The sequence below is a fragment of the Balaenoptera physalus genome (assembly GCF_965194825.1).
Source record: "Balaenoptera physalus genome assembly, chromosome: 4".
NCBI lineage: Eukaryota > Metazoa > Chordata > Mammalia > Artiodactyla > Balaenopteridae > Balaenoptera > Balaenoptera physalus.
Window position 1 is genome coordinate 69,445,253 of NC_138891.1, and position 72,089 is coordinate 69,517,341.

At 34.8% G+C, this 72,089-nt stretch overlaps 2 protein-coding genes across 3 annotated transcripts in view; one reads left to right on the forward strand and one right to left on the reverse strand.

Moving 5' to 3' along the window:
• The first annotated feature begins 13,930 nt into the window (after window positions 1-13,930).
• OSTN (osteocrin) lies at window positions 13,931-60,581 on the forward strand. Of its 2 annotated transcripts, none has more exons than XM_082461598.1 (5): window positions 13,931-23,603; window positions 34,603-34,701; window positions 37,108-37,322; window positions 56,563-56,659; window positions 60,403-60,581. In XM_082461598.1, the coding sequence occupies exons 2-4, from the start codon at window positions 34,603-34,605 to the stop codon at window positions 56,645-56,647; spliced, it is 399 nt and encodes a 132-aa protein (XP_082317724.1). In that variant the 5' UTR covers window positions 13,931-23,603; the 3' UTR covers window positions 56,648-56,659; window positions 60,403-60,581. The 2 variants fall into 2 exon arrangements, with proteins under 2 accessions (XP_082317724.1, XP_082317725.1); XM_082461599.1 differs by lacking the exon at window positions 13,931-23,603 and adding an exon at window positions 24,903-30,462.
• A 2,666-nt stretch (window positions 60,582-63,247) lies between these two features.
• Window positions 63,248-72,089, reverse strand: part of UTS2B (urotensin 2B) — a 17,262-nt gene continuing 8,420 nt past the window's right edge. The window contains exons 2-4 of the mRNA XM_082461608.1: window positions 71,312-71,410; window positions 70,081-70,118; window positions 63,248-68,820 (exon numbers count right to left, since the gene is read on the reverse strand). Of these exons, the coding sequence (XP_082317734.1) occupies window positions 68,695-68,820; window positions 70,081-70,118; window positions 71,312-71,410 (263 nt within the window). The 3' untranslated portion in view covers window positions 63,248-68,694. The remainder of the gene's footprint in view (window positions 68,821-70,080; window positions 70,119-71,311; window positions 71,411-72,089) is intronic.

A 72,089-nucleotide genomic window follows, 5' to 3' on the forward strand; every position in this document is an offset into this window, starting at 1 on the left:
ATGAAGAAAGTAGAAATCATGAACTCATTTAGAGGCGGTATTAGTTTTTATGGCTGGCATAACAAATTACCACAGACTTAGTGACTTAAAACAACACAAATTTATCATCTTTCACTACTGTGGGTCAGAAGTCAGACACAGGTCACGCTGGGCTAAAATCAAGGTGTTTGGCAGGGGTGCATTCCTTTCTAGAGGGTCTAGGGGAAAATCCATTTCCTTGCCTTTTCCAGTCTCTAGAGGCCACCTGCATTCCTTGACTCATGGCCTCCTTCAAAGACAACAATAGCAAGTTGATACATCTAACATTACATCTCTCTTACTAACTACAGCTGGGAAAAACTCTTCACTTTTAAGAACTCATATAATTAATGTACACCCTTTCAGATAATCCAGATTAATTTCTTCTCTAGGTTTGTACACTTAATTATAGTTTCAATTCCCTTTTGTCATGTAAGCTAACATATTTACAGGTTTTCAGCATCTTTAAGATTAGAAAATGGGCGTCTTTGAGTGGTCATTATTCTGCCTAACATTGCTTAACACTGGTGGTTTTTAGGAAAACATCTTAGTAATATTTAATTTAGTAATATTTTAGTAATTTTGTAATATGTAGTAATTTAGTAACTTTAAATTTAAACAGATATTTAAAGTAATATTTAAACAAGTCTTTTGCAAATTTTATGTCTAAAAAGATACTGTGGGCTTCAAATTGTAGAAAGTCCTCATTATCCAAAGACACTTAAAATAAATCTTCTTAAAAGGTGAAACATATCCTAATAAATAAAAATAAATCAATTTTAACTAAAATTAATTTGAATTTATTTCATTTCAAACTTAACAATTTAAGCTATAATACATGGTAATTCTTAGAATAAAACACTGAAACAAGAATGAGTCTTTTTAAAAGTAACTTTTCAGCAAAACAGTATGATAGCACAGAACACTATTTATATTGATCATTTAAAGCAAAACAATAAATAAAGGCCTTTTGGCAATTAGGAGCCCATTTTTGATTAAGGAAACTTAGTTAATTTAGACCAACCCTTCTACTAAGGATAACTAAAGAAACTGGGATAGATGATAGATAAACAGAGACAGATAGATAAATGGATAGAAAAAAAGACAGACAGACAGATGATATATAAAGAGACAGATAGATAGATGAATAACCCATTAGAGTGTCCTTGCAGAGCTACTAAGACAGTGAAGAATTGCCCATTCAGTGTAACTATGTAACTAGAAGGAAGGAAATGAGGCTCTGGAAAAATGAGTCTAGCATTTTAGACACTTTGCCCCTGGAAATATCTATTGATTCTTTTAAAGACTACTAAGAAGAAAACAATCTGAGTCATATTTTGACAACCTTACAGGGCTGGGTGGATAAAAATTGGAGTTGAGGACCTGCTAAGGTGGCAGGTCTCTGTTAAACTTCTGCATATTTTTGGTTGAAATTTGAAAGAACTATATCCTGGAAGAGAATGTGCACTCAACATAAACTGGCACTTTCAGAGACTATAGTCCGACTTCAAATCAACTCAAAAATTTTCAAATATACTTGGTCAAAAATAATCAGGAACACATGGCCACAGAATGCATGAATTGCATCCAGCATAAACAAAATGTAATAGAAGCCTATTCAATGGAGCTCCAGATATTGGAGTTGCTAGACCATTTTAAAGTAATTATTCTTAATATATTCAAATAAATAAAAGACGAAAATCTATAGAGCAGAAATTCTGCAATTAAAAGATTTTAAAGCAAAATTAATAATTTAACAATAGAACTTAATAATTTAGACAGTTAATAATAGAATTTAATAATTTAGACATAGCAGCAGCCATATGTGAAGAGATAATAGGTGAGAATTATCTGGTGATAAAATTTAAGAAGGTATGTATGATCCAAGCAATTCTGACCTAACTATATTTTACTGATATTCCTGAAAACTGGAAACAATAACAGTGTGTAAAAGAAGCTAAAAGCACAAACACAAAAATTTTCAAAGGAGCAACAATTGGAATGAGCTGAATCCTCAACAAAAGTAATAAAAAAAAAAAAATGAAATAAAAAACAGTGAAGTATACTTTTACAGTACTAAAATAAATAAAAATCTAGATTGCTATACCCAGAAAAACAAAATAAAACAAACATTTTCAAAAATTAATGTGAAATAAAATTACCTTCATATAAATAAAAATTATGAGAATTTTTCTCAACAGACAAAATGAATTACAAGGAGTATTTTTCAAGCAGAAGGAAAATAATTTCAGATGGAAGATCAGAGATACAGGAAGGAATGAAGAGCAATAAAAGTGGTCAATATCAGGCTGAATCTAAATAAACATTGACTATATCAAATAATAATAATGTCTTAGGATACATAGAGAGAGAGAGAGAATTAAAATATGTAACAATTGCACTGAGATGAAATGTAGTGGTAAAAGGCATTAAAGTGTTTTAAGTCCCTTGGATTTTTTTTTAAGGTAAAAGTGACAATTAATTTAGACTAAGTCAAGGACATTGTATTCCTAAAGTAGTCACAAAAAGAATAACAACAAATAATTTTCACCTAACAGAGAAAAAAAATAGAACCAGATAAATATGTAATCTACCCAAAAGAAGTAGAAGGTGAAAACAGGAAAAGAGAGAGGAGAAATAAATAGAAAGCAAATAGGAAGCTGACAGATTTTAATGCAACTATATCAATAGTTATATTACTTATAAGTGGATAAGTGCTCTAATTAAAGGAAAGATATAAAAATCAAAAAATAATAATATACTAACTACAAAATACATTTCTAAAATATGTCTACTGCAAGGTTGAAGTTAAAAATTTGGAAAAATATATAGAATACAAACACTAACCAAAAGAAATCTTCTAAGTTCTATCCGTATCAAAGTAGACTTTAGTACAAAAAAAGAAAATTTAGAAATAAAGCCAGACACATCAAATGGTAAAAGGTTACCCACTAGGATCATAGAGAATAAAGACATAAAATATACATTTTACAGTGTCATTGTCTCAAAATGTGTGAGAAAAAAATAACAAATGTATAAAAAGAAACAGACAAATAAGTGACAGGAGATATTTTAATGCAGCTTATTCACTAGCTGATAGAACAAACAGAAAAAAGAAAATCAGTAAATATAGAGAAAATTTGAACAATGTCATTAGCAAACTTGACTCAGTTGAAATATATGGAACACTGCACCCAACACCTGCAGAATACACCTTCTTTCAAAAACGCTTGGAATATCCACAGAAAATGACTAAACAAAATAATTTGAGAACACACTATTGGCATTTTCTACTAAAGTTGAAATAATATACCCTACCTTATGACAGAGGAATTCCACTAGTATATTTTTTAAAAATCATACATAGAGGCATCAAAAGACACATACAAAATTATTCATAGCAGCAGTATTCATAATGGTCAAGAACTGGGAAATACCCAATAGCAGAAGAATGGCTATTTAACTGAGAGCACATTTATGCACTGTAATAGTATATGGTAATGAAAATAAACAAACTACAGCCAAAGGCAACAACGTATTCGAATATCACTAACTTAATATTTATCAAAAGAATTCAGTCAAGGATAATATATACTGCATGTTTCCACTGGTACGAAACTCAAAAACTAAAGGGTAGTAAAAGCTAAACTAAAGGTAATATTAGAAATCAGTATTATCATTATGTTTATTCAGAGGGAAGAAATAGTGAATGAAGGGAGAGTGGGTGCTGGCAATATTCCATTTCTTGAACTGGGTGATGATTACACAGATGTTCTCTTTGTCATAGTTAATTGAACTCTGCAAATATGTTGTTTCTGCGTTTTTTTCATATATGTGTTATACATTACAATTATGTATGGGAATGTATAACTATATATGTAAATATAAAGAAAAAATATATGCATATATGTATATACATATAATGGAGTAAGAGACGACATTACTTTCTCTAATTGAAGTCAACATACTATCAAGTCTCTATGACAACTGATAATGGACAGCACTTGACCTTGACAAATAAAGGTGTCTCAGTCTCTTCTTTTTAAAAATAGTCTATTGTGGGTAGTTAGACTAGATATAGCACCAGCTGTCCTCTCTTCTTTGGCCCAGATCCCTCCCCTCACACTGTAGTCAACATCTCCTCTAAATTAATATTGAACACATATTTAAAGGCTATAATATTTAGCCAGTGCTAAAATAGTAGGCTTCATAATACACCTACATGACTTGGTTGAGGCTATATATAAACTATCCGCATGTACCTATTCTAGTCCCAAAACCAATATTATTTCCTTTAAGTGCAGGTTTCATATCTAACGTTCCTTTTATTTTTGATTCTCTTGCCTAAAATAATTTACCCTACAGACTAGGCATTCATCAAATCTTTGTATTAACCATTGTCATATGATTTTTAAGGTAAAGTATTAATATGTACATGTTGAATAAGAGGAAAATAAAATTTCAAGAGATAAACTACCCATGAGCACACAGGTAGAAAATGGCAGAGTTCATATTCAAAGTCTGACTCCACAGCTTAAGTTCTGTCTTCCAAGTTCTGTACCCTCCCTAAACAGAAAGTTAGACTCAGATCTTTTTTTTTTCTTAGTCCTGTCATTAAGACTCAAGAACATGTTCACAAGAGAAAGGACAAGAAAAATTTCCTCCTCCAAAGAGATTTGAACTAATTTTTTTACACATCTCAACCCACTCTGCTACTCAGAGTTCTTTACTATAAAACTCTTTGGTTTGTCACGCAAAGAAATTCCAGATGAGTCCCTACCATTGATCCTCCAGACGTCCCAAACATATCTAAATCCTCTAGTGACAGTTTATGCTAAAATATAAACTGAGTCCCTAATACATAAAAATGAAGTTTGTTTTTCTACCCCCAAAATAGAAATTTAACTTTGCATCATGTGAATTATTCTAGTATTCTTATTAAAAACTCATCTTTTTATCTGTGTCTCTTCTCCCTGTAGCTGGTGAATTTCTCAAGAGAAGAATGTTTGTTCTGATTTTTCTAATCATTTTCAAAGCACTTAACACAGTGCCTAGTACAAATAAACATTCAGTTAATGTTTTTTGCTCAAGTTTTCATAGAAATGAAGAGAATTAAGTCAAGTCAAAAGAGCAACAGGAAAATCCACTGTTGTGTCTTTATTATTAAGGTTAATTTTTTTGGCTTAGTTTATGCTAAACAATCATGATCATTTTCTTTCATTCTCACCTGCTTTTCACGTGTCAACATATTACAAAAGGATGCTAAAAATCACCCCTAGTAATACGTGTAGAAATATTTCCTTAAGCAATTATATTTGCTAGGTTTTTCCACTTTTACCCTAAGAATTGGTAGTTGATGGAACAAGGAGGGCCAGTAATAACAGTTGCTAATGGTAACATATCCTGAGGACAAACAGGAGGGAGATCCTGGGAAGTAGCTTGGAGAAAACCATAGCGTTAAGGGAGGATATCAAAGTAAAAATAGAATACGTTAGAAATCACCATCTTTCGTTGAATGGATATCCTGGCAGTCAAAGTCCATAAACAGAAGCAACTTGAGCCAAGACTTCCTTTGAAACCACTTCTATTTCATGGAAACTAATTTTTAACATGCTCAGTGGTTTAGGAACATGAAGAGTCAGTTTACAAATCATTATGCACTTCATGAAAAGAAAAAGAAATTGTCAAGAACCCAGATTTTAAAACCATATAATGGAGTTAAACATTAAGTCATGTGACAAATTAGAGGGACACCACAGTAATTTCAACACAGTCAAATCATCAGCCTTCAATCTTCATAGTGATTATGCTCTCAGCTTACATATATCTCTGCATTACTGTGGCGTCTTAATAACATCTGTTAAAAATCCTGACATGTTAGTAATGTGAGGAGAGAACATCCTTCAGTGTACCTATGCCAATAAGCAAATGTCTGTTCTAGTTACTGAGGTTTTTAGTCTTTCTGACTATATATAGCTCATACTTCTCTGATCTCCTTACCTCAGAATAGAGTGTATTGAATAGCTCAATGAAAATCAGCAAGTTGTGATTATTAACTAGTTCATATGTTGGTTTGAATACCCAGGTCTATGATAAAATGCTCTAATAATAGGAGTGAGGCAAGTGTGCAATAAATCTGGACTTGGTAGGAGAATTGCATTAAATTTATCTTAAATATAAGGCAACCATCTTGTTATTTGTTAAGATATTTTTTAATTTTCCATTTCTGATACTAAGAAATTATACAATTATTGTATATTCTGGACCAAATATAATACCCTCTTCTTCTAGAACATGCACTTTAATCCACAAACACCTCTGTATGTATTTCTCATCACTGAGTACTTGTACACATCCTTCAAATCTTAACTCATGTATCTCCTACTTTATGAAACCGTCCTCCACTCCCCCAGGCAGAGGCAGTTAGGCTACTTCCTTTACGTTACCACTGAATTTACAGCAGCCATAGCACTTGTTATAATAGTGTGCTTATTTTTCTCTTCTTTCGGAATGAGTTTCTCAAGTGTAGAAGTGACTTGTTTAGCCTAGCTCTGGAACACAGTTGAGAAACATAATAATTTGTTAAATGAGCCAATCTGCCTTCTGGATCTTATCTCCCATAATACCTCACACCAATACCATGTATGCATTTCATTATGCTTCAGACACAGAGGAATATTTACCATTTTAAAACCTTTCACACTTTTTGTTATAATAGTTTGGTTCAAAGAGTTGTTTCAGTCTGCATGGCCCATCTCTTGACTGAGACAGAAGACATTCGTTGATAGTACGGGACACCTGTTCTCTGTCGTCTTTAAGGAACTCTAGAGAACTGCTTCAGTTGCCAGAGCTTCTTCCAGCAAGCGTCTTCATTTCCATCACTGCCCAGTCCTACGGTAACTTGCAATTACTTCTGAGAAAGACCAACCATTCACTTCCCTGAGTGTTAGCGTGCTGATACTTTCCAATGTGCACATTACCTGAGAGTGAGACCACAATTTGCTCAAAGTTCAAGACAATCTCTACACTTTATTGGGTATGTGATTTGGAGCCGGCAACTTAACTTCACTTTGTCTCAAGTCATCAGCTGAAAAATTATGATACTGACAGTAACCACCTTAAAATGCTACCTATTTTATAAAATTCGATTGAATGTGAAACCGCGATGATAGTCACCATTTATTGAATACATATTAAGCATTTACATTTGCTTTACATACATTATTAAATTTAATCATCCCTACAGCATTACAGAATAAGTATTGGTATCCACTTTCTACAGAAATGTGTGTGTGTGTGTGTGTGTGTGTGTGTGTGTGTAGGAAACTATATCTAGTATAGTAATCTGGTCACAGTTAATTGAAATATGACAGGTTGGAGTAGGGAGATAAGACCCCTCAACTAATATGGATTTTTATCAACTGTAATAATAAGGTTGTTAAGACAATAAACCGGCAATCAGCTTTCAATTGGGAGCTGGTTTTTTTTAACAAAGTAATGTAAAATCTAAGAATATGTTAGCGAATAATCTGGTTTTTCATGCCAGTTCTTTGGATACTTTTCTTTCCAAGCACCATCCCCCTACTTTCTTCACATATCTTACTCAACCTGGTAAAGGAAAATAATAATTTCTATCCCCTTGTCAGGTAGAGTATGAGTGAAAGGTGATTCCAGGTAGGACATGTTCCCTATGACTGAAATAGAGCTCAGAATGGGAAACTTTTACCTTGATAACTTAAAAATAGGGGAAAGATTCCAGAAGTCATGCACCAAAGATTAAAATACAACGGCAATTAAAAAGTCAAATAGTCAATCCAAGCAGTAAGGTAACCAGTGGGAGTCAGTAACAAAACCAACTTGTGATTTGAGAAACCAGAAAAACTAAGGATAAAAAGTTGTGGAGTAGACAAAACGGAAGTGATCTGGAAATGTTCCTGAAATGGAGCAAGCATGGTTCCCGTAGCCAAACCGAAGGCAGGTAAGGGTTTTGTAGGTCAGGAGTGTCTGATTGAGCCTGAGAAGAACAGAAAGCATACTAATCCTTCATATCAAGAGATATGAACAGTGTATGCCAAAAATAAAGCCACCTTTTCAATCTCAGTTTCCATGTATTAGCTTGTCTACTTGGTCTGTCTATAGGCTCCTTAGAAGCAAATCTCTTCTTGAAGCAGATGCAAGCCTGTCTTTTAAAAGAAGCATTTGGAGAATCAAAGTTTTTTCTCTGCCCCAATAAGAGTGGTAGAGAAAACAAGGCTTCTGAGAAAGTAAAAGCTAATTTTTTAAGATGGTCTAAATAAGATGAAGTAATAATAAAAGAATTATACTGATTATCATGTTTATACTCACTTTTAATGCTTTTGAATTTAAGCATAAAATGCTATATTTTGAACCTAGAATCAGTATTTTTAAATCAACTAAGAAAATACTAAATTAAATAAATCAATTTTTGCTTACTGAGTTAATTCAATCAATCAATCAATCAAGCTTTCATTGTAAGACATTAAATGTAGAAAAACATTTCCAATAGACACTTATTTCAGAGTAGTTCGATATACTAGTAGCCCTTGCATTCCAAATCTCCAGTTCTATAGAGAGCTCCTTACCTGAGATCTTGAATTCTTTGGACCAAGGTAAACAGATACTGGGCCAGATTCTATATCCCTATGTCTAATTTTTCCTTCCTTAATCTAGCCAGCCCTGTTTCTAAAAAGAGACTTTTATACACATATGTGATCAGTATATCCTCTTCCATACACTTTCTCCTAATTTTCCCAAATACTTTCTTCATCCTAGCAGAAGGTTTCTGGAAAAAAAGAAAAGAAAGAATGAAAAGATACATGTGTAATTCTAGGTAACTTGCTCTAGTTTAAAGGGTGAGTAGAAATTATTTACATTTAGGAGGTTTATGATATATAGTTAGAATATGCACTGTGAACACATCAGGTTTGAATCTCAACCCCTACCACTAACTAGCTGGTGACGTCTACTAAGGCATTTAAGCATTCCATGCCAAAGTTACTTCTTTTCAAACGTATGGCTAATAGTAATACCCGCCTCTTAAATCTACTTTGAAGATTAAACCTGATACGGAATGTAACACTATTAGCGAGTACTGGCTCTGAGGAAGAACTGAATAGATGTTAATTGTTATTCCTATTATTACCAGATGTCATATTTTGGTAATATGGAAATGAGCTATTCTTTGTTTCAATTTCTTTTGCCTTAGTCTAAATATCACTCTTCTGTACACAGGAACAGGGGGGTCATGAAGCTGTTTAGATTAGTTAATCATAACCAAATAGATAATTAAATACATAGATAATTTTTCCTCAATAAGACCAGGTTCAATAAATCATGATTATTTAATAGTGTTATGCTCAAAGACCCACGAATAAAATAATTAAGGGAAATATGTTATTGGGAGTTTCATTGCTTAGTGAACTCAGAATCTTTGAAAACCTCAATGCTTATCATCTTGACTGATTTTTACTTCCTTCTGTTTGTTTTGTGTAAATAATGAAATTAATTTTCTTCCAATAATTTAACCTATTTTTGTTGTTATTTCATGCTAGACTTTAAGTATGAGTAAAAAACAAAGATGAAATGATAGTTCCCCAGTTCTGCTCAGGGAGGACTGGACAAAACTGGGAAGTATTATGGGACAGACTGGGAAGAGGATGGTTTTTCTCCCAGATTTGACTTTCATTGTCAACTCTCTGCACAGTTAAACTCCAACTTTACATTCAGCTTCACTACCATGTCCACATTTATAATTAGATTTAAGGCTAAAGCCTACATTTTAATGAAATGTAGATAGTTCTGCTTCACTTTGGCAGGTCAGTGAATTCTAATACCTTGGCAGGCAAGTGAGTGAGAGTTTATTTCAGATAATGAGCAAGGTTCACAAATGCTGAAACAAAAGTTCAATGTGAAGAGTAAGAAACAGTATTTTTTTTTAATATTCTAAGAAATATAAAGGAACAAAGCTAAGCACATGTGATTTCTATTCAAGTAATAGTTTGTGGTGATAATTGTAGGTAAGATAATTTTAAGGCTGGACTTTAATTTATAGCTTCATTTTTTTTTACATCCATGGCAGCTGAAAGATGATGTGAATCTTGAATATTAAAAAAAAAGTTACTTTTGTTCATTTATGATTGTAATAGTGTGGACCTTAAAGGCTTCTTCTAGTCTTGGCCTGTGGATGGTAAGATACATCCTTATTCAAAAAACATGTGTGCACATACTTAATGTTAGGGTGAGATCTGTCAGTCACTCTTCAGGCACCCTGGCAACTAAAATAATATGACAGAAGGTAAATCTCTCAAATCGTGTTTAAAATATGCTTCTATAAAACTTTTGTTATAGCACCAATCACATTGAAATGTCATTATTTTTCAAATTAACCCTCTCCTCGTCAAGAACTTAAATTACTTGAAGATGCGGGCTATCCTGTACAAACTCTTTACCCTATACCTTGACTTTCTCAGGACCTGGTACACAAAAGACTCTAAGGAGTGTTCCTTTGTGGAAATGAACACTCAATAATGTAGTCAATGTAGGCATATTTGCAAATAAGCAGTTACCTGACTTGGTAAGTCAAGGACATTTGACAATTGGAAAATTCCTTAGAGATCACTTGAATAAGCTCCTGATTTCACAGATGAGGAACTGGAAGCCCAGAAAATGTAAGACTTGTCCAGGACCTGCACAGGACAGGGAAGAGCCAGTCTCACTCCCCAGTCCCAATTACGTCAGTCCGTGGAGGACCAAATGGAGGCAGGGGGGTCATCGTTCCAGTAAGTATCTTACTTCTAATCTGCAAAGGGAAAACCTGTGGGATACTCCTAAATTAAATCATGCTGGCAGCCAAAAGTCCAGTTTTGCAGAAGACCGTGGGATATGAAGATTCTGCATGAAGAAAAAGGTAACTTGCTTGCCTCTGCTAAATATCTACTCACTTCCAGTGCACAAAGTCATAAAAACATTAAAAATGCTAGTGTGTGTGTTTGTGTGTTTGAGAGAGAGAGAGAAAATGAATGAAAGAGAATAAGATTTGGATAAGAAAATATTTCCCCCAAATATTAATTAACTATATGAAAATAAATTAATAGCATTTAGATTAGACATAAACTTTAACTTTAAAAAAATAAAAATGGGGCTTCCCTGGTGGCGCAGTGGTTGAGAATCTGCCTGCTAATGCGGGGGACACGGGTTCGGGCCCTGGTCTGGGAGGATCCCACATGCCGCGGAGCGGCTGGGCCCGTGAGCCACAACTACTGAGCATGCGCATCTGGAGCCTGTGCCCCGCAACGGGAGGGGCCGCGATAGTGAGGGGCCCGCGCACCGCGATGAAGAGCGGTCCCCGCACCGCGATGAACAGTGGTCCCCACTTGCCGCAACTAGAGAAAGCCCTTGCACGAACCGAGGACCCAACACAGCCAAAAATAAATAAATAAGTAAATAAATAAAGTAGCTATAAAATTAAAAAAAAAATAAAAATAAATAAAAATGAAAATATTACCTTTACTAATTCCTGACTATTTTTTATGACTAAAATCTATTGCTATTCCAGCTAAAATTGACACTTGTCACTTTCTTGGCACTATGCACTTTCTATATCAATAAAAAGTAATGGCTAGGAATCTGACCTCTGAACCATACTGAACCTGTTGACTAACCTCAGTATACCTCAGTTTCCTTATATTCAAAATGAATATGATAAAAGAATTAACCTCATAGGATTATTGTGATGATTTTAAATAAACTGGTACATGTAAAACACCTTAGAGCAATATATGGTTCATGGTGAGTGCTCAGTAAATGTTAAATATGTATTTAACATGTATTTAAATAAATAAATAAAATATGTATCTTAAAATGTATTTCCAGCTCCTAAACATTGAGTTATAAACCCTTCCGTATACCTCCTAACTTGAAACTTGAAAGGAAAGGAAATTCAGAGTTTAAAGAACTTCCAAATCATTTGTACGTCATTCCTTCCTTTTTCCTCAGTTTGAGTTCATTATTAAAAAGATAGAGAGAACTACCATGAAACATTTGTTTTAGCTTGAGAAAACAATGAAATCAAACGCAAAAAATATCACTGTAGAGCCATTTGCTTGTGGTTTGAATAAATCACTGTTATTTAATATATGGAGGTAGTCATCAGAGAGATGAGTGAAATCTGACAAAAAATATTCTTGCCTAGGGCGTACATTCATACCTACACCTGTCTACCCCCATTTGGAATGAAAATATAAGTTTGTGAGCAAATATAGTTTAATAAGAGAACTAATTCTGAAGCAAAAGAGATGAACGATTGTATCACATATTACATGTATGTTTTATTCGACCAGTGTATTTGCTTAGGTAACAAGATGTAAATTGATTATAGGGCAAAGATGAGCATTATCAAATGAAAATTTAGTTTGGCTTGCCCAATATGTCTGTCAACCTCACTAGGGTATGTGTTTTATATTTTAAAACTTTCACATGGTAATAACTTTGATCAATATATGACAGGTTATATAAGCAAGCCACCTCTTTATCTATTTGAAAGTAAGTCTGTATATACTTTTCAATTTTTTGTTAATAGAATCAAAAGGCTTAGAAGAACATAACTAGTTCTCTAATCTGAGATTAGAAGTGATAATCATTTCTGCAACACCTGTAATAGATCCATTTTTCCTTAAGTACCCTTTGATGTGGAGGATATTCTTTGAGGGAAATAATTCTATCATCAAAACATCTAAATAAAGTGTTATTGACAGTCTTTTCACTCCTATTGAATTCAAATCTCTCTTCCTATACTTTATGACCCAAGATAAGTATGAGGACTCTGTATAATTTTTTTTGTCCTTCAAATTAAACATATCCACTCTTCTAAATGGTTTTTAGAGTAACTGTTTTCCAGATGCCACCCTGACCTGGGTCCCCATTTTGGGACACTCTAGTTTACCTGTATCTCTCTCAAAGTATGATACAATCTGACAAGCATAGAGTAGAGTAGGATGATTACTTTCATCCTTTGCATATCATCATATTGATGTCAAAAGTTTGTAGGCATCCATATTATAGTTAATTTGCACTGGGTGTTTTACTTAGAGTAAAGCTTTGCTTTATTAGATGCCTAAGAGAATTTAATAATCCTGTTAGTGGCTGTATGGTCAGGCCACCCAAGATGGCTCTTCTCTTGCTTTCTGTACATCCCCTGCTCAGCCAGTCAGTGCCTGCTTCACCTACACCCTACTTACATGACTGGCCTTCCTACATACCTGCCCCAGGCCCCAGCTACTGACTGTTCTTATCAAAGGAGAGGTGAGGGGCATACCCTTCTGCTAGTTTCCCGGTAACCAATGAGCCCACCTGACATCAATTCCCCCATAGCTGGTAACATCTCCCTGCACCCGGAGCAAAGCTTGCCGCCATGTTCTGATCTGCATCCGCAGCACTGGTGGGGTGTTGCTCCAGGACCTTGCTTCAGACATGTAAGCTCCCACATCCATTAAACCATTGATATCTCTGTCTCTGACACCAGGCTCTTACTTCAGTCTTGAAGCTGGGCAAGCACAGGGACCGTAGGCCTGCAGGGTGCAGCTCAACAGTGACATATCCTACTTACTTAAGAGGTTCCAGCTTACTTATCTTAGTTACCACAGTATATTGAACAAAATTTATTTATGTTGTGATGCCTGAGGCTTCTTCCCAGTGTGAACTCATAGAGATGAATTTAAGGGATGTATAATTCAGAGACATGACTTCTCCACAATGATGGAAGTTGATAGCCTAAATAGATGCATTCCAGGAATGTCAGGGATACCCAGGACTGTCACACTGACTTCTCAACATCATTGGTGTAACACAGTGGAAAACAGTGTTGAGGAAGGTTTAAAGAAAAGCTGGGATGAACACAAATCCCAGCTCTCGCATTTATACCTGCATGACTTTGAACATATTCCAAACCTCGTTTCCCCATGATTTAATTTTGGATAATTCCTACCTTGTAAGATGTGTCTAGAATTAGATGGAGAGACAATATAGTGTAGTTGTTAAAAACGTAAGCTTTAAGGTCAGAAAAATTTGATTTAAATCTTGGCTTTACCACTAACTAGTTTATTCACTTTAGCTACATTTTGGTTTCTTTGGTAAGAAGAGGAAAATAGTAATTTCTCCTTCACTGTGTAGAAGTGAAAATTTAACAATAACACTGTCACATGGTAAGTTCTCAATGAGTTATGCTGATTATTACAATGACTGTTTAAAAAACTGTAATACAGTACCTGTCTCATAGAAGGTCATCAAAAATGGTTATTCTTATTATACAGTGTCCACCCCTATAATTTCCTATAACTTTAACTAAAAATAATAGTTCCTGACTCAACACGAGAGACAAACACACTTGATATGATAATTGGTGAAAAACTTTCTAGAATATCAGGTGATCCATTAGGAAAAGAAGCCCTAAAAACAAAGATGCAAACAAGAGCTAATCAAGGGTTGAATTCCTCACAGGATAGTATGGAGTCCATCCTGGAGTTATTTGCATTTCAACTTTGCCTTCCCTATTAGAATATATGTTCCTAGAGAACAGAGTCACAATGTCACAGACACAGCAGAATTCCTTGCACATCCAATGGGACAGGTAAATACAATTCTTTAATATTCAGAGTTTTCATCTGTATAATGGTGTTAATAATAGTTGCCCTATTATCTAAGAGTATTGTATCACCAAGAAAACAATTACTATAGCAGTAATATAACTTATAAACAGATTTGTAAATTTTGATTTGCTATTTGTTGATAGGTTTTTATCATTATATTAGTACATCATTGTACTAATATAATAATAATCAAGTGATTTTCTCCTGGAGTGTGTGTGTGTGTGTGATAAAATGACAGTTTGGTTTTCTAGTGTAGCTTCTGGTGTTCCCTACATTTCCATGTCCTTAAACTGATCAAGTCAGTGACCTGAACTGTTACAATTTAGCAGATAGAATCCTGTAGTTAATGTAACCAGTAGGGGTGATCTTAATAAAGGAAGGGTGTAAAGGGTGGAGGTATCAAATGGCAAGGGCATTCCATCAGGGTCAGCCAATGTTGCGCGGTAAAAACAGTTCTTGAAATAAGGCCAACGACTCTAGTCGAGGCTCTAGCCCCATAAAATAAAGGTGAAAGCCAATGCACTTTGGCTCAAAGGTGATCTGTAAACCTCCAGTTTGTTTTAAAATCTCCCACAACTGCAACTACATAAATACAGTGTGCCCTAGACATGGGATACATCCAGAATCAATGCAGGGACTGCCCTGGTTGTCCAGTGGTTAAGACTCTTCACTCCCAATGCAGGGGACCCAGGTTTGATCCCTGGTCAGGGAACTAGATCCCGCATGCCACAACTAAAGATCTCTCATGCCGCAGCTAAAGATCCCTCACACCACAATGAAGATCCCACATGCCGCAACTAAGACCCAGTGCAGCCAGATAAATAAATAATTTTTTAAAAAAAAAATCAATGCAAACCAGAGTAACATGAGGAGTTCTATAGAGTCTAGAGGTAGAAATCAGTCTTCTGACCTGGGAGATTAAAATATGGAAAGGTAGCCTTTCGGAGTTCATTTCAGGATAAATACAAGGGAAATATGAGGTTTGTGAATGCAGTTCTTACACCTCTGAATTTCATCATTAAAGGGATGATTTATACAGATGAAAAATGCAGTGGAAAAGGTAGGACATAGCTAAGAGACAGGCTTTGCAAATTATTTCTATAATATGAGTGCTTTAAAAGCTGTTTTCATGTCTAAAAAATTGGGATGATAATAAATAGAATATTGTCCAAAAAAATGTAAAGGAATTATTGAAATATCGTTATACAGCAAAACAAGCATAACACTATAAGGAAGAAGACTTGTGTTTCCTTTTAGTATATAGGAAGCCACAAGACAACGTCACTTTCACAAAATCGTGCAAAACGTTTAACTTTTTTTGAGACCATCAGGGATTTGAGGTCAATAGATAACAAGGGTTAATAAATTTTAAATACTTGCAGTTCCTCTGAGGGGAGAGAGGGCATACAAATAGTTTCACCCTTGGTAGAACATTTGAAGTAAAGGAAGCCAACATAAAAGTGGTGAAGAACAAAAGAATCATTGAAATTTTAACAAATTTTTAAAGTAAATGTGTCACTGGCATGCGAGTTTAGAGTTCCCAGGGGCCCAAGATGTAAGTGAAATCCTCATTCATTTGCTAGGCCTATAATATAATAAAATTAAACACATACACACACACACACACACACATACACTACCAGAGATTAGAATAAGAATAGGAGACAGTAAATGAATTTAAAGCTAGGTCAATAGAAACTATTTCAACTGAATTATAGGGAGAAAAGATATAAAAAAATCAGACCTTCCAAGAGGTGTAGGACAATATCAAATGATCTAACATACATGTAATTAGAATAACAGAAGAAAAAAGAAAGAATGAAACAAAAAATATCTGAAGAGATAATGGCCATTTTTTTCCCAAAATTAATGAAAGAAAACAACCAAGAAACTCAGAAACCCTCAGGATAAATATAAAGAAAAATACAACTAAGCACATCATAAAGCACATCACAGGTGAAGAGGCTTCCAGTCAGACTACACAATACTAAAGAAGAAAAGCTATCACCTCAGAATTCTACCATGAGCTATAATAAAATTTAAAAATGAAGATAAGTTAAACACTCTCTTGGACAAAAATACTATGAGAAATGTTAAGGAAAGTTCTTCAAGCAAAAGGAAAGTAGTACTACTTGGAAATGTGAATCTAAACACACACACATACACACACACAAACACACAAAAAGCAGCATCAGCAATGGTAAATATAAGTTTAAAATTTTTTTTAATCACTAAAAATTATTAACTGTGTAAAACAAATATAGAAAAAAGAATTGGGTTTATAAAACGGAAAATTAAAATGTGTACGATAATACCATAAAGGATGAGAGGGATAACATGGAAGTATACTATTGAAAGATTGTTACACAATATGTGAAGTGGAAAAATATGATTTGAAGGAAGGCTGTGGCAATATAAGGATGCATACTATAAATCTATAGCAACAACTTAAAAATAAAACACAGGTATAAACTATAATCCAAAATAAAGTAGAATGAGAGGAAATAGATGAGACAAAAAATCCCAGTTTTTAAGATGGTAGTTTTAAAAATAAGTATATCAATAATTGCAGTAAATGCAAATGATCAAAACACACCAATTGCAATTTAGAGATTGTCAGATTGGGAAAAAAATAGCAGAAACCAATTCTATTCCGTCTATAGGAACACATTTTAAAGGTAATGGTATAGATTGACTGAAAGGAAAATGATGTGGGGAAAGACATACCATGCCAAAAATAATCAAAAGAAAGCTATATGAATATTTTAATATCAGACAAGGTAAACTTCAAAACAAAGAATTTTATTAGAGTTAAAAAGATAAATTACATAATAATAAAGAGATATGCACCTAATAAAGAGCTTAAGCATTCATAAAACAAAAGCTGATAGAACCGAAAACAGAAATAGAGAAATTTCTCAATGTACTTGAAGACGTCAGCAAGTTTTCCTCAGTAATTGAAAGAACAAGTAGACAAAAATCATTAAAAATATAGATTTAAACGTTAGCAGCCAACTTAGCTGAGATTTATAGAACACTCCACTCAATAATAATAGAATGCACGTTCTTTTCAAGCCCACATGAAACGTCACCAAAGTAGACAGCTATATTATCAGCCATAAAATTAATCTTGACAAATTTAAAAGAATTGAAATAACACAAAGTGTGTTCCCTGAGTACAAAACAATTAAACTAGAAATCAATAACAGAAAAATATATGGAAATCACCAAATGTTTGGAAATTAAATGACAAATATCTAAATAACCAATAGTCACAATTTTAAAGAAAATTAGAAAAAATTCCAAATCAAATAAAACCTGAAAACAGAGCATATCAAAATGTATAAAATTTACCTAGAGCAGTGCTTAGAGGAAAATTTATAGCACTAAATGCCTATATTAGAAGAAAAGAAATATCTATAATCAATAATCTAAGCATCCATGTTAAAAAAATTGAAAAAGATGAGCAAAGTAAACCCCCATCAGAAAAAAAGGAAGGAAACAAAACATAGCCAAAATTAGTGAAATAAAAGGATGAAAATCGAGAAGATCAATGAAAACAAATGCTGATTCTTTAAAAAGACAAATAAAATTGATAAAATTCTAGAATGACTGATCAAGAAAAAAAGACTGAAGAAAAAGAATACCAGAATTAAGAATAAAATAGAGGATATCACCACAGATTGTACAAATAACAAAAGCAAAAAATAGAATAATATAAATCATTTTAATTTAATAATTTAATGAAATGGACATATGATTTGAAAAATGCGAACTATAAGAGTACACTCAGGAGAAAAAGATAAAATGATTAGCCCTACACCTATTAAAGAATTTGAAATTTTAGTTAAAAACCTTCCCACAAAGACAACTAATGTCACAGATGACTTCATTGGCAAATTCTACCAAACATTTCAGGAGAAAATAACACAAATTCCATACGAACTCCTCCAGGAAATAGATGAAGGTTGTTATGGGCTGAATATTAGTTTCCCTCCCCACCAAATTTATATGTTGATATCCTAACCCCCAATGGGATAGTATTAGGAGGTGGGGGTCTTTGAGAGGTGATTAGGTCATGATGGTGGAACCCTCATGAATAGAATTAGTGCTCTTATAAAAGACACCCCAGAGACCTCTCTCATACTTTCTGTCATGTGAGGACACATTGAGAAGTTCATCATCTACTGGGGAAGTAGGTCCCCAGTAGACTCCAAATCTTCAGACACCTTATTCTTGGACTTCCCAGCTTCCAGAACATGAGAAATAGATGCTTGTTGTTTAAGCCTTCCAGTCTATGGTATTTTTGTTATAACAACCTGAAGGGACTAAGACAAGGGTATAATTCTTCCCAATCATTTTATGAGACCACCATAACTTTCATACCAACACCTAAAAAAATATATTTTAAGGAAGTGAAAAGCCTATATTTCCCTCATGAATAAACATCCTTAAAAAGTTTTAGCACTCCAAATCCAGCAATGTAGAAAAAGGATAATACGTTGTGATCAAATGGAGTTTATCTCAGAAAAGCAAGGTTACAATTCACTTTCAGAAAACTAATAACAGAAGGGAACTTCTGCAGCCTGATAAAGGGCAGCTATAAAAACCCTACATTATCATATTTAATGGTGAAAACTGAACGCCTTCTTCACCCCAAGATCAGGAACAAGGCGGGGATGTTCACCCTCCACTTCTATTCAATATTGCACTGGCAGAGCTGGCTGAGGCAATAAAAAATTACAAAGATATAAGAGACATACAGGTTGAAACAGAAGATACAAAACAGGTTTTCTTCCCAAACAAGAGAATTTTATATACATAGAAAATCCTGTTTAATCTATAAAAACCTACTAGAACTGATAAATAAGTTTACCAAGATTACAGAATAAAAGATCAATATACAATAATCAGTTGTTTTTTTGTAAACTAGGAATGTCCACTTGGAAATTGAAATTTTAGAAACTACATTTATAATAGCATCGAAAAACATCAAATAATTAGTGATACATTTAACAAAATACATACAAGATTTGTACAGTTTTGAAATTTAAAAACATTGTAAAGAGAAATCAAAGATCTAAATGAAAGAGAAACATACTATGTTCACACATCAGAATACTTTTAAGATGTCATTTTTCCTCCAATTGATCTATAGATTCAATGAAATCCCAATAAAATCCCAGCTAGTTCTTCTGTGTACATTGATAAGCTGATCTTAAAATCTATACGGAAATGTAAAGGACCTAGAATAGCCAAAAGAATTTTGAAAACTTCTAGAAGGAAACACACACAAAAAATCACTACAAACCTGAGTGAGGGAATGATTTCTTAGGGTACATAAAGCATGCTCCATTTTTAAAAGATGGCTAATTGTACTTCATCAAAATTATAAATGCCTGCTCTGTGAAACGAAACTGCTATGAGAATGAAATGACAAGCTACAGAATGGGGAAAAAATTACAAAACACAAATCATAAAAATTCTTGTATCTAGAATATATAGCGGACTCTCACAACTGAATATTAAGCAAAAGTTTTAAACAGACGCTACACCAAAGAGGATATACAAAGGGGAAGTAAGTACGTGAAAAGATTCTCAACATCATTAGTTTTTATGCAAATACAAATTAAACACAATAAGATACCAGTATACATTTATTAGACTAGCTAAAGTTTTGAAAATGGCAATGACTGTCCAATGCTAGCAAGGATGCTGAGTGATTGGAACTCTCATACATTTCTGGTGGAAATGCAAAACGGTAGAGCCACTTTGGAAATCAGTTTGGCTATACCCTATCAAGTTAAATATACACTTGCCACATGATCTAGGAATCCCATTTCTATGTATTTGCCCAGGTGAAATGAAAACATATATCCACTCAAAGACCGCTATATTAATGTTTATGGCAGCTTTATTCATAATCACCAAAAGCTGGAAGCAACCCAAATTTTCACCAACTGGTAAATGAATAAGCAAATTGTGGCACATCCATCCAATAGAACACTCTCATTATTAAACAGAAACCAAGTGCTGATACATTTAACAATACGGATAAATCTCAGTCAGAAGCATTATTCTAAGTGAAAGAAGCGAGACACCAAAGACTATATACTGTATAATTTCCCACAGCCTTCTGGAAAAGGCAAAATTATAGGGACAGAAATCAGATTGGTGGTTACCAGGACCTGGGGGTGGGGTAGAAGATTGACCGTAAAGGGCAGGAGGGAAATGTGGGGGGAGGGGGTTATAGTCATGGTCTTTATCTTGATTGTAGTGGAGGCTACGTACTGTCTACATTTGTCAAAATTCATCAGACTGTGCACTTTAAAAGGGTGAATTTTGTGTATGTAAATTATCCCTCAATAAACCTGACTTGAAAAAAAGCATTAGGAAGTATGGCATAATAGTGTGGGTAATGGTGGCATTTGCAGTCATGTTGATCTTTACAAAGGAACCCATTTGTATGTCTCTTAGCGCAATTTTGAGGTTAAACAATGTGCTGGGTCCTTTATCTCTCAGGGTTTAACCAGAGGTAAACACAACAGGAGATTGTATCCAGGAAGCAAAGTGAAATCTCAGTGCTTGTTTCCTAGGTTCCCTCCCCTGTAGATCACTCTTGACTACCTGTGTCCCTTGATGAAATGTTACACTTCTGCCAGGCAACTTTCTCCACTAAGATCCCTCTGTTCTGGGTCCCTGTAATCTCACTTTTAATCCTTCAGGTTTAGGAATACCTGGCTATTAATGGGGGTTCAGTATACTGCATGATACTTTCTGGTTCCTCCACACCTGCCCACATTAAATTCTTCTCAAATTTCTCAATTTGAACATGCCACCTCTTTCTTGCCAGAATCCTGACTGATAAAGAAAACGAGATTCAGCTCCTGTTCTCATCATCAATTTTAAGCTGTGAGCACTTGGGCTATCTCTTTCACATATTTGAGCTTTAGTTTTCTCATCTGTTATATATGAATAATAATACCTCATTAGCAAGGTTATTATGAGAATTAAATAATGATATAAGTTTTCAGTAATTTTTTTTCTCTTTTTCATCTTAATCTCTTCATCTATTACTGGGTGTTTATTCTCTTTCTATTTCTTCATGTGCTTCTATTTTAGTCTCTATTTTAAGTAACAGAATTTCTTTATCATGTATAAATGCATAAGTCATTTACATAGGGCTTTATAATGTTCAGAAGCCCGTATAAATGGCTTAAATGTACCATGGTTATGTTCCTGGAATAAACTGTTGCTACAGAACAGTTAAGTCAAACTTTTGAATTAGGTCAACAAAATCCACAAATAGGGTGGAATCTTTGGACTGTCTAAGCAGGGACAGATCTGGAATAAATCAGCCACAGATATCACTTGTCAGCATGCTAAGGGAGGCATTTCAAATAAGGGTAGAAGGTACGTCAAGAATATTGGCTTCTAGTAGCATTATGATGAATCTGTTAAATCTATATTGAGAGTTTTCCAGCATGTGGATTCAAGTTAACATAATTGTTTTATGGCAGTAATGTCTAAACAAGGACACGATTAGGCTGTATTTTTATCTTGACTTGTGAACTATCACTGCCAACTACTCAAATTTCAAGCTTGTTGAGACATATGTTATCCCTGGAAGCCCTTCACAAAAATGAAGCATTTTACTGTCCCACCAATTCAGTGTGCTCTGGTCAGTTCTCCAGCTAGATCTAAATTAACCATGTACTAGTTCCTACACAAGCAAGCAGTATTTTAAATGCCTTTTAAAGCAAAACCAAAAAGAACAAATCTATTTCTATTTGTGCAAAAACATAATCTGATTTGGATTCTCTTTTCCAGCTTTTTAAATAGTGAGACAGAATGAAGTCGTGGGAAGAAAACTGGATATGGAATTACGATCTGTGTTAGAAATCTGGCTCTGCTGCTACTTCCTAGCTGTGTGATCTCATTAACTCACTAGACTCAATCTCTTTATCTGTCAAATGGGGATCTACTGGTGAATTAAATGAGCTAATAATCATCTGACAACATATTACCTTTAGGACTTAATAACTTATTTTTTACAATTTGTGTATGTAAAGTTACAAATGTGATTAGTAGGAAATGGGAATGAAGGCAAATTTCAGACACAAGCAGGAATGTTTTGCTTAAAAGGAAATTAAAATACTGGAGAACAAGAGCAAGATAAAAATGATTACAACGACTGCATTTATAGCCCACATGTCTCAGTTCAGTATTTATAGGTTTGTTAGTGACAGCCTTCCCAGTATAGCAATGTTAATTACAAAGTAACTGTCAGTTTCACTGACAGGGCTGCCGCACCTGACTGAGGCTGAAACTACTCACCATTTCCATACATGATCATTTAATTTAAGGGTCCAAAATATACATCAATAAATCAGTTTGCATTTCTGATTTTGTTTCCCTAAATCTTACTTTGAAATATCCTAGTGACTTTCTTTTTAATAAATCTTAGTGCATTTTATTTCCCAAATGTGATTTGTAATTATCAGAGCTGGACTAAAGCCTCAGGAAGAAGTGATGGGTCTAAGGCTGAACACAATACTAAATGGATACTTAAATTTTCCGGAGCCTATGCTCCTGTTGCTACTTAAATTCCATGGTCAAAGCAGTAGATAGAATAAATATGGAGAGGAAGAACAGAAGAGGGAAACAGAGAAAGAGAGATAGAGACTGGGAAAGACAGAGAAAAAAGGATGAGAGAGAGAGAGAGATTGAGGAGAAGCTTGGGAAAATGTTCAGTGGAAAATCTGTAGAAATGATGTAAGAGAAAGCAAAGGCAGGGATTGGAGTAAGGGGTGTATAACTGAGACTATAAAAACTCAGAGTGAAAACTCACCATCAGAGCTGAGTTTGGGAGAAACTGCACAGACAGGACTCTAAAGTGAGAATCTCCTGATTTTTCACAAGGTAAGTTAAATATAAAAGCTGATAAAGAGTTAGGCTTTTTCCTTTTAACTTTTTAAAAAATTTTCACATACTTTTTAAATGTTTTGATTATATCTTGATTTAGCTAAAGTCAGAAATGTTTTTGGAAATATCTTCCTCTCTAAAAGTGAGTAAAAACTCTAAGATATTTTTGTAATGCAAACTTAGGGTGGAGATAATTGTTTGCTCAGGCATTTTATATTTATTACATTATTTTTGCTTTTATATTCCATTTTAAAACAAAGAGAAAGGGAATTCAAGATAATAATCCTATAAGTGTGTTAGATGTATTAATTTTGCTTTCATCAAATATATCCAGTGTTAGGAAATTTTTAAATGTACAAAGTGGCCTAATTTTAAAAACCTAGCTAGAAAAGAAAGTTTTTCTCTTACCTGTATTTCTATTACAATTGGAACTTAGGAAACATCCCTAAACTAATAAAATTCTGTATTCTATATTCTTCAAACCCATATTATTGTCTGATTTTATTCTTACAAAACTCAAATAGGCAAGTATAATATGAATAACATAGCTTAGAGTAGACTTAGATCAATGTCTAATCTTCAGTATTTCAAGTGCTCTTGCTATTAAGTTATTGAATTAAGAGTTAATCTGAAACATACATTTGAGTTCTGTTTAAGAAGAAATTTAAAATTTTGTTTCAGGTTTTGATCTGTGGAAATAGTGTGCACTCAATAAATTCAGTTCTAGCAAAACAAAATATAGCTCCTTTGAATTACAATTATAGACATTATAGGTTTAGGAATGAGATTATTATTTATTTCTGAGTTATCTTTCTAGAAATTAGATCATTTAAACAATGATTTATGATGATTTTAGTGCTCATGTAAGCTATAGAATTGATAGCACTATATTTAATGGTCTCCCACAAACATCAGCACGTTTTGTGTCTTCTCTTTACTTTGGTACTACTCTTCATCACTCTTAATAGAACTTTTCTAAGAAGAGCTTCCTGCAGATACGCATTCGTCTCCTCTTTATAAGTGAATTGTACTGTGGCTTCATTCAATAAGTTATTTAAGGTAGTTAATTAAGGTTATTTGCTTTCGCCCTGTATTTCTCAGGATTTTAAACTGATTCTGATACAATGAATAATGGGTAGTAAAGAAGCAGTTATGTTTAGTAGACTAGGTATGGGGACCTCAGGGCTATAATTTTAACTTCTTATTCAAATACTTTCAATGATTTGAACATTAATTAATAAAATTAGATTGGTTGAGCTTGTCTCAAATGAACAGAACTCAAAGTAAGCAGTCTCAAAATATTACCCCAAATGTGTCACTATGTAGTTGTGCAACTTCATGCAAGCTTAAGCACAGAGTAGGGCTCGACAACATTTTGTTATTATTGAAAGAGATGAAAGAACTAAAAGTGCCAGTGATACTGAATGTGAGAATGACCTGGGGAAGCTCCCATATCAGTCACTTTTCCCTATATTAGACAATGAGGACTCAGTATCACAGAATCTTGGGGCTAATGCTTAGACATCATCTAACTTAACCTCCTTGCCAATATTTCATCCACTGTGATCTCTACACACCACACAATGTTTGCTTAGGTTCAATGGTGTTATCAGAGGAACACAAGCTTTGGAGTCAGGAAACCAGCTTTCTAATCCCAGTCCTGTCTTCAGCAGCTTTTACTCAGCTTCCTAGGGGCATTTTTCTCTCCTCAGTAAAACTAGAGTCTGTGTGAGTACAAATGATGAGTCACAAGTTCCCTCATAGCCCTAGGCACCTCTCTGCACAGGCCAACTCCCATGTGCCTAAAGATCTCTCTGACTAGAGATATTTTTAGCTGAGTCCTCCTTCTTCTTTCTGCAAATAATTTTCAGGGTACCTCTCTGGAGCAGCGGTTAGCATCACCAGCCAGTAACTGCTGGTGCCTTGGCTGGCTTGAACTGGCTGTTGCTCAGCCTTGCCTCTTCTCCCTTACCAATGCCTCATCGGCTCTGGTCTCAGAACAGAGCACCCGCTCCCTCCAGAAACAACTCCTCTGCCATGCCTCCTCCTGCCCCCTCCTCCTCTTAATCCATTGTACATCTCCCCTTCATTTCCTCTCCCTAGGACAAGTTAATTACCTCTGAGTCTGGCTCTCTCCATCTATTGAGGATGGTAAATTCCACAGTTTCTAATGAGAGCCTCCTTCCTTTCTAAAACCCTATGTTCCTATGACACATAAGACTCTAAACATGTGAAAAATGCACCTTTAAAATATCACCTGGGCCACCACTGAGAACTTGGCTGCTGACCCACTAAGTAATAGCTGTGGCTTTCCATGGACCTCTCCGTGGACCTTTTCATGGACCTCTCCGTGGCTTCCCTGTGGTCCCACTTTGGTGGTTGCATTTTCTTGCAAACTCTGACTTGTCCATCCATGCTGGGGCACTAAGAGGTTTAGAAAGTGACAATTAAAATTTATTTTGTTAATATAATTAGAGTTTGAAGAATAATTATGTTTTAAGTATAACAGATTTCTTCCCTTTGTTTTCTTCTCATTATAATATTCTTTATAGTTGTATGCTAATATTTTCATAGAAATATTGTGGCTGAAATTAATGATAATGCATAATATACTGTAACATTAAATGTTAAGAGTGATTGCCATTTATAACTCTCTTTAGTAAAATTTCCTTCCCCCAATCAATATTACTTTCTTTATTATATTTTATTTTCTATCAATCACCCTGCTATAATTCTATTTTATTAAATAGTATATATAAATACAAAGTGGGGTAAAGGGTGAAGGAGGTGGTAGTATTCCACATTACCCTGATGCTAATATATGCCATGTTTAACTGCAGTTATCCAACTTTACCCTTTGAAAGCCTTTTTATACCACATAAAAATGACCTACGTATCAAATGGCTAAACAGAATGTTTATGTGCAACTCTATCAGCTTTTCCCTATCTCTAGTTTTGAAGATTCTTGTTTTTCCCATTATTCATTATTCGAATTAAAGAACAAATTCCCTTACCAGAATTGTACACAATCATACACGAAGTTCTCTTGTCTTTCTAGATAACATAGTTTTATATGAAGAAACTTATAATAATTCAGGGGTCTGAGCACAAATTAGTGTTTGATAAGGAGAAATCTTAAACTTTACTGGTATAATGATTAGGGAATAATGATGCATGTCTCTTTCATTAGAATGAGAATCTGTGATGTGAAACATTAATGGACATACCGGGATTTTGGCATGAACTTCATCATAGATTACTGTAGGTGTAAAACTTAGGCAAATCTCTTCCCATCTCTAAGCCTTAGTTTCCGTATCAATAAAACTGGGAAGTTAGTATCTGTCCCGCATTTCTGTTTACCTACCACATAGGGCTGCTTCATTCATTCATTCATTCAACACATAATGTTGACTCTCTGCCAGGCATTATGTTGGGTGCTGAGATACAATAGTGAACATGTCATAGTTCCTACCCTCAAGGAGTTTACAGTAACATTTAAATAGTTTGTTAAACATACATACCTGGGCTTTTTAATAGTGGGATCTTACTAGTGTTATTGTAGGTTTCTGCCTTCTTTGTGCAAGAAAGATACTAGTAGTATGATTGAAAATTCCAAATAGAAAAAAAAATTGAGATATTTAACAACAAAATTTTATGATTTTGGAAGGCAGTAGTGTCTGAAAAAGAACAAAAATGGTGCCAGAGAGAATAAAATCAGTTAACACATGTATACCAGTAAATAATTTTTAGCATTCAGGGAAATTCATTTCAAAGAATTTTTTTTTTTTTTTTTTTTTTTTTGGCTGTGTTGGGTCTTCGTTGCTGCACGCAGTCTTTCTCTAGTTGCAGAAAGCGGGGGCTACTCTTTGTTGCGGTGCGCGGGCTTCTCATCGTGGTGGCTTCTCTCATTTGGAGCATGGGCTCTAGGTGCACGGGCTTCAGTAGTTGTGGCACTTGGGCTCAGTAGTCGTGGCTCACAGGCTTAGTTGCTCCGCGGCATGTGGGATCTTCCCGGACCAGGGCTCGAACCCGTGTCCCCTGCATTGGCAGGAGGATTTTTAACCACTGCACCACCAGGGAAGCCCCCCAGGGAAAGTCTTTTTAAAATGCAGTGGTCTGCCACATTAAGAACACCTCATCCATAAACATTTGACTTTATAAGCAATTTGTTTTGGAGATGGGAAAATGTTTATACTTCTACAAATAAGTTATACTTGAAGGAGCATGAAACTGAGAGTCTGAAAGCATTACATTGTTGTTCTGGCTCTTCTTCTAACTGGCTATGTGGCTTCGGAAAATTGACTACTGCCAATGGAAGGGCAATGAGAAATGAGAAAGAATACATTTCTGACATTTTCATTTCTTAAAAAAAAAGGAAATGTTAAATTTCTCAGTCTCAATTTGCACCTTCCTTTCAAAATCATACTCAAAATATAAAGCAAATACCCATCACACAATCTACTGAAAATACCAAATTTCATAAAGAGAATTTTAAACAAACAGCTAATCACCATGAGTATTTCTCAGATGTATTTCTGTGAGGATGATATAGATGATATGTATGCTAGTGACAGAAACTACCAGTTGTAATTCAGTTGCTCTTGGGTGAAAATCCTCAATGATTTTAAATCTAGTATCTGAGTTTATGAGGATCCAAAACTAATCCCCACTTCTGAAGTTCTAAGTGCCAAAGCCACACTTAGTTCTCTTGTTTGTGGAGCTGATTGCACCATAGGCAGTGGAATTGCAGTGAAGAGACTCCAGCGTCCAAGTCTCTGCTTTCTAGCAGGAAAGTGTCTCAAGCATCCGGTTGTTTCTCTCATCAATGAAAAGTAGACACAAACTTAACACCCTGTTCAAATGTCACTCACTGAAATATCAAGATTATCTGTATCATGTCAAACTGTTATGTATCCTCTTGATTGTTTAACATAAGCTTTGCTGATTGTCTCTATGAATGGCCCCAGATTCCCTAGGTGGTTGTTGAGTATAAGCTTTACTTTCCTTGAAAGGACTTGTCGTCAAACACTTGCCTTCAGCTCAGAAATAATCATTTTTATACCATGCAGTTAATCTTTCCATATTATCTTATAGTTTTCAAAATGTTTTCATGCAAAATTTAGCGTCTCCGTTGAAAAGTTCACCTATGATAAAATAAGAGTAAAAATGATGCAGTATTTTTCCACAGATAAATGTATATCTTTATATGTTTTAATAAATAATATTAAATATGAAAGTAAATGTTTTTATTGCTCTTATTTGGCAAACAAGGCAAATCCATAATGATTTGTGCTATTTGTAAATTAATTAATTTGAAATTAAACAAAATTAATTAATTAAAATGTGAGTTCATAAAATGAGTTTTATTAGACAATTTTGACAGTTTAAGCATCTTGCTCAAGGTTACCAAGCACAGCAAGGACACTTATCCCTACCCTTCAAGTCTAATTCTGAGTTTTTCCTCACCATCATAGAAATATTTTTCTGATGATGAATGTCTATTTATTGACTGAAAATTTTTATTTCTAAAATACTCATTAGTTTATCTAAAGATTTTTAGAAAAACATTATGTGAAAGATATATGTACATATGTGAAAAAATATGTGTATATGTGAAACTGGTGGTGTTTCAGATATCTGAAAACTTCTATTTTCAAAAATTCCTATTTTGTAACCAAAATAGGAACTTTTGATAATAGTGATTTTGTATCCACTAATACTAAGACTTGTGAGTACTCTGAAAATATTCAAATGTTTATTTTCCTTTGATAGACTGTTAACTACAAATGCAGAGGAATAAGGAATCAATCAAATCTTTAAATTTTTTAACATTATGTGATTTTTAAAATTTATAACTGATAATGCGTTAAATATTGTACAATGCTTTCTTTCTCTGACCCCAAAAGAGCAGATATAACTGCTGCATGCTAGGGAATCTGGATCCTCCCTCAGCTCTAACAATTTTTGTTTTGAAAGTATGGGGGAATTGAGTATACCATCTTAAGCATGATGAAAAAAAAAAAATCCAAGTAAACATTTGAAAGTAAATAGATATAGCATATTTCATCCATTCTGTGCACATTTAACATCTCTGAAATTGGAATGTCTTACACTTGCTAGCATGTCATAATTTAAATGGTAGCATTTTTTCTTTCTTAAAATACATTTATAAAATGGGATTGCTTACCATAAATGAAATCTTAAAATCAAAGATTTGAAGGCCCTCTCTTTTCAGCTAGAAATACTTAAAATTCAAGAGGAGCATATTTATGTGAAAACCTAGATGCAAAATCTTATGCATAGACTCAGCTGATTTGAGGGACAGCAGAAAGGTTTTCCCAGCCAAACCTACACCAACTATTATCATTACCTACAGAGTCTGTGCTTCCACCAGAAAAGAGCTAGATTCAGAAACGGACTTTACAAAAGATAGAAGCAACTTTAGAGGTCAGGGAGACTAACCTCAGTTTACTCAGCCTAGAGAGGAAGGGTTTGCCCAAAATCATACAGTGAAATAGCAGCCGAGCCAAGGCAGGGCCTGAGTCTCAGAACCCCTAGATCAGGTCTCTTTCTATCACAGAGAGCCACACAGACTTTGTGTTAACCACTGTCCCTTTTAGGCCCGTCTTTAAAATAAAAAAAATGATAGTTATTCTGCTATCTACTATCCTGGAAGCTTTCCTCTATTATCAAAAAGACCTGGGTGACCACGACTTTATGGGGCAGGGTAAAGGGTACATTGAAGAAGCACTTACTCCGTTTTACAGATTTACTGCGGGACCAAGCTGATCCACCACTTGCCTAGAAGACCAGCCCCGTTTTCAGAGAGAGAAGATTTGGGGAGTGTTGTGTGCAGGTACACACGGTCATTTCCCAATGTCAGAACTAGAGACCCTTCATAACATGTCCTGTTAAATCTCACTTAAATGTCTGCAATGCCAAAGTAGAAGAAGAGGATTAAAAATAATAATAATAATTACTTTTTAAGTCCTTTATCTTTTTTTTTTAAATTTATTTATTTATTTTTGGCTGTGTTAGGTCTTCGTTTCTGTGCGAGGGCTTTCTCTAGTTGTGGCGAGCGGGGGCCACTCCTCATCGCGGTGCGCTGGCCTCTCACCATCGCGGCCTCTCTTGTTGCGGAGCACAAGCTCCAGATGTGCAGGCTCAGTAATTGTGGCTCACGGGCCCAGCTGCTCCGCGGCATGTGGGATCCTCCCAGACCAGGGCTCGAACCCGTGTGCCCTGCATTAGCAGGCAGATTCTCGACCACTGCGCCACCAGGGAAGCCCAAGTCCTTTATCTTTAATTAAGGCTTTATTTTTAATTTCTGTTGAAAATAGCGTGGATAGAGTCTATTTGGAATATTTCTAATCAAGAAATTGTCCCAGAAGTTATCAAAAATCACCCCCAAAACTCAGTCCTTTTGTAAGTTTCTAATGGTTAGATCTACTATCCCTAAGTCAGACGTTGTTGAAGAGAAATTTCCTTCGTCACCTGAGTGATTTGTTTTTCTTCAACACCAGCCCTCAAAGGCAGATAGTTTGGATCAGTGGCAACCAATCTTTTCTTTTTCCCACCGAGCCCACTTGAGAGATCATTTTTCACAGTAACAATGACTCATTGCAGCACTGATTCTCAACAATGCAAACATCTTTCTTCATTTTAACAGACTTCTCATTTAATCCTAGTTTAAATATAATTAAACCATTTACTTTACTGCTGGGCTTTCAGAGCCTAATCTTCTTATAAAGGCAGATCCCATGCCCACTGTCTCTTTTGAAGCTCCTCACATTAGAGGAATGGTATTCAAAAATTACTCAATGAAAAGTATAGCTGTACTAAAAAAAATTGCAAATACCTCCACTATCATGTATTCACGCAGTGAACATCCTTTGAGTGTCCTTTCTGTGATCTGGAGTGTACATGGGGCTGAGTAGATTTTTAGTCATGGGCTATATTTATCCACTATCAACCAAATAGGAAAACGGAGCTGAACCTGGTCTTTTCCTTCCCTCCCTGTAATTTCCTCTGTTTCTAATTTTGTAGCAATCAAGTTTCAACTAGTTAATCAAATGTCTTTTGTGTGGCAGGTGCCAGGGTGTTTGTTTTCATTAGTGTACCAAATGCCATATTTAGGAACTTGGCCTTTTGGTTAACTGGCTGCAAGCATGGCTTTAAACCATTAAATGTGTGTATTTAAACTCAGCATTTATTTTTATATCTCCCTATCCGAATAATCAGGATGTGGTTATCTGTAAGATGATACATTATGACTTTTTTCCTATATACACCCAAGCACAAAAATATATGCCTCAGACATAATCATCAATATTACAAACACTCATCATCCTGTGCCTTTTATAAGATTGCAGAGATGAAGAGAAACCTGGTTAGTAAAATGTGCATAAAAATAGTTGAAGGAAATCCACATGGGAAAGCTCATAAAATTGAGCAATTTCACACTTTGTAACCTTTTTTAGCATGATAAAAAAAAGTGGAAGAAAAACATCACAACTGTAGTTTATCTTTGATTGAATGAAAGAGCTATTTTAAAAAAAGATATGCCAGAAATATGAGCTCATTGTAAAAATACACTTATGTTTTTGATATATCTTCCCTTTTGCTGAGGAAAGTCAGAGACAGCAGCAAAATCAGAAGGAAGAATGACTCAATGGCTGATTTCCTAAAGAAATAAGTAAGGCAGTTTTTGGTTGGTATTTTTACCAGATAACTTTTACATTCATGCTTGTTATTTTTCTCCTGTCTCAATTTAGAGAAATAATCATGATTAGCTGTTTTTAGATACTTATCAAAAAACTCAAATATTAAATATGTTTGTCAAAAAGAGAACACAGAACTTACTGCTCTCTTCCAGAAATTGTGGAATATAGAGAAGCAGCTAGTGACCAACACTGTATGACTAGATTGCGAAGTAGAGTAATTGATGACATAATGAAGAACTAGTTTAGACTGCATTACATGAAAATTAAGATCATATTTGATAAATAAATGTTATAGACAATGCTAAAATATTTTATCTCCATTTTAAGTATTAATACACATTTAATACAGATGCTACTCTGTCTAGGTCTTATTTGTCTGTATTCTAGCCGATACATTTATTACTAAAATCCACACTGAGGTTTCACAGTAACAATATTTTAAGGAAGTGTCATAAAGAAAATCTTGGATCACACCAAAGAGAATGTAGTTATTAAAGAAATATTTAGTAATATCTCATAAATGTTCTTTCAGTTACAAATTATAAATACTATATGGGATAAAGAGGTTATATATGAATTAATCCAATCCTCTCAAAAAGTTCTTCTGAGGTCAGAATTACTCCTCATTTCACAAATATGGAAAATGAAGCTCAAGTAGGTTAAATGACACACACTCAAGGTCACACTATTACTAAAGCAAATATGAGTCAAATCCAGTTCTTCAGATCGATCCTAGGATCCCTTTCTTTTTGTTCCCTGTAGGTTTCCAAATGGTTTTTTTAAGGAAACAGAAGTTTACTGAAACTTCTCATTCATGAAGGATGGCCTGGGGGACTTCCCAATATCATGTGCTAAGTGGCGAAGTCAAGCCCGTTCTGTTGGTAGCTCACAGCCCGTGAGCTTCTCCCAGCAGGGCAAGGCCTTCTGCTTTAACCAGTGGCAAGAGTGGCATCCAGCAGGCCTGATCTCAGTTGTAGATAAGCTTTAATTGGATTTATAGTTTTTTTTTAATGTAAAAATTCATAAATGACACACCTTTGTGCTTACTACACAGAATTAACAAATGTAATCTTTTAATATGTTTGCTTTACTATGTATATAGAGAGAGATAAAAACTGAGTCCCTTATGTTTTCTCCATAATCTCATATACTCCCCACCCTCCCCAGAAGCAATCATAGTCATGAATCAAGTTCCATTGGTTTATATTTTAATTATATGTATAGATTTCAAAATATATGAAATTGCTTTACGTATTTCCAATTTAGGTAAATGGTAGCATGGCATATGTATTGTTCTAGAACATCTAATCTCCCCTCAAATCTGTTTTTTTAAATCCTTGCATATAATTACACATAACATTCAGGTCATTTGTTTTGAACAGTAGATAACACCTATATTTAATTTATTTGCGTAAAGTCCATAGTATGAATTTACCTCATTTGATCAATTCATTTCCTCTTGCGTAGGGTAATTGAGTTGATTCGTTTTTTTCCTACTATATAAAATGAAGCTATGAACTTTCAGATACATGTCTCCTTATAAACTTTGGCCCAGTTTTACTTAATTGTGAGTCTGTTTTTAAAATTTTATTTACCAGAGTCATTTAAATGTTCCAAATGCTAATCTTTCTTTTTTATATCTGTTGAAAATATATTCCGTTTTTAATTTGGTTTTTATTGTAAGTTTTTTATTGTATTTATCATGTAGAATTTTTCAATTTTGATATAGTGTAATTCGTTAATTTTTTCCATGAGATCTACCTTTTGAATCTTGCTCAAGAAATCCTTACATATCACAGGACATAAAGATAGTCTCCTATTGGAACTGTGGTGTTTCTGAAATTTTGAATTGAATTGCTTTTAGACACGGCACATTCTCTCTTGCTCACCACAAATGCCACCAGGCCTTAGTCTCTCATACCTAGTCAATTTAACACAGTTCCCCTTAGGTACGTGAGGTTGTAGTCTGTGGATTAGAGAGTCAAAGAATAAAGTTACACAAACTAGATTTTTCAGACTTGGGTTAGAGTTAAATTATGATTATAGCTGTACAACCCCAGTCTCGGTTTCCATGGAAATGAAGCCTTGATAGAATTCATTCTGGGAGATTGACAGCTTCTATTAATTATCATATAAGTTTTGCAGAGGTGTACTCCAACACATAGAAGCTGAATAATTTGGTTTATTACCTGCCTATAACAAACTTTATAGACATTTTTGTTTTCTATCTTGCCAGACTAATCACTGTTAACCCTGATGTGTATGACCCTTAGATGCTGGACTGGAGATTGGCAAGTGCACATTTTATCCTGGCTGCGACGTTGATGGTCTGGAGCTCAGGAAAAGTGCTGTCAGTGGATGTCACAACAGAGGTAATGGAAACTAGCTTAAGGGACCATACTTCTTTTACGAACATAAGCCAGTTTTACTAATGTCAGAAGCAGGTGTTGCTGACAAGTAAGGAGAAGGTTTGATAACACAAAAATCAAGTAAATAGGCATTTCTTTCTATGCCTTGTCCTCACCGTGGATTCAGAGAAAACCAAGTATCTAAATGTTAAAAAAAAAAAAAGCTGTAAGTAACAACAAAGATTTGTACTCCATAAACCAACAACTATAGGAGAAAATTCATTATAATTTCAGCCATATTTATAATTGAATCAATTACATGAAAATGAAGTGCTTTTATGTGAAATTTGAAGTCGTTTACATGTCAAGATTTGAGTAGTTGGGCCAAAATTTTACCAGTCTACAGATGTTTTCTTGCTGCCAAGACTAAACTACAAAGGAAAAGAAATGTGAGGACATTGCCACACAGAGAGAAGTTAATTTGGCTCATTTGATCTTAATAGAAACATACATTCTTTGTGCTTCTTAAATAACATAAAGTGAGAATCTGAAATGCGTTTTACTGAAGGACCAGTTTTATACAAGTTTTGTGAATTTTTCCTGATGATTAAGAATATCTTTAAAAAGAAACAAAAATCTACATTGTATATATGTCATTTGGAAGAATGAACACATAGTTTTTGGAAGAAGCTCTGAGAGATAATAAAAGATCTCCTAAATTTGCCCTTTGAAGGTTTGCCTCCTGATCTTAAGAGTTTCTTTCTCATGATTATAACATCCTTCCCCTCTTTAGTTTCTATGCTGCCAAGCTTATGTAGGGAAGAAACAGAAGTTGAGGTTTTTTTTAAAAGTTGTGGACTTTGAACTATGAGTTACAAAGAGCTATAGAGATTTTTAATATTTTTATATGATGAAAGTAGTGTTTGGGGATAATTAACTTCATGGCAGTATTCAGGACAGAATAGAGAAAAGAGAGAGAGAGAGGAGATAAATAAATTATACGGTGATTGAGAGTGTGCATTAAGCAGTGAAGAGGACCTGATATAAATCTCTCCTCATGGGAGTCAGAAAGAGCAGGGCAAGAGGAGTTTTCCAGAAAGAATTGACCAGACTTAGAGCAGATTTCACTGGTTTAGGAAAGAAGGAGCTCAATGGCTTTAGGTCTCAAGAGCTTTGAGGTGGACTATAAGTATTGAAAAAGAGAATTGTGTGAGTCAATGATGAAAAGGCTTGGAAAGTACTATTGTTTCATTTTATTGGGAAAAAAATGAAGGGAATAGAAAGAGAATAAGAGAAGTAACTCAAAAATAAAGACAGGAAGTGAAGAAAAAGAGTCTTTCCCAGACCAAGAATCTGGCAAGAATGTGACTAAAGGAGGAAAAGGAAGAGATCCCTGTAGTTAACCCTTCTTCCCACAGGGGAATAGTCTCAGACTCTTGGGAAAGAAGTAGCATCCCCTGCACAACAAAATGACTCCAGATTGCTAGCAGGAGAGTTTTCTGAAATGCTGTGATTGCGCCTGAGAAAGGAAGACAGACTTCACAAACTGGAAGCTTACACTTTTATGATTTGGATGACATGCCAAGTGGCAATATGCATAAATAAACAAATAAACAAGAAATCTGACATGGGACAATAAAGTCCTTGGGATAGGTCTGACTCATCATAGACACTCATTAATATTTGTTAGTAAATCTCATGGGTGGAGATGCTAAGCTCCTTCAAGGCACAGACTGGATTTTACTCATTTTTGTATCTCTTGGATCTAACGCAGGACCTGCACAGTGGATGTTTAGTGGCTTGAATCAGTAAGGAATGAATGAGTGGTGAAAAGAAAATAACATGAGGTTTAGATTTTTTCGGAATTCATTCAATAAATATTCAGCAGAAATTTATTGAGTACTAACTATGAGCAAAATACTGGGATAGGCATTGAATAGAGCAGACAAAAGACTAATTAGACATAGTCTTTGCCCTCAAGTTACTCACAATCTAATAGGCAATACAAATATATTGTAGCTAATCTAATACAAGGGAAAATGTAATGATTGCAGTGATGAAAGAAGTATAGATAAAGTGCTTTTGGAGTAATAAGGAAGGATGCAGTTGTTACCGGGAAAGAATCTGAAAGAATAATCAGTTATACTAAATTTTAGAGGCAGGCCTCCTTTAGAGGAGTTTACCCTTTTTTTTATTCTTTGTGTGTATGTGTATGTGTGTGTGTTTGTGTTTTGTCTCCTTTTCATTTCTTTTGGATAAACCTCATCTCTATATGTTTTTGTCCCCAAAAGTCTTTCTCTCTGGATCATAACTCATGAGAAATCAAGGTTCATGACAGGCATGTCAGCTAAAAATAGCAAAAGCCAAATGCAGATGATTGTATGTATTTTCTTCTTGTTAATGAATGGAATCACCTTTCCTGCCCTATAGGCCTTTGATTCTAGAGTCTTAGATGTTCAGTCACCACCCACAGTCAAGGAAGAGAAATCAGCCACTGATCTGGCAGCAAAACTCTTGCTTCTTGATGAACTTGTGTCTCTGGAGAATGATGTGATTGAAACAAAGAAGAAAAGAAGCTTCTCTGGTTTTGGTTCTCCCCTGGACAGACTCTCAGCTGGCTCTGTAGATCATAAAGGTAAACAGAGGTAAGTGAACTCTTAGAGAAGGAACATTTTCATTTTCTAATTCTTGCACTCTGAGTTCAGAAACAGAGAAGTCCACATTAAAAAAATACAATGAAAACCTTGTAGGTAAATAGATTTAAAAGTGTCTTAGCTAATTTCTGAGTTTAATGGCATCATTTTAGAAATAATGTTTAGGGAGCAAAATAACTGCTACGGTATGCACTAATATTTTTGTCAAAATGCTTTCTGAAGAAGATTCTGTTGCATGTAAATATAAAGTAGCTCTTATAAGACATAACAGCATTTGGGAAGCCGGGGGAAACGTGTGTCCTATGAGATAAATGTTCTGGTCAGTTGCATTTTCTATTTAATAAAGGTAACCACAGTACCATTTTATTTTTACCCTTGTTACACAACATTCCAAATGATGTGAGTAAGTCCCCTCTCCTATACCAAGAAAGCAGTGAAGAGCTCTCAGGACCTGGAGTCAGGACACATGTGTTTAAGTCAAATTTCTAAGCATTTCTAGCCATGTGACTTGTATAACAATCTTATTCTCTGTGATCCTCAGCTTATTCATCTGGAAAATGGGGATAATTACTTACCTCTATAAAAATCAAATGAGTACTTTGTAAACTGTTAACTGTTATAACAGAATTAGAGTAATTAAATCTCTCTTTAATCATTGAGTTTCAGTACTTTAAAGTAGTCATTCCAAACTTAATTCATTTTCTACCCCCTCAGTATCTGTTCCTCATGCTGTACATTTCACAGCAGCAGTGACACAGGATCACCCAATTCCCCAAAGTCTGGAATTTGGGGAATTTACTAGGACCCCTTTTGCTCACCAGGATTCCATTTGCTTACTTTAAATATTCCATTATTCACTAAATTCTCTAAATCCTACTTGTTTTATATGTTTAATATCTCCAGAATATCCTTTTACATTAAGGCTTTCCTAATTCTGGCCTAAATCATCTTTTTGAAATGTTTTCTTTCTCCAGTCTTCCCCCATCTCCACTTCCACCACCATCCTCACCCCTTTATTGGTGAATGCATCCTTTACTCTGCTACCAGGGGGATCATCTAACACAAAAATCTTTTCATGAAAAGTTCCCATTGCTTACAAGATAAAAGCAAACTTCTTAAGGAAATTCTATGAAAATTTTCATAATTTGGCACCTCTTTTCTTCCTGCACTCATTTCCACATCCTTTAGTCCAGTTTCACTTGGTTACTTGGAGTTCTAGAACACATCACGTTTGTTCCTGGTCCATGACTTTGCTTTTGCTCGATGATTCTCATCAATACAGGATGCAATTTGCTAGACTTCTGAAAGATTCTCAAGGTTACACTAGGAAATAAAATCATCACTTTGGGACTATAATTTATCCAACATGTACTTGAAAAAAATACCACACATGTATTTTGAAATTCAGGTCGTATTCTAATTAAACAAATACAAGTTAGTTCCACTTATGTTCTAGGCACTGTGTTGGGCTACGGTGGAAAAAAGAAGGAAAATATAGTCTTTGTCCCTCAAAGAGATCACATACCAATAAGAAACAGAAATATTTATAACAAATTATAACACAAAGCAAGAAGAGAGGCAATTTTTAAAGAAGGTTATAGAAAGCCAAAGGTTAAGTGGAGAAAATATTGTGCCTTCTAATAAATAGTATTTCTTTGATTCCTGGATCTTGCAATACAGTCTATAAAATAATTTGAAAGTCAACATGTAAACATTTATGTAAATATTTATATATGAATTTATAATAGCATACATAGCATATACACCAAATATTTATTACATAAATCTTATAAATATATATAATCTACATTGAGATTCCATCATAACAATTTCTTTAGGAAGTGTCATAGATACTATATTAGGAGATATAGTCTATCTAACACAGCTTGGCTTGGAAGAAAAGGAAATTGGCAAGCACTTAGTCATTTGAACAGATTTTCACATATAAAGGCTAAAAATAAACTATTATAAGTGTGTAAAAAATTATGGAATATTGTTCTCATGAGTACTTCCTGAGGAAGCTACTGGATGAAATTCTTCAAACAATCAAAATGACTGGAGAAGTAACATCATAAGAATTGGTGTGAACGTAACTCTAGAATTAAAGTGTGATGATGGTTCCAAAAAAAAAAAAGAGTGCCATGTGTTATAGTTATGCAGTCTGACAATATAGATACAGCAAAGTATCAAGCAATTCAGGGACAGTAGAGGGAGCATATGAAATTTAGAATGAGTTTTTGATTGCTTCATGGCTATTAACTGAGAATAAAAGGATATTACAACAAATAGTTGCTTGCAGACATGGAGAAGAAGGGAAAACGTGGAATTTTCTCTTTATAGAATTTGTACAGCTAAAGCAATGAAGAAACAATAGAATTAGTAGATGTAGAAATTCTCCTTTATAGAATTATTCCAGCTAATAAATGAAGAAGGAGTGGTAGTATTAGAATGTCTCTATTTTGCAAACCCTAATGAAATGATGGCTTTCGACAATGATTGTCAGTTTCTGCTAGCATCACAAGAGGAAAAACAGTGAGTCATTATATGCTCCCTGATGGAAGAACTCAACACTACCCATATAACAGAATTGAAAAAAAAAAATTTCTTGCCTCTACTTCTACCTGCCAATTTCCAGGAAATATAGAAGACAAAGAAATGACTTCAGAAACATTATAGGGAAGCAAACAGCAATTCAGACTGTAGAAAACAGCAGAATAAATAACCTAGTTTCTTCAATAAATAATTTACAAAGATTTGAAGAAAAACAAGAGATGGAGGAGTGAAGGGATCCAAAAGATCAAGGTAGATTTAAGGGACTTATTAACTAGTCACAATTTTGGTGGGTTGTAATTCAAGCAATGGTCTGTTTAAAAATTAACATGTGTAAGAGACAATTGTGAATGTGCACTGCGGCTACTTAATGATTTTAAGTAATTATTGTCTCTTTTAAATATGAAAATGATACTGTGGTTACATTAAAAATTAGATTTAGTGTTATTTAAATATTTAGTTGTAAGTATTTGTCTGGGATTTGCTTCAAAATAATACAGGAGTGGGAATGGAATAAATGAAACAAGACCTACCATAATCAGTAATTGTTGACTTAGAATGATGCATACATGGGAGTCTATTATACTATTCTATTTTCGCCTGTGTTTGAAATGTTTCATCACAAATTAAAGAAATGAAATGAAACAATAAGATAAACAAGAGATTAGACCTGGCAGAAGAGTAAATACATTCACCATATGATAACGCTAAGAAAATGACTCAGAATATATCACAAAGGTATGGAGAACAGAATGAGAAATTATAACATACAATTTAATCTAATTAGAGTTTAATGGTGATAAGTAGAAGAGAATCACTACTTAAAGAAATTATGGGTATTTTTTCAATAATTTTCCAAAAATGGTGAAAAAAGATGATTTGCCGAATTCTGTAATAACAGCAAATTTTGACCCAAATAACTAGTACTATTTTTGAAAGGTTAATTGGATTAAGAAAAATTATTCTGTTAAAAGGAAGTCAGGTAAGAGATGGCTTAAAGGCCTGAACATTCAGGGCATGTTCTTGGGATGACTAAATAGCATGGTGTAGGTTCAGTATCAACCTACAACCTAAAAAGCAGGGTTAGAAATAGAATTGAGAAGGAGAGTTGGGACCAAACAGGGATGCTGTATTCAGCAGTCATTCATATTGTTGCCCTCTGGACTGTGCAGTGCAAAACCTATATAATCTTAGTAAGTGTCTCTGGAACCAGATTGTGATGGTCCCATTGAGTGTTGTATAAAGAAAGGATATTCATAATTAATGATCTTCAGAGGTCAAAACTGGTCAATTTTCTTTTTCCTTTTTCTCTACCTTTCCCTTCACCTCCAACTACTTCCAGAAGGTTGGAAGTGTTAAGGACAGCTAATGCATTTGCACAGAAGTTTACGCATGAGCTTGAAAAATTGAGGACTTCCCCTAATCAAGACTCTATATTTTGTTTCATGACTACAGTTAGAATACAGAGACTCTGCTCCTTTGTACTCTATGGCTTAACAACAAAGGTGACCTCCTATATCAGGACTGTTTTATTTAGCATTTATTTAGAATGACATATACAAATTAATAGTTTTCTTTTTTACATATAATTTATTTATGTCTTTTATACTTTTATTTTTGATAGTGGATGTTTTACCCCCTTTTTTTTGTAGCTTTTTTTTTTTTTTTAATTTATTTATTTATTTATTTATTTTTGGCTGTGTTGGGTCTTCGTTTCTGTGCGAGGGCTTTCTCCCGTTGTGGAGAGTGGGGACCACTCTTCATCGCGGTGCGCGGGCCTCTCACTGTCGTGGCCTCTCCTGTTGCGGAGCACAAGCTCCAGACGCGCAGGCTCAGTAGTTGTGGCTCACGGGCTTAGTTGCTCCGCGGCATGTGGGATCTTCCCAGACCAGGGCTCGAACCCGTGTGCCCTGCATTAGGCAGGCAGATTCTTAACCACTGTGCCACCAGGGAAGCCCCCCCCTTTTTTTTTAAAGAAAGGGCAGTGTTTATAAATTTATTTATTTAGACTGTGTTGGGCCTTCGTTTCCGTGCGAGGGCTTTCCCCAGTTGCGGCGAGCGGGGGCCACTCTTCATCATGGTGCGCGGGCCTACTCACTGTCGCGGCACAGGCTCCAGACGCGCAGGCTCAGTGGTTGTGGCTCACGGGCCTAGCCTCTCCGCGGCATGTGGGATCTTCCCGGACCGGGGCACGAACCCGTGTGCCCCTCATTGGCAGGCGGATTCTTAACCACTGCGCCACCAGGGAAGCCCTGTTTTACCCCCTTTGAATTAGATTCCATGAACACTTCCTGTGAGATTTTTCCTTCAGGATTCATTTTTTATTCAGGAATTCCTGTTCTTGGTCTTAAAGCAAACATTAAATCTGTCTATTAGAGATTTGGAAAACAATGGGAGATAAGTAATAGATATTGCATAATATATTTCTATACACATTCTTGAGTTTTAATTGAAAAATAATTTTAGATTTCTTTCGAAGTATAATGCTAACTCAAACAACATTAAATGTTAAATTTTTCTATCATCTGTTGCAAAGATATTTGAGAATCATTTAAATGTATATGATAAAGTCACAGGACTAAAATGTGTGTTTTCCTACATTTACTAGCAAGAATATACAGGTTAGAGTTTTGCAACTATTTTATTAAAAGATTTCTAAAAATTATCGTAATTTTGCTTGGGAGAGCTGTACATAATGTTATTTGCTGTTCTTTGATTACATTATATGAGATAAGACCTTTGGTCCTTTAGTCCAGATAGCTTTACTACTTCTTTACTTGCTTTTGAATTATTCACAAGGCCAGGATTATCTTGTTACCTTACTATGCATGAACGTATACAGAACACTTTCTTTGTTGCTTACAAACACTTGTGATGTTCATGTATATGCCATCAATTTTTCTCCTTCTCGGGGCATGCATTTTCTTTTTTCTTATACTCACCGAGAGAAGGTTATAGGTCTGAGATCCATTTTCCATACTGTAGCCCAAAGATTTCACCCATCACTAAATCTAGGAATTCATAAGCTCTTTCTGTGTCGTGGGCCACTGTGGACCCCTTCTCAGAATATTGTTTTTAAATGGATAAACGTCATGAGTTCATAGGTTACTAATATATAGAAACAGAATTATCATAATACTTAAAATGAATTTGTAATATGGCAACATATATGCTTCTTTATTAATGCATAAAATAAGATCTAAAAGCCATGTCTAAATAACAATAAATTCATGTAGTGCTGAACATAAAAACAATTTCAAAGTATCTGTAATGATAAAAATGCGATCTGAATGTATCTGTGATTTCTACTGTGACAAGGGTTTACTTACTACTAATACCATTGTGATCTGTTCTCTACATTCATAACTGAAACAAATGCTATATTTCGATTAGAGGATAATGAGACTAAAGGTGTAACATTTCCCATCCATGTTTATGGATCCTTGAATTACATGACCCCAGATTTTAAAACTGTCTCACGCATATGAAATGCATTATTTTATTTTCAATTAGTATATTCAGAAAAGAAAAATTTTAAACTCTGCTTTTGAAAAGGTCCATAAGAGATGGAAATGTGAAGAATGAATGAACAGCTAGGGAAAAAGAAAAAAGAAAACAAACAAACATAAAAAATACCAGGGCAAAGTCCATGTCAGATCATCATAAAATGAAGCAAAGAACCATCTGTTGTTTCCTATTTTATATCATATTTAACATTTTTTTCACCTGAATATGACACTAGCTTCATTTTCAATTGGATGTGCAAGTTACTTTAATTCTCAGGGCAGGGTTATCTCAACTATGCTTTGAAGTTCAAAATATTTCTTCATTCAGTTCACTTGTTTAAAGCCTGAAGTTAATGGTCATTCAGCTTATGAAAAATAAAAGGAAGCAGCTATGACCATATCCCTAGCAAAATCGTATCTACTATTTGAATGACACTTTAATATTAGAAGGTATTGGAATTTTTCTAAAGGGTGGTTTCTCTCACTTCTTCACACAACACTGAAAATGCCTTGTAAAATATTAACAAAAATAATAATACTTTATATCTGAATTTAATTAGGATAATCATTTTCACAACTGTTATTGTTTTAATTCTCCCGTTAATATTTTGAGGTCAGCAAAGCAAGTAATATCATTGTGTCACTCGGGGTTCCTGCAGGAAACAGGCAGGAAACAGGAAACATTTGAAATAGGAAAATTTGAGGATTTAGACACAGGAAGACTATTTACAAAAGGCTGGGTAGAAACAAATCATAATGGATGGCACAACAGCCCAGGACCCTGGTCTGAAGAGTCAGATGCCTTGGGAGAAGCCGTGACCTTCAGTTAGGAGGAAGTGATCTTGCAAGGAGGCAGCGAGGGGAAAATTATTCTGACTTCACTTCCTCTCTCCTTCCAGTCTCTCCTGCCAAGGCTGCCCATTAGGCCTGTCCCAAACCAAAGCTAGGGAGCACAGGCACTTTTCTGGGATCCAGAGAGGTTAGTTTCCTTGACTGAAAGCAGGGTGAGAAAAGTCAGAGAGTGTATCTGGAGAACAGATGGAAGACACCCAGTACAGTTATATACATTCTATAGATTCAGGTCAATAAACTCTTTGCTCTCTAACATTGTTATTATAACCACTTAATTGAAAGAGAAGACTCCATAGAACATAATTAGAAAAGCAACTTTATCCCTCACCCACATGCATTCAAACCCATTCAGTAGGAGTTGTTTCCTATCTCTTGGGTAAAAACACAGGCAGGTACTATGACCCTACAGGTCACACTGAAATAATAAAAATTCGTCTCATCACTTTTACTAGAAAAACAATCATATTTCAGTAATTAAAATAATATGTTTTAGCCCAAACTATGAATATTATTAAAGTTTCTCCTTTTCAAGCTGGAAAGCTGCACTGGGAAGAGGTTTGTGGTCAGTTTGTCCTCACCCCTTCCCCTACCACACTGGGCTGCCTTATGTTTCCTCCAGTATTGGGGATGTGGGTGCAGAGAAGTAAAGAAAAGTCTTACTTGACTGATGCTATCATGACTTGACTTTTGTGCTCTCTGGCCTCAGTAAATGCTCAAAGATGACTCCTCACCATGGGCCGTTTTGTGGGGTCACTGCATAACCCCCATAGGGAACATTGACATAAATACCTTGCCTCCAGCAATGCTTCTCTTTCAGCAGGTCAGTTTTGCTCTTCACCTTCATCCTACCCGCTCAGTTTCTTCATTTGACACCACCAGCAGCATCCTGCTGAGGCCGCCTCACCCATAACCCCTGGCCAAAAGCCCTTCAGGGAAGTTTCCTTTTATAATTAACCTAGGCCAACTCTACCCACATGCTCGCTCTACATCTGTTCCACAGAAAACCCACATCCTTGACTCTGGTCACTGAAAGTAAAGCTGTTGCTTATATAACCACTTCTTCACTCTGGCATCGAGCCAATTCTTACAGCATCCTGCCCTTTAGATTTCATAGTCTGTTCTGTGAGGTCTACCCTGCTTCAATGGGTATATGCAAACTTTTCTTGAAGCCCTTTCTCTATATGAAAGAAGAGGGAAATGTCACCATTCTCCAGAAACTTGCTCCAGAGAAATTCTCCTTCTTTACCTATTCAATATCAATCTTTTTATTGGATTAAGGTTGAGGAAATTAGTTTGTAACAACCTCCTTTACAAATAGTGCATAACTTTAGCACCTTACTTTGGAATGCAAGAGAAAGTACCACAGTTTTTTTTTTTTTTTTTTCCCCCTTCAACTTTTCTAGGCCACAGCCAAAACTGAGATAGAAAGAATCCAATTATAACATTCTGATACACTGGGGTTTTTTTTATTCCTAACACCCTAAGAAGATATTAGCCCCATTTTATTAGTATATTTTCACAGATATAAAATGATTTCCTTGGCATAATGTAGCTACAACATCAAGTTGTTGAACTCCAAGTCCAATGACTTTCCACTGAAATAAGCTGCTTATGATAAAGAAATTAAAGTTATATGTGAATAAGGCACTTGTCCAAGGCCAGGAAAAGTGAGATTCACTTAGAATGCATGCATTAAATAAATCATTTTGAAAAACTGTACCAACGGTATATGTGTTTCTATCCAAAGCCAGACATAAGGTTCAGACTAAAGTTGAGAATAGCAATTCCAACTTCAATTTGTCAGATACGATTGCACTTCTTGATAACCATGCCAAAGATTAAAGGTGAAAATCCTAACATTTCACCTTTCTACTTCATTGTGAAGCAATGTCGCAGGCTGAGACCAACCTAGGTATCTCATGATTTTTGCTACTTTTTTCCAGCACGTAATTGTTAATACCCAAAGGAGGTACTTCAAAATGGGCTCCATTTCATAGTGAAGAACACAGAGAAAGAATTCAGAATGTGGTGCCCTATTTCCATGTTTCCTTCCTCATATTTAAAAGCCTGTCTGTACTATAGGAAATGCACTTGAGCATTGATCTTGGGTCATTTTTCCCAATAATTGTTCTTTACTGCTTGCCTCTTACACCCCAGCTCAACTCCATGGAAAGAGAGAGTTCCTTTACCTTTTCTCTCTACCCTTCATATATGAAGGTTTTAAACTTTCTCCTAAAAGGGATAATACTTGATTCCATATATGGGCTTTGAAATGTACATTACCTACTCCCCCAAAAAGAAAATTCTAGAAGACATTTTTGTGTAAATTCATTTGCTGGATAGAAGTTTTGAGTGTCATCAGACCCTCAAAGAGGCTCATGAGCCAAGCAAATGAAAATCCTTTCTGCCTAATCCTACAGCTCTACAGTAGTTTCCAAATCAAGCATGCCTGGGTTACTTTACAGTGAACCCTTTAAATCTCATTTTTTCATTCCAGTGCTCCTGGTTTGTTTCTGAATGCTTGTTCGTATGGCCCTTTCCTTGGGATAATACTTCAGAAGCTGACATTATGCCTAGTCAGCACCATCATCATACGTTTCATAGAATCTATTTAACATTGAATTACCACTTTTGAGACAGAACTCCAAAAGTCATAAGTCAACTGTGTGCTAATGAAGTAGCAGTTTCTTTCATCATTCTAAACATATCCCATTTATTTAGTCATATTTCTCAGCCTTGTGTTTCCACGTAGAGAAACTCCAGTTAAGGAAAGACTGGCCCCAAGCCCCACCACTTAATTCACTCCTTCTCAAAGGAGAAGTAATCACGTACTTCATAGGTCAGTTTGCGAGGAGTAGTTGAGCATGTTTAGCTCATCCCTTTTCTTTCTGTTCTTATTTGATAATTATGACTAATTGTGTAAATCCATCTAATCCTCAAAGGAGATGTAAGAAAGTCATTTAAATGCAAATTAAAGTCTTATTCTACATTCAGCTTGATCAAAATGACATTTTGATTTCTCCACATTGATCATTCATATCTTATTTCTGTATTGCTTCTGAAGGTGGACTCAGGAAAAAAAGGCATTATGTATTGGCCCTTAAAAACTACATCATCACTCAGACTTAATGTGGTCCTTCATCAGAACATTCTGGAATTTGAATTTGAAGGCCTAATTGTCTCTTTTAAATTTAAACATGACTGTGGACTTTAATGATTTCTCTTTTCATTCTTTACAGGGACTTGCTGAGTCTCCTTCATTTTACTCTGTCTCATACATCAGTTTTTCCAAGCTCATAAATTTATATCTAACTTCCTATAGTCATTTATTAATTCTGTAATTTTAAATTGTGGTAACCAATATTACAGGACTTAGGGGTCAACATTTGTTTTATTGTTTTCATATGCCCCATAAGTTCTTCCTGGAACCCCCAGACTTGGCTGTGATCTCTTCTCTTGTGGAATCCCAAAGCACTTTGAATCTTACCATATTAGATCTCTATTGTTATGCAAACAAGTTACCCAAAACGTAGCAGCTTAAGACAATAGTAAACATTTATGTTCTCACTCAGTTTCTGTGCATCAAAAATCTAGGAAAAGTTTGCATGGATGATTCTGGTTCAGGGTCTCTCCCAAGGTTACAGTGAAGAAGTTGGCCAGGGCTGCAGTCATCTGAAGGCTACATGGGGCCTGGGGATATCCATTTCCAAAACGGCCCACTCGTAATGCTGATGACAGGAAGTCTCAGTCCCTCACTAGCTGTTGCCACAAGGCCTTAGTTCATTGCCATGTAAACCTCTCTATAGGGCTGTGCGATGAACTTAGGAAATGGCAATTGACTTCCCCTAGAATGGGTGATCCAACAAAGCAAGGCAGAAGCTGCAATATTTTTCATTACTTAGCTTTAGAAGTCATTTCCACAATATGCTATTGGTTACAGAGGTCAGCCCTGTTCAGTGTGGAAGGAGACTGCATTACAGTAGAATTATTGGGGTTTATCTTGGAGCCTGGCTACTATACTCACCTAAGCTTTAAAGTATACTTATTTAATTCTGTGTTATACTCATCTAAATTACTGAACTATTTAAATGAACATTCTCTGTTAGCCATTACTATACTTTCCCTTTTTGCTGTTACTCAGTGTTGGTAGAGCTGCATGCCCTTCTTGAAAGGGGCCAAGCATTTTATTGTCCCTTTAAGATGTAACAGCAAATCAGACTATTGTTTTTAGGGAACACCCTCCACACTCTGATTCCTAAGTTTCTTTCCTTGGAACTCAAAACAGTAAGCAGGATCAATAAAAATTGTTGTGTATCCTACAACTGGGGGAAAAAATGTTTAAGTTCACATGAAACAACTACTAAAATTAACAAAGTATCTGTTCACAAAATAAGCCTTAAAATTTTTAAAGGCTTGGTTATCATACAGAACATATTCTCAGACCATGACATAATTAAGTAAGTAACAAAAGGATACCTAAAAAAGAAGGTACAGTTCTCAACTCATTTCATGAGAATAGCATTATCTGGACACCAAAACCATGTGTGGAGAGAACAAGAAAAGAAAATTACAGGACAACTTCATTAATAATTATAGATATGAATTCCTACCAAAAAAATCAACAAAATAATTCCAAAAATATATCAAAAAGATAATACACCAATATCATGTTGGGTTTATCACAAAAATACAGTACAGTGTTGATTTGCTTTAGAAAGTCAAATAATAGAACTAATAAATTGAAGAAATAAAGCCATATCATCTCAAAAGATGCAGAAATGGTGTTCAATAAAATTAAACATCTATTCATGATCTAAATCACCAGTGGACTAGTAACAGAAGGGGCCTTTTTTAACCAAATAAGGGACTCCTATTAAAAAATCCTGCAACATATATTCTTAAATGATAAGCAACAACAAATCCAATAAATTATTGAAGGTCTTTATGGAGAAAATTATAAAAATATATGAAAAGGCATTAAAGATAAACTAAATAACTGATCTTGGATAGTAAGATTTAATATTATAAAGATTTCAGTTTTCTCCAACTTGATTTATACCTTAGATTCAATACAATTCCAGGTAAAACTGCAAAAGGATTTCCCATGAAACTTGACAAGGTGAATCTAAAATTTATGAATAATTAGGTGTGAATATAGAAAAAAAAAGGAGAAATATGACCCTTATGTCACTCCATAAATAACAAATAATTTTAAAAGGTTTAAAAATATAAATGTGAAAGGCAAAACTGCAAGAGGTTTTAAGGCAACATAGGATAATATTTTTGTAACATTAGAGGTGATTTAATGAACAAAATGTAAAAATATTGATAAATTTCAAAACAAAATTAAAGATTTTCATAAAAGACACAATAAAGAAGATTAACCACAAATGGGAAAGGATATTTGCTCATAATTGACAAGGTCTAATATTCAGAGTATAAGAAATTCTCCTACAAATCAATATTTAAAAGAAAAACAAACCAATAGAAAAACAGGCAGCAGACTTAAGTACTTCCAAAAGAAGAAATCCAAGTGGCCAATAAGCAAAGGGAAAGGTGAGCAACTTCATTAGTATTCACGGAAAGCAAACTAAGAACACAATGAGATACAACAACAAATGCACTAGATTGACAAAATTAAAAGTCCACAATGGGAAGGTTGACAAAGATTTGAAACAATAGGAACTGTCATACACTGCTCTTGGGTGTGTAAATTGGTACAACAACTTTGGAAAACAGTCTGGAACTATGTAATAAAATTAAGTATAGGCATAACTAGCAATTCTACTTCTAAAAGTATACTGTAGAGAAATCCTTAAATGTGCATTACAAACGTGTAAGAAAATTTCTAGCTGAACAGTACATAACAATAATGATAAAAAAAGAAAAAGAAATACCTCAAATTCCCATCCATGGTAAAATGTATTAATAAGCTGTTGTATATTCATTATTCATAAAATGAAATACCATATGACACTGAACATAAAAGAACTACATCTACCCATGACAACATGGACAAATCTCAAAACACAATATTTGCTGAAAGAAGTCAAGAAGTATTCACACATTTCTTTCAAATAAAATTCTAGAGCCATCTAAACTAACCAAGAGACTTTTGAACAAAACATATAGATTATAAAGAAAATAAAGGGAGATATTAGATCAAAATTCGTCCTACAGATTACCTCTGGGACGAAGTCATGGGAGGGATTCAACTTGGGAGGAAGAAGTAATGGTAATACTAAAGTACTTGTAATATTTGATTTCTTAACTTTGTGCTACCAATAGGGATGTTTATTTTATTTTTTTAAACTCAACGTAGGTGAATTTATAGACTCTTTGGTATGTATGAAGTGATTCTAAATAAAAAGTGTAAATATAAGTTTTCTAACAGTTGTTTTAGAATGGTGAACATCTTTAGAAATTGAATTATCAAAGAATATAAATTTTAAAGAAAATCCTATTTGGCTCAGGAAGTCTGTATTTTAGTCTGAAGTTTAAAATTATATTTAAAATAATCCATCCTCCTTATATTACTTTAATAGATATTCTGTACCCTTAAACTACTTTCAGAATATTTTAGAATGGAAAAGGTGGATTGTTTTAAATGGATATATAATATAAGCCATGTCATACTGTTATTTTGTCACAAGAGGGACTAGATACTCAGAAAGTACGGTTTTCCCTTTTGGTCTTAAAAATATTTTTCTATGTTAACATTTATGTTTTATACACTGTGTATTACTGTCAGTGAATGTGTTGTAGATTGTAGTATGGTTATATATTTCATATCAGCAAAAATGTTAAGAGAAATAGTAGTTTACCATTTTACTTCTGAATAGATAGAAACTGTGTAGAAATTATTTAACTTATTAAGGTATTGCTGTTTTTTGGTAAGTAGAAGAAATAAATAGAATCCAAGTCAACATCCCCTGGTTACTAATACTTTTTGGATCAAATCTGGGGGAAAGAAGGGAAGGAAAGAGTAGGGAAGAAGGAAGGAGAAAAAGAGTTTATTTGTGCTTTTTACCATACCACAACTCCCTCTAGTTTACTTGAGCAGGAAAAGTATATTAACCATAGTAAAGAAAGAAAAAAAATGTTATTTTCATTTATTTTACCTTGACTTTTGAAAATATACATTGGTAGTATGGACCAATAAATGTTCTGTTCTAATTTATAATAATGCATGAAACCATCATACTTCTCTTTAAAAAAGTAAAAGGATTATTTTTTGTGACACTATCCATTCTGCAGATGCTTTGGGAGGTCAGTTCACATGTGAGGCACTACTCTTTTCCCAGGTGCCATTTCCTTCCTCTTCTCATCGGTCCTTTGAACACCTGGAAAGGGCTGGTTTCTCACTTCTTCTTCTGTTTGTCTGGGACTTTCCCTGAGCATTTTCCTCCATCCCGGGATGGCTTCTACCTTACCCCTTCCCTGGAGTTATAACGGGGAGTTGTCCATGAAGGAATTTAAGGGCTCAAGGAATAAAAATCACATCAGTTTAATGTTTTTATGTATTAACCATTTATACTCAGACATCAGCCGTAAATCATACAGACAAATGTATTCAGGTTTTTTTTATTTCTATGGCAATAAATTACCACAAACTTCTGGACTTAAGCCAACACAAATTATATTATCTTACAATTGTGTAGGTCAGAAGTCCAGGATATCCTCACCAAATACCATTCTAGACCAGTGGTCCCCAACATTTTTGGCACCAGGGACCAGTTTCATGGAAGACAATTTTCCCACAGTGGAGATGGTTCAGGCAGTAATGCGAGCGATGGGGAGCGATGGGGAGCGATGGGGAACAGCAGGCGAAGCTTCGCTAGCTGGCCCGCCCCTCACCTCCTGCCGTGCGGCCCAGTTCCTAGCAGGTCCCGGACCGGACGGATACCGGTCCACGGCCTGGGGGTTGGGGACCCCTGTTCTCGACAACTTTGATATGATTGATGGATAGCTAGTGGGTGGCCCCTAAAATTCCTTCTGTATGCTGCTATGGGCTTTCTCTTTCACCTAGTCTACCAGCAGGATACAGAGGAAGTCAAGAGATTAGCAGGCTGTGCTCCTTCTTGGAGACTCTAGGGGAGAATTCATTTCCTGCTCATTTTAAGATGTTGGCAGAATTCGGTTCCTTTTGGTTGTAGGATGTAGGTCCTCGTTTTCTTTTAAGGATGTCTAGAGGCCACAGCGTTGCTTGATTTGTGACTTTCTCCTCCATCTTCCAGACTAGCAATGGTGGGTTAGGTCCTTCTCCGATTGCAGCTCTCTGACCCACTTTTCTTCAGGCATCGTCCACTTTTAAGGACTCCTCTGACTACACTGAGCCCACCCAGATAATCTAGGATAATCTTCTCATCTCAAGGTTTTTATTAATCCCAGCTGCAAAGTCCCTTTTGCTATGTAAGGTAAATGATTTACAGATTCTATGGATTATGACACGGACATCCTTTATGGTGGCAGAGGAGGAGTGACCATTATTTTGACCACAAGGAAAATAACTGCTTAAGTGAGGAGTCTGTAAATCTACTTACATGAATAAAAATTATTTTAAAATATCATGAAGACATTTTTCTTTTTTTTCCAGCAGTCATTATTTATAATTACATCAGAAGGCCTAAAGCACAACTGATATGCAAAGTTTCCTATGACTCTTGACCATTCACTCTATGCTAATTTTATAGCCCAATATGTTTCCCAATTGAATGTCAAGTTGAAAAATATGTAGTCAATTTATTATCATGAAATCCAGAAGTGCAAACAATAGGCACCACTTAGGAGGGTGTGATTTTCAGAAACTTGAAGAATGGAGGCAGAGGTATGGATAGGTGAAGGATAAGCACTAAGTATTTTTTTTCCCAGATTTTCCCGTATTGGTCATACTGTTGTCTAAGAGACAGTCCTATAAGATCATATATACAATGCTATCTACATTGACTAGCAAAACGAAGGGCCAACCCAAGAAGGAAGATAGATGTGAATCAGCAGAAAAGAAGGCTGAATTAGATTAAAAAAAAAAAGAATAATAATAACATGTGTCTATTCCTACCAATATCATTTGAGGGTAAGCTCCCCATCAGGGTCACTTCCTATTTTTATCATCCTTGTATACACAGCACTAAGCACAGTACCTGGCATATTGAACGCATTAAATAAATATTAATTATCTTCAAATTAATTGTTTTAATTAGAATTAAACAATATTTATAAAATTTTCTATGTGCAAGATACAGTAATAAAAGTCCCTCATGTTTCCATTGTTCTCTATACTTTTCAGAGCTTTTTAAATGAATTATTTACCTAATAATGATATGAGGAACATTGATAAGACCTGGTAGTTAAGGCAAAAACTTGGCATCAAGAAAAATGAGAGACCTTTGTCCTCTACTATTAAATCCTTGTCATGTAACTGGCTCGTTTGCGGGTTCTAAAAGTTGCTAGGCGTTTGCAGATGCCTGCTCCCTTGGTTTGGGTAAAAACTCAGGGCTTGTGGACAGTGAAAATATTTTTAGAAAAAAGTTACCTAGATAAATAGGCATCACTCCCACCTGCTGTAGCCCGTGTGACACTATTTAAGCAGCCAGTGACATGCTGAAGAGCAGGAAATAGGTTTTAACCTGGAGGTCCCAGTGCTTAGTGCAGCTTCTCAGATAAAATACTAAGTGAATATAGGAGAAAATGAGAAACCTGCAGCGTTATGGTAGCAGAGGCATTTGAGCGCCTACTGTGACCCAGGCCCTGAGCCACACTCTGGAAGTTTTCATTTAATCCTCACCCAGCATTAGAGGTTGTGGGATCTTAGTTCCCGGACCAGGGATCGAACCCGGGCCCTCAGCAGTGAGAGCACAGAGTCCTAACCATGGACTGCCAGGGCATTCCTTCAGACGACAGTACAATCTTAAGCAAAGGTAATGCCGTTTCTCCAGTGCTTCAATCAGCCTGGGAGGCGTCTGCTCATCACTGATATCCAAAATTTCACAGGATGGCAAAGGTGGAAAACTCTGCAAAACCACTTCTGAAACCAGCGGTTCTGTACTGAGTTATTAAAAATAATAAAAAGTTACACAGGAGGGAAAGAGTTATTCAAACAAGTTTAATACTGTGATAAGAGCCCCAGTCCAGTTAACATTGTACCTTGTTGGGCTGTTATAATACTTCCTTAAAAACGTGTTATAAAGAAGGAAAAATGAAAAAAAGTTATAGTATATAATAAATGTCACTTACAAAAAAAAAATCCTTGTCAATCTGACAGTACTTAATTATAGGTTTTTGAAAACAAAGACTATTTCTGACTTATTGATCCCAAGACAGCTACAAAAGGAATCATACATAGTACGTACATAGTAAATGATAATAGGAAAAAAAAACGTAGATTTTTTTTTTGTAGTTTTTATTCATTTTTAGTGTTTAAATTATGTAGTATAATACTGACAATATAATGCAAGTAATTAGAAAGAACAAAAGAAGCTATTGGAAATGCTCTGAAACAAACCTTTTTTAACTCTTTAAGCTGTTGAATATTGATGAAGTTGTCTTGAGAGGTAATTAGTTTATCACTGAGATTTTCCAGTGATGAGCTCTATCATTGCTGGTCAAAAATTGAAGCAGAAATTCTTACATTTGGTGCGAGAATTAACTTTAAGACTCTTTCCTATTCCAAAACTATTTGACTGCTGGTAATGTTCTATTTCTTGATCTGGGTAGTTATTGTGCTTATGATCTGTATATGCCTCATGTTGTTCACTTAGAAAATACTTATCCTCTTTTCTGTGTGTATATTATGTCAATAAAAAGCCTAACAAATCTGTAAGTCAACTCCCTTCAGCTGTGAGATAAGTCACTTATTTACATAGCCTTCTTAGCTTCTCCAGCTAGCAAGGCTGTCACCATGCTCAGGGGCTGCCATTTAAACTCTTTTTTAATTGACTCTGAACTAATCAGCAACTTAATTTGATCCATAAAGATCATGATGCAGTTTTAAGATCTCAGGACTCCCTTGGTGGGACTCTGGCCCGCCCCACTGAGATGGCACCTGATGACCTTTCATGAAAGGAATATGGATTTTGCCATGCTCTCAGAGGAGCTAGCAGTTATTTTTCTGTTGCCACCAAAAAGAAAAAAAAAAGAACAAACACCCAAAACTAACGGAACAAAAACCCCCAAACCTCTGTGGCTCGGGGTAAGTGCTCGGGGTAGATTTCTATCTTCATTAGGAAGACTGAAAACGTCTTTTAATTCCAAGGCCAGTGTATATTATGCATTCACAGCTCTGGGACCTTTTCTGTTAGGATTTTGACTTGATAGCACTAAGTGATGGCAATAACAAATCAAATTAAAATGTTTCTTTTTTTTTTTAATTAATTAATTTATTTATTTATTTTTGGCTGTGTTGGGTCTTCGCTTCTGTGCGAGGGCTTTCTCTAGTTGTGGCAAGCGGGGGCCACTCTTCATCGCGGTGCGCGGGCCTCTCACTATCGCGGCCTCTCTTGTTGCAGAGCACAGGCTCCAGACGCGCAGGCTCAGTAGTTGTGGCTCACGGGCCCAGTTGCTCCACGGCATGTGGGATCCTCCCAGACCAGGGCTCGAACCCGCGTCCCCTGCATTGGCAGGCGGATTCTCAACCACTGCGCCACCAGGGAAGCCCCCAAAATGTTTCTTTTTAAAGAGATAATTTATAGAACATACAAACTGTAAGGCCTCCTGTAGGATTTTTTAAAATTCATTTTAATAATGAAGTATTTTTTTCCCAAACAATATTTGAGTACATATAACAAACATAGACCATCACATACAAAGCTTCTCTAGGTAAAATCTGAGTGAAGACCTGAGAGGCACACTTACCCCACATTCAGTCTTGGCATCAGCATCCTTTCCTCCCCCTCCTTTCCCAGGAGAACCATTCTAAGGGAGAGGTTGGGGAAAACCGCTGACCTAGTGCAATCTTCCTCAATTAACAGAGGAATACACCCAAATCTGAAGAGGGGAAAGGGACTTACCCAAACTAAACACTCAGCAGATTGTTATGTTGATAAGACCTGGCTTTTCATCTGGGCTATTTGATTTTGGATAAGTTATTTAATTTCTCTAAGCCTCAGTATCCTCTGATATAAAATGGAGGTAGTCAAACCTACTCCAACAGATGTTGAATAGATAAGAGGTAGTGTCTGATGCATAGTGGGTGCTGATGAATGAGAACTATCACAGTTATTCCAACTCCAGAAGAAAGTCCCCAGATCTGCATGAAATAAAAGAGCAAAACTAATGATTGATAACTTGGACTTTAGCTTAAAAATATTCTTTTTCGCTTGTTTCAGGAAAGTAGTAAATCATCCAAAAAGGCGATTTGGTATCCCCATGGATCGGATTGGTAGAAACCGGCTTTCAAATTCCAGAGGCTAATTGATTCCAATCGTGAGTACAATTTGAAGAAATATAATACCTGCAGGCTTTGATTAACATTTCACAATGGGCTAACTGATCCATCTTGGTTTGTAAATCCCCCTTTTGATTCCTTAGCTTATAAATTCGCTTTTTCAAACATTTCTGTACTTGATTAGTATATAGATGCTAAATAATTTAAATGACATTAAAAAGAAACCATTCCTAGACCTACTTCACCCTAAAATAAAAGATTTAGTTATTCTCACAGACTTCTATGTAATTATTGAATATTAATATGCAAAGATTAAAATTCTAATAAACAATAAATCACTTTCATAAATATAGATAAATGTGTAGCAATCCCTCTACTATGAAGAAGACACATTCTAGTGACACACACAATTTTGTTGCTAATAACTACATTTCCAGAATTATCATCATGAACACAGGAGAGAGAATGGTGTCGCAGAAAGGGTATTAGCCAAGGAATCAGGACATGTAATCCAAATCCTGGTTCTGTCATTCATTATCTCATTTCCATCAAGATACCTTATTTCTCTACAGCTTGTACATTTAGATAGTAACATAAGGGTATTGTAGAGATTAAATTAGATTCTTGTACTAGTCCCAGAATGTATCGGACACACAATACGTGCAAGTGATAACAGCTTATATTACAGTTCTGAAAATTAACTCTGTGCTGAGTCCTATACTAGTGCTATACATGCATTGTTTAATTTACTCATCAGGTTCCATAAAGTAAGTACTGTTACTCTCCCAACATCTTGAGAAACAGTACAGTGTAAGGGGTAAAAGTGCCAGGTAGAGAGCTCAGGCTTTTTGGGTCAAATCCCAGGTCATTTATCTGTTAGCTGTGGCAACTTGCTTAAAGTCTAAAAACCTCTTTCATAAAATGAGGATAATAATAATTTCTACCACATTGCATTGTCCTGAGGATAAATGAACTGATATACATTAAGCACTTAGAATTGTGCCTGACATGTGTTAAGCACTCAATAATTATTATTATTATACAAATAAGTGGAAAGCTTAGATATATTAATTAACCCACAATGCCACATAGCTAGTAATTGATACAAGTATAATTCAATTCCAGAAAGCTTAAATTGTTAGCTTATATTTTAAACAATATATTTAATCACACATATTATATGTTTTAAATACTGAATATTTGTTGCATATAAAATCTAGGCAATGTATTTTCTCCCAATAGGGCTTACAGAGGGTGCATTCTTCCTCACAAATAGATAAGACAACCCAGAACTGCTTTGACAATTTCAGGCTACAGAGAGAAAACTCTGCTTTCTGCTTTTCTCAAGATAATCCTCAGACCAATGATGCCCCAAAAGAATCACATTAGCCTTGATCCTCTTTTAATTTGTCATGTCATTTTTTTCTCCTCATCAAATACTCTCAACCACAATGAAAAGTCAATATTTTACCTGGACTTTCTCATTCTCAGAATGACTTATTTAAAATAAATATTTTTCTCTGTGGAGTCGTTGATCAATGAAGTTAAGAAGTTACTGAATGTCCATAAATAATGGGAGGACTTACTGAATACACCCAATATCACTGCCTTTTGAGCAGCACCATCTTCAAAACTCAGACTGGACTGTCTTTATATCTAGAGATACACCAAGTATGGTCACTCTTGGGGCTGTTAACAATCACCACATTATATCTGAGTAGGAACTAACTGCTATCAAAAATCAAGTAACTCCTTGAAATTAGGGCCACAATCCTGTAGTTTCTTGAAGTATTGAGAACGTTATGACACTGAGGTTAAAATAATTAAGTTCAGTTGGTTTCCACATGTATCCTATCACCTTTGCAACCCTTGATTATCACCCATTTTAGTATTTCTGAATTCATCCAAAACAGGTTATGATAAAAAGAATCATACAAGAAACTCATTTTTCCTATAAATTTTTATATGAAGTTTTAGACCATAAAAACTCCAGAGAGCTACTAAACTACAAAAAGGCCGTTGAATTAACATAATGTTTTCTGAATCACTGTTGAGTGAAATCCAAATTAGTATATTATGTCCTTCACTTAACAGACTTTACAGAGTATCATGACAATCACTGTCCTTATTATTATAACCTCAAGAGAGTAATATCACAAAAAAAATGTTTAGAAAAGAACTTAACATCCCATATTTTCTCTTCCTTTTTTCAATCATTGTGTGTTCACCTGCTCAACCATCGTTTCTATTCCTTACTTCCTGCTACTATCACCAAGATTTCTCAGACATTTTTTGACTTCCTCATGTGAAGTTTCATGTTTTATATTTATGAATAGTAAAAGCCATCAAAATATATTTCTGATTTCCATTCAACTTTTCAAAATTACTTTTGCTATGTTATTTCTTATTGTCACAATATTCCCTTGAATTAAACAGGAGATGTAATATGTGAATCATTTAATAGATAACTTGAGTCATTAAATAGTGTTCACATAATCACGCAGCTAAATCTTTTGAGATTCAAGAACATAAAGTCTCATTTAACCTAAATCTTTTTTTTTTTTAAACGAATGAGAACACGGGCTTTGAGAGGAAATTGATTTGCCCAAAATTTTACAGACTTTTGGACAAAGCAAGGTATAGGACCCAGTCTCTGGACTTCTAAGCCAACATTCTCTTCATAACCCATAAGACCTGTGTGCTAAATTGTTATTGTTAACTTCACTGATTAACCATTTCTTAAGGAAACAGAAACAGTATCTCAGACTTCATGAAAATCTTTGTTTCACTTCTGTGGGAGTTGACGTACACTCATTTGGAGCAATTTTATTTGTGGGTTTTCACCTTCTGGATTTCAATATAAGTCTTCACACTAAAAATGAAACTGGTAGTAATCATGGAAGTTTTTCTTGGTTTGAAATCAAGTCTAGATACAGCTGCCGTTTGTTACTTAGTTTCCAGAACAAATGCTAATCTCTTCCCTGATAGGCATTTTGGAAAGGAAGATAATCTGATTTTTACACAATGTCCTCCTCAGATCATTAATGTATTGGACCCAAGTTTTGAGTTTTTAATAGGCTTCAGTTCTAAGCAACTTGAATTAAGAGTGGTAAAGTTTCATAACTTCTCTAGATACAATTAGCAAGTTCTAGGTCTCTGTCGTTGAAATCAGGATGCCCACTTGATGAAATGTGATAGAAATATGACCATCAATTGTGTTACCCTGGCTGCCAAATGCCTTAAGACTTTTAATAATGTGAGGCAAACGTTGCTGTATTATACTGACAATTTTTATTTTAGAACAATATTGACACACTATCATTCAGATAAATTAACGTAACTCTCAAATAACAGAAATATTGTGTTTAAATACCAGTATATGGTTGGACCCTTTAAAAAGAGCAAAATGTACAATAATTATCACATGTTAATATAACAATAGAAGTAGTAATCAGATTTTCTTTATCGTTCACTTGTCATGGCAACATCCTTTGAACCAAGACTGAAAACTCAAAATAAATAGAGGTACCGGAAGAATGGAAGTGTGGTTTCAGCATAAGCGCCTAGCTGTTACATTAAAAATATCCTTTTTTAATAAATTTTGATCTGAAATTATCATTTTGCATTATTGTCTCTGCAATAAAAATATGGTGCATAAGTAAAAGCTATAATGAAACCTCACGTAATTAGAGTTTTAGCTCTTCTCCACTGAAGTTGATGAATTTCCCCTTATCTACAGAGTTCACATTAGCTTTAACATTTTCAACTTTCATTTTTGCAGACACAACTTCCTTGGGTGAAATGTCACAGAAATATGGAAGATGCTTCGGTGAAGTTCTTCACACTCCTTAATGATTAAACTTCTAAGGAACCTTCTATAATCCTTTCCAGAGCTTTAACTTCAGTTCATCCCATCACAGTATTGTTGTAACTTCAATTAAATTGTGCAGATAATTTCAATGTATGGATATATTTTAAATATATATTTTAGTTATTCATGAACAACCTAGTTGGCCCCAAACCTTACTTTTCTAAGAAACACAATACAGTGAAACGCTTTCTATGTGCATTTACCATTTACATATATTATTGAAGAATAATAACTGAAGACTGATTTCTTTCAGTAAAATTTAGGTACAATCCATTTGTTCATCATTGGGGAACAAGGAAAGACAATGCTGTATAGTTTCTCTTGAAGTTTTACTTCTCTCATATCCTTTGTCTGTGAGGCTCTTGAGTAATGATTATGAAACTAGGCTTCTCTTATATTCAAATGTCAATCCAGTTCAACCAAATAAAACACAGTCCCAGTTCCAGAAACAAGAGAAAAATGTCTCTGAGCAGAAAAAAACAGCAGTAATTAAGCCCATAAACTTTATTCTCTCAATGAACTGAGAAACACTGCAGGTAAGAGCACATTGACTTAGAACTAGGAAACGAAGGATATTACTCATTTGCCAAGTTTGGCTATCTTATGTCCCCTAAAAACTTTCCATTTCTCTAAATTACAACTTATAGTTAATTAAGAGTAGCGGTGGCTGATTATGAGAACAACTACACACAGAAGTAACAGATGAAAGTATGGGGAAGTCAAAGAATCACCAAGTAGGAAACCACCAAAGCACTTGGGGCCAGTTAAGTTCACCTAATTTTAGCACAGTATATTTTAACACATTACAATAAACAGTCTTTTTGTTGTTAATCACTCATCTAAGAATCCATTTAATTTGTTTCATACACTGTGTTTAATAAAGCATTGAAGAATATATGAGAATGATTTCTTTAAAAAGATTCAAATTATTTTTAATTGGCCTATGAAAGCATAAGTTTTGGTATTCTGGAAAGCTCAGCTCTCAGCAAAACTGTGTTGTTCTTGTAATTTAGACGCATGAGCCCATTGTGCATTGGATATGCTTTCAAAACATAAATATAACTTATTCCTTGGACCAGAGATTTAGCATAAGTCAGCAGAAATTTAAAAACCCTCTGAAAACACTTCTTTAAACCCTAGTAATCACTGTCAAACAGACCTGATATGTGGGAAGAAAAAAGTTCGGTCAGCAGAGCAAAGGTTTATTTTAGCCTAAAAAGGAAGACTGTGGTGAGAAGGTATAGTCATATCAGAAGAAGAGGAGAGAAATGGGTTGTTGTTGATTTTAACTAAAAATGAATTAACGTACGATCCAAATAACAAAATAAACTCAGACATAGTGATGAACATACGCACTTAGAATACAAAGTGGTATTTTGTATATAACTTCTCCTTGAGGGGGGAAATGTTCTAACTGCTGAAAAACTTTAAGTTTAGGAAAAAACTGAAAATGAATGATTCTTTTAATTGTAATAGAGGAGCCTTAGCAAAGAGAACTGAATTTTGAGAAATCTCACGGATTCTTCAATTTCTGTTCATAAACTTACATCAGAAAGTTAGTGGTACATGGACAGATATCCTGCAGGACTCACTATTTGAAAGAATTATTTAAGTTATAATTGCTCTTGCCCACCTTTCCCAACTTTCTGATGAATTATAGAAATATGTCTAATTCCTTAGAAGCTCTTTCTTTCCTTTTTCTCCCCTTTGGGTATTTGTCAGCTGCTAATCCAACTGGGTGCTGTTGCTTCACGCTTTGACAAAAGGTATTAAAACCTACTTTAACCTAAAAATTTCTCATGATGAAGATTTAAAGTTGGATTAAACAAATTGATTTCCTATCTTCTTTAATTTTTAAATTCAAAATTATGCTTATGACCTCCATTTTAACTAAAGTAAGAAGTCACAGTGTATCGATTTATACTCTATTCTAATGTGTAATGCATTTGTCTCATAGTATATACACGACTTATATGAAGAAAAAAAGAAAAGTGTTTTCTCCACTTATAACTATTTTATTTCATATTTTAATTTTTACCACTACTTTATACAGAGTAGAAAATAAGTCAGCGGTATTCTAGTTTAAAATAAGGCATCCTTGTAACATAGCAGGAAATTTAAGACACAATTTCTGTTAAGAACATGACGAGTCATCTCATCTATTTGTATAACGCATTGTATATTACTAAATCCAGCTATATTTCATTGAAAGTCACCAGCTTAAAGGGACTTTTCATTTAGTTTCAAAGAAATAGATTACTTTTTATTTTTCTTTGTTCCTGTAAAAAGCTTCATAGAGCAAACTGTGAATATGGGTTTCTGAGTTCTGGCATTAATTATATAACCAGTTTTTCATGGGGGATATTAATTCCTGGCTACACGCACACAAAAAAATATCTAGTAAATTCTACCTTTAATCTACCTTTAATTTTTTTTTTTAATCTATCTTTAGGGAATTAAACTTCTTAAAGCAAATTATAAAAAGAAACAAATTATAAAAAGATGACTTTCTCTAAAAGGAAGAAGTATCAAAACCTTTTTTGAATGACATTACCCCTAAAGTTTACAAATGCGTAAATATTGTTCAACTGCTCCAAAGTTAATAAACGTGAGATGATGAAAACAGGAGTTTTGTTTTTCTTTATGATAATATCATGTTTGTGTTCACAACAGGTGTAAATACATGGGAACATTCAGGCATTACTGAGCAACTAATATTTATGTACATTTAAGAGGCTCCTAACAAGTGTATTTAAAGCACTGCAGGCATGTTACTCAACTTGGTCAGTTTCATGTATTTTAAAATTTTTTTTTAGTTTAAGCAATATTGTTCATTCTAGCTCATGAGATAGTCTTATCTTTAAGCACCACACAATTAACATCATGTAGATAAACTGCATTTCCCCTGTTCTGTGACGTAAGGGAATGCCGGTAGGCTCATCTGGCCAGCTAGTCATTGATATTCTTTAATTATAAAGTTACTTCGACTATGTTTCTGTGCCACAACAGGTGGCAAACAAAAATGAAATTGGATTCCCAGCCTTGAATTGATTAAATAAGTTTGCTCAGACGAGATGTAAGCAAGAGCAGTTTGATGTGAACACGTGGGGGAAAAAAATGAAGGACAATCCAATGAGTTTTTGTTTTGTTTTACCTGACAATTTTTGTACACTGAGTCTAGTCTCTCACAGACATGCTGAGAGCCTCAAATAATTTCTGATATTGTGGAGGAGGCAGAGATGAGAATTAAGGGACCCAAAAGCAAATTGTTCTGTGTGAAAATTTTCTTAATATCTGTCTCTGAAACATCTAATACTTCTTTCTCTTAGAGTTCGATAAACAATAGATTTCTGCTTCCTAGTAATGTATTCATTTGGTTGTAGTAGTCTCAGTGACAATTGTCCTAATGAACAGAAAAGAGATAGTAGCCAGCATAATCACAAAAAAAGAGAGAGGGCAATGATGCACATTTTCCATAAATTGAGACAATATAATATAATTTTCCAAGACATTTTCTAAAATATTTTAAATAAATTTAATAAAATATAATTTCTCATATAAACTGAGACAATATAATTTACTTTAATTTTCCAAGACACTGTCTAAAATATTTTAATTGATAGCTCAACAGCCTAGTCATCTCTGGACAAAACTATATTTAGACAACGAATTTATGAAAAGCATACAATAGATACAGCACTCCCAACTTCAGGTCTACAAAGCCATTCTGATAGTCCCATGCCATTCAAAAGTGCAACTGATTTGTCATCATTATTCACAACATAAGTTTTAAGCATGTAATATGCTGGATAAATTCTGCCACCGTTTCTTTATGCTTGAAATAGCTACAATCTTTAAGCAGTAAAGTGTGTAGATTTATAACTTTGTCTAATGTTCTTATCTTTTTTGGCATCCAGAGGAAAAACTTTAGACACAGTATTTCCAAAAGCAAGCTAAAAAAGAAACAAAACAAAGTCTTTATTAGGAAGATTTTTGATTAAATGGTACATACATTTGAATAAAATAGTTTATGTATGCCTGAGTATGAGAGAAAGTTTTCTAAAACGAATGTTCAAATGGTAGTTATTAGCCTCATGTGGATCTTTAAATTAATTAAAATTAAATAAAATGTGAAAATTCAGCTTCTCTATCACACTAGCCAACTTTCAAGTGCTCAATAATGCCTAGTGGCCTGTAACTACCGTAATGGTCAGTGCAAGTTAGAGAATGGTCACATCATCAAAAAAAGTTCTATTGGACAGCACTGTTCTACATTATAATGCATATAATGCAGTTCAGAGAATACAGTAAGACGCACCCTTCTATTTAAGAGTTGGGGTAAGTTAAGTCCCAAAGAGGAAGTCACATAAGTAAAATCAGTGATAAATATGCTTCTATTTACTGGAGAAAAAAAGAAGGAAGAAAATTTAAAGTTTACTTTGCAGACCACCAAATGATATTTAAATAATTTGATCATCACATTGAGTCTTCACATTCTGATCATAAAGTGATGTTTCAGAAAAATCAAACCAATTTGAACAGCATTTTAATCTTCAAATGAATGAATGAGTCATTTTAAATCTTCTGTGGGTTGTTCCCAATCAATTGTCCAACTTACGTTAGCTTCATCTAATTAATTACAAATTTCTCTAATTTCCTTCAATCTAAATGGTTTATAAAATGAAGACCTTGGGGAGATGGGTCTTCGATTCACTATTGATTAATAGGATGCACAATAAAAATGAGTTGAAAAACTCAGTAAAGACACTCTTTGCCATAAATGATAAAAGTCTATCTTCCTGCCTAGGTTTCTCTCCCTACCTCCACTCATTCTGTAAACTGTGACCCTAGCACTCATCAGCACAAACACATAGAGTGTGATGATAGCACTCAGAGTCTACTTTTCATTCCTAAAAGAGCCAGCGTTTTCTTTAAACAAAACCACATTCAACTCCTATGCAAGCAGAAGTTTATTTTCAGACAGTAAACTGAAGAACTTGGCCCTCTAATCCAATCTTCTTTTTATAGTATTTTGGAAAGTCCCTTTCTGTCTCTTTGGATATCTTTGAATATCTCAGTCTGGAAGGAAAAAGAAATCTACACATATCCCAGATTTACACCACAAAAGCAGCTCAATTAAGTATGCGTTGGAACATAGTTTGGAAATTTTCTGGACCAGTTGAAGGGAATTTTCATGAATGGTATCCCCAGTAGAGCCAACTCCTCAATGTTTATTTATCATTTATCATTTATGTGAAGGAAAACCCTGGCCAGCATTTGGGTGTCTCTTGATGTCTATCTGGTTCACTCTTGTAATCCCCGTTTTTAGCATGATGCTAGGTGTTGGACAGTTATATTTTTAATGAATGGAAGAATTTAGCAGCTGTCGGTCAACTATATATTAAATAATTAAACAAATTACAATAATTCACAGTAAGTGTAAGATACTCTTGCTTTAAGCTGAATCTCTGAGTCCATTTTACCATCATACATTGCTATTTATGGTGGACTGTTTCTAGTTATGCCAATAAACACCACACTTCAGATATGATGTGGGTTGTTTTTGTCACCTAACCTGGGCATCTAATTCATATGTTTATCACCACAAATATTTACTTTGTTCCTACTACATACACATATGTTTTAATATCTCCTTGCTTAAAAACAAACACAAAGCTTCCTTGACCCCCTCAAGCTACTCTAATATCCCAATTTTTACTACCCTTTAGACAAAGTTCCTCAAAAGAGTTGCCTGTTGTTAGTCATTCCTGTTGTTTTGTCATATTCTCTTTAACCATAAGTCCACCAGATAATTCTTGTCAAAAGCATTAAAACCCTTCCCATTGCTGTTCAGATGGAAAATCTCAGTTCTCATTTTACTGGACCTATCATAGCTTTAGAACAGCTGAACTGTGTCTTTCTGGAAACAGTTTTTTTATCTGACTTCCGAGGCATTCTTTTCTTTGTCGCCTTTTTCCTCGGTAGCTGTTCCTCCTCAGCCTCCTTTGCTAATTCTCTCTCATCTGCCCAGTCTGTAACCTTGGTGTGGCCTGGGACTTGGCCTTAGATATCTTCTGTTTTATATCTGTCTAGAGTGATTCCCTAGACAGTCTCATCACAATACCAAGCAATATTGATATGCAGATAACTGTCAAATTTAGATCTCCAATCTGGGCTACTTCCCTAAACTCAAATTTATATACTCAGTGGTTTACTTAAATCATTACTGGGAAGATTTTGTTATACATGTCATAACAAGCTTAAAATATCTATGGTAGAGGTAGGATTCTCCAACTGTTCCTTGCATTTCTCGACATTCCCCAGGGGCTTCCCCAACCCCGCTAAGTTAGCTTGAGATCATGTGCCTAATTTTGGCAGGTAAGGGTGCATTTATCTCCATGTTTTTCCTATCCTGCTACAAGGACACACGGTGCAGGGACAAAGTGAAGGAAAATAACCAAGGTACCTAAGGCTTCATGTAAACACAAAATAAATCTTAAACCAAGTTACACCACTGAGATTGTAAGGTTATTTTGTTGATGTGCTTTGCCTAATTTATCACAAAATACACTTTGAAAACTTGAAGGAGGGTGGTACTCTAAGAAGAACTTAAGTTATGGCACAGTCTCAGCAGTTGATTAATGGCAGACAAGGAAATTGATATCATAGGCTGGAAACAGGAAGAGCCATTTTACAAAGTAACATAGTATGTGGTAAAACTGACATCTGCAACAGTTCAGGTTCAGATTGTGTTCCTCTTGAATTTCTAGAAGAAAAACTAGGAAAACAGAATATTGGCAGTATTTTTAGGTTGCTGTTGGATACACTTAGCCAGGTATTGCAAGAAATAGTGAGCTTAAGAAGAAAATGGTGTCTTTGCAAATAAATAAAAAGAAATAGAGATAGTTCAGAAATACAAGATCTTGAAATATTGCAAGAGCTGTTTCTGGATCCCAAAACTATAAAATGGGATTTAAAGTGACCCTAAGTGAGTGATGCCAGGTAAATATCAATTGGAATAAGGAGCTCAGGGCACAAATCAGATTATATGTATAGCCTTCAAAGTATGTTCCAGATGTCTTCAAGGCAACTCAGTTGCGGATGAGAATGCAAAAGAGTTAAAATTGTTTAAAAAAGATTGTGTGTAGCAAATAGCTGAGAAGCTTTCTAAATTGTTACAAGAACACCATTGACAAAGAAACCACAAACCCTAGAATAAAAATAGTCTTTGACACTTTAAGACCAAATAAACCTTGGGCCTCCAACTTTGTGAGAGTAGGAGGAGACCTGAGAAAACTTTGCAATCCTCAAGAAGGGAATATTCCCCCAAGGAGCCCATATGATGTGTCCAGGGATGAAAATGAAAAAGCCAAAAAAGCAAAAACCTCAGAAAGGGTGAAGCCAGGGGAAATAACACAGTGGACAAAGCACTCCACCTACACACTAGCAGGTCCTAATCAAGAACCATTCTCCATCTCCAGGGTAAGAAACTTTTATAATATTTGCCCAGTGGGATTTCAGAATTGCTGGAGGCCAGCATTCTTGATGTTGTGTGTCTCTTGCTCTTTTCCTTTGTGAATAAGATTATTGATTGTGATTATCCAGTCCCTGTTCCTCTGCCAATTATTGAATTTTGTCCTTTTAGTTGATAGGTCTGTGAATGAAGAGGAGCCACATTGTATTTGACAAAGATTAGTATCTCCTGGAGGGCTTATTCTTTGTTCTGGGTGCAGCAGTGAAAGGAGTTTGGAGTTGTCTCTAATGGGAGACGGTTGAGTATAGCCTATGTGGTTAAGAAAAGATCAAAGGATTGACTGTGGTTGAGGCAGTACTCCCCAAGTACTATACGTGCTTTCTAACATTTATTAGCCTGTCTTGCCGATATTTTGGTGGCAGCCCAAGTGATTAATTCTAGGCAATGGACTTCAGTAGAAGTGATGCATGTCACCAAACTGAGTTCTGAACTGAGGCAGTTGAGAGATAGGATGCATCCTCTGTCCTTTCCTGTGTCTTGGTAATCTTGGAGGTAGTCAAGCTACAGCAATAATCTAGATGATATAGCCACAAAATAGAAGAGGGCTGTACTATGTGCATTGAACTTTATGATTGGATTTTATTATATTAGGTCTCTGAGATTTAGATTATAATTGGTAACACATCACAGCCTAGGCTATACTGACTATGGAAAGGTCCAGCAAATCTCTATTTCAACTCTTTTCTACCATCAAACTTACCTCGCTTATTAGGATGGGAAGAAGATAGACCACCTATAGCATAAGACATTTCAGCATCCTTTGCCTCCATGAGCTGCTCTTTCAGTTTTTCCAGCTGTTAAAAATCAAATATGAAAAGTATTAATCTTTAATAACAGCAATTTTTTTTTCTATTGAAGAAGAAGAAAGATAGACAAAGAAAAGGAGAAGGAAAGATGGAAGAAAGGAAGGAGGAAAAAGGAACATAAAAGGAAATAAAAGTAATAAATGAAAATAAACAAAAAGAATTAAATAGAAAAATAAAAGGAAACTTGCATTTAGAAACTGGCTGGGAAAGGTCCATGACTTAACAGGTGATCAGGAACAAACAGGTTTATGGTGAAGGAAGTCAAGTCTGAGTGTTCATTAATGGGGAGCCTGTAAACACATCCCGTGTAGCTGGTCTTGATATTAAGTCACCTATAATGACCAGTCCTTTTCAAGGAGTTCCAAAGAGTTATGTGAATGTTTGTATTTCCTGAAATATTTGTCCCTTCTAGCGGTAAGTGAGAAGTATTTTGAGGCCCTAGGGTTTCCACCCAGAGTGTAAGCCATGTTAATTTTTTGCAAGCTCACTGATTGCCTAAACCCTAAAGACCTAACTCTATCAAAATAGAAGTCAGTCTGAGCTACTGCATGCGTCCGTGTCCTAGATACTAAGAATTGATGGGGCATAATTCTCTCTCACAAACAGCCATACAGTTTGTATAATAGTGGATTTGCATGCAGTTGTGTTTGAGAGAGTTAAGAGATCATCTAATCCAATGATTTTCCAATTTTCTTCATATCAAGGAGTCAGGGGATAAGGTTGCTAAGGGGCTTTCTGTACCGAGGCCAAATGCAGGTCAAGAAAGCAGCACTTCAGGCCCCTGCCTCGCCAAACTAGCTGTTTCAAACAGAGAAGCTCCACTTTTATATATTTCATTTACTGAGACCACATACAATTTTGTTTGGAAAACAAAATTTCCACTTTAAAAAATAATAATAACTTTTGAAAACCACCAATCTAGTTATAGCCTCCTATTTTACAGATGAGGAGATTTAGGTCCAGAGAATTTTAATTCTTCCATGGTTTCATAGGTAATTGGAGAGCTGGGTCTAGAATCCAGATTTCTAGACATTTTATCCCATGATCACTTCAGTTATGGCTTTGTTCTGTTTTCTTTATTTTTTAGTAGAATTTGATTATTTTTTCCTAGCGAATTACTTCACTCTTCCTCTAGCAGGAATAAAGGTTTTATAATAGAGTATTAATAATTTTAACAACTATTATGTCAAAGGAAAGTGTCTTTTGATTATTATTAAAATTGAAATTTTAAGTACTTCACATTCTCACCTGGTTAAGTTCTTCCAATTTGTTAGCCAGCTCTATATCTGCAAGACACATTTATCATATGAAAAATGTACATTACAAGTAATATTTAATTCATTTCAGGTCATACATTCAAGGAAGACAAAGGTCTTTTTTGCATGATTTGAGATCACCTACCTGTCCCTAATATAAAGGCCCAAGCATTTTTTCAATGCCTGTAATATTGAAATATAATCAGTAATGTAATGAGCAAATACCTAATTTCTATCAATAAGCACAGAGTTTTTTAAAATAAACCATAGTTCTAACAAGGACTATTACTTAGAAATAAGCTATTTTACTGACATGGGGAAATTCTCATGAAATGATATTAAGTAAAAAAAGCAGGACACAAATCTTATCTATATAATTCAATCAAGAAGGAAATTTCCAGAAATGTTAATATCAACTCCCTCTGGGCTTTACAATTTGAGTATAGCTTTTTTTTTTTTTTATAATTGTGTTCATTTTCTTCAATGAAAATATCTTATTAATTTTAAAATCCTGTATTTTTAAAGTATTTATTAAGGTATTGTTTTAACTGGTACACTGTCCCATGAATAGACAATTTTTTTAATAAGAACAGATGTTTTCTGAGAGGGTACCACATTATCATATTGTCACACTGTCTCTCAGGTTAGACTTGCTAAGTTTCTGACAATATTTGTCATTTCTTGGAGACCAGTCTGATGCATAATTGTAAATCAGATTCTCCTGTTCTTCAAAGAAAAAAAATTCTCAGTTGGTATAGCCTAAATTTCCCAATGGTTTCTACTCCAACCATTTCCCAAATTGAAAGAATTTGATTGCAAAAAAAGTGCTAACTTAACTGCCACAAAACCACAGTTAACTTGTGAAATTTCTAGTGGAAACCTGTTTTGAAACATTTAGTGATACTCTTGAAGCATTTAGTAAAAAATAATATTAACCGTACCAGTGGGAGTTGCTTAGGTGAGAGGAAAATACGACTAAAGATAACTATTGAGTAACTAGATAGTTACTGATCTCATTAGGACTCTCAAACTGAACAAAATAAGATTTTAATATTTTTTAATAACACCATTGCTTTTAGCGTGAATACGAAATAAGAAAGACATTTAAGCCTTCAATGCAGCATTAAAATTAGTAATTATTATTTTATTTAATATAAATTAACATGTAGAAAGAACAGGTCAGAAGATGGAATAAATAAAGTTTGACTTTATTCTTAACTCACCAATGTTGGAAGGTCTTTGGAAATCAAAATTTTTATTCAGTAGAGCCAGCAATAGTTCTTCGCGATCTGTATCTTCTTTATCTGGAAACAATTCATTTCCTGTAATAATTACCTCAATGTAGTGAAACCTCCATTTTCAATCTGTGTCACTGAACATGTTTCTGATTAAATAGGTTTTACAGGTAACTATAATCACTATCAATCACTATATGCACTATCAATGTGTATACTCACCAATAAAATGTGTATAGAGAGAGGTGTGTAATCCAAAAAGATGGGCTGTTTTAAAAATCGTTGAATGTATGTGAACACTCAAAGAGAGATTGTGAGAGAGAGAAGGAGGCAGAGATAGAGAATGTACCTGGAAGGTTACAGACTAAATTTTACCTGTAATTACTTCTGGGTTAGTAGAATTGCAGGTAAATTTTACTTTCTGTTTTTTCATCTGCGTTTTTTAAAAATTTTCTACTATTGTGTTTAACATAAGAAATATGAATTAAAAGTTGTTTTTAAAAGAAAAAATAACGTTTGATTTTGAGATTTTATTTGATACACATTAAAATATGAGCCTTTTTGTGTTCTGGGAATTGCCTTTGAATCATCCAAGGCAACCCTGTGGAAGAGGTAAGACAGTGCCTACTTCTTCCACATTGATATCTTTCCATCTTTGTCCATTTACCTCCCAGCCTACTCATTGGTCAGATGCCCAGCTATCTCAGCACTCTAAAAACAGAAAAATCACCCAAATTTTCATAAATACTTTAATTCTGGAGTAGAA

Bases quoted from the DNA above. Each gene is read 5' to 3' on its own strand.
- OSTN (XM_082461598.1), top strand. From the start codon at position 34,603: ATGCTGGACTGGAGATTGGCAAGTGCACATTTTATCCTGGCTGCGACG. The intron at 34,702-37,107 runs GTAATGGAAACT...CCTGCCCTATAG, and splicing joins CAGTGGATGTCACAACAGAG to GCCTTTGATTCTAGAGTCTT. The intron at 37,323-56,562 runs GTAAGTGAACTC...CGCTTGTTTCAG, and splicing joins GATCATAAAGGTAAACAGAG to GAAAGTAGTAAATCATCCAA.